The 72,089-nt window shown below is 40.6% G+C and overlaps 1 protein-coding gene and 1 long non-coding RNA gene across 3 annotated transcripts; one reads left to right on the plus strand and one right to left on the minus strand.

Moving 5' to 3' along the window:
* Positions 1 to 5,271: 5,271 nt before the first annotated feature.
* On the minus strand, positions 5,272 to 12,249 carry LOC117526900. Its single transcript, XR_004565380.1, has 3 exons — positions 12,163 to 12,249; positions 8,736 to 8,739; positions 5,272 to 5,283 (listed from the first exon to the last, which is right to left on the minus strand). It is a non-coding gene; the product is annotated as an uncharacterized LOC117526900 (long non-coding RNA).
* An 8,858-nt stretch (positions 12,250 to 21,107) lies between these two features.
* LOC117526888 (CD209 antigen-like protein B) lies at positions 21,108 to 52,213 on the plus strand. Of its 2 annotated transcripts, XM_034188966.1 has the most exons (7): positions 21,108 to 21,361; positions 21,647 to 21,760; positions 34,110 to 34,397; positions 34,564 to 34,712; positions 37,003 to 37,106; positions 50,842 to 50,919; positions 51,255 to 52,213. In XM_034188966.1, the coding sequence occupies exons 1-7, from the start codon at positions 21,193 to 21,195 to the stop codon at positions 51,400 to 51,402; spliced, it is 1,050 nt and encodes a 349-aa protein (XP_034044857.1). In that variant the 5' UTR covers positions 21,108 to 21,192; the 3' UTR covers positions 51,403 to 52,213. The 2 variants fall into 2 exon arrangements, with proteins under 2 accessions (XP_034044857.1, XP_034044858.1); XM_034188967.1 differs by lacking the exon at positions 50,842 to 50,919.
* The last annotated feature ends 19,876 nt before the right edge of the window (positions 52,214 to 72,089 follow it).

Below are 72,089 nucleotides of genomic sequence, written 5' to 3' on the forward strand. Positions count from 1 at the left end.
ACCTGTGGCCCACTCTTGGGCCGATTGTGCTGGAAATTATTAATCTTTCTTTGACTTCTGGATCTGTTCCTAAATGTTTCAAATCTGCAGTGATTAAACCATTACTTAAGAAACCTAATCTTGACCGTAGTGTATTGACAAACTATCGGCCGATATCAAATCTATCATTTTGCTCTAAAATTCTGGAAAACGTGGTGTCACGGCAGCTCGTAGACTATCTTACTGAGAATAATCTCTTTGAGCCACTGCAGTCTGCTTTTAGAAAATATCATTCCACTGAGACGGCTTTCACTAAAGTGGTGAATGATCTTCTGCTTACAATGGCTTCGGACACCACTACGGTTCTGCTGTTGTTAGATCTCAGTGCTGCATTTGATATAGTGGATCATCATATTCTACTTGATAGGCTGGAGAATCATTTTGGGATTACTGGAGTGCCCTTGCATGGCTGACATCATACTTAACCAGTTGTTCTCACTGTGTTTTGTACAGTAACACTACCTCTATCCTTAGTGACATAAAATTTGGGGTTCCTCAGGGGTCTGTCTTTGGCCCCCTGTGTTTCTCCCTTTATATAGCACCCCTTGGGCACATATTGCGGCATTTTGGGATTACCTTTCACTGCTATGCAGATGATACTCAGTTATATATGCCGATAACTGCTGGTAATCTCGTTCACATAAAATCCTTAGAAGATTGCCTTGCAGCAGTGAAAAGCTGGATGTCTAGAAATTTCCTACTTTTAAACTCTGAAAAGACTGAAATGATGGTTCTTGGTCCAGTGAGACATTGGCATCAATTTGACCAGTTAACACTCAGCCTAGGCTCATGTGTCATCACACTGACAAAGTAAGGAACCTTGGGGTAATTTTTGATCCTTCGTTATCCTTTGGCCTCCATATTAGAAATATTACTAGGACTGCTTTCTTCCACCGGTCTATGGCTGATGCTGAGACCCTGATCCATGCATTCATCTCTTCTAGATTGGACTACTGCAATGTTCTATTTTCTGGTTTACCGCAGTCTAGCATTAGGGCTCTCCAATTGGTTCAAAATGCTGCAGCCAGACTTTTGACACAAAGCAGAAAGTTTGACCACGTTACACCCATTTTGGCGTCTCTTCACTGGCTTCCTGTCTCAGTGAGATCAGATTTTAAGGTTCTGCTACTAACCTATAAAATTATTCATGGACTGGCACCTCACTACCTAGCTGACTTAATTAAACCTTACGTAACAGCCTGGGCTTTACGTTCTCAGGGTGCAGGACTACTTTGTGTCCCGAGGGTGAATAAGAGGTCTGCGGGTCACAGAGCTTTCTCTTATTGTGCCCCTGTTCTGTGGAATGGTCTCCCTGCATCAATAAAACAGTCAGATTCTGTGGAGACTTTCAAGTCCAGACTTAAGACGCACTTATTTTCCCTTTCATATGGCTAGCATAGTGATACAGTTTTGTTTTACGCTTTTTACTCTTTTAATTCATGTTATTAGTAATTGGAGCAGGCTGCGGCCTCAACTTCACCTAAATTCTGGGTCTTTTAGTGAAGCTTAGGGCTAGCAGCCGGCGATCACATTAGTATTTCTTTTGTTTTTCTTGTTGATTAATGCTGGCAAATTATACAGTATTTTTTTGTCTTTCTGATGCCTGATTCTGTTTTTTCTGTGTTTAAGGTGCAGCTCCATCCAGAGATGGGAGTTGTGTTTGTGTTGGCAACCCTCCTGTCCTGTGCACCAACAGCAATTCTTATATATTCATCCGTGAATTGTTCTGTGAATTATTTCTGTAATTTATGTTTGTTGCATGGCCCAAGCAGAGGGTCACCCCTTTGAGTCTGGTCTGCTTGAGGTTTCTTCCTCAGAGGGAGTTTTTCCTTACCACTGTTGCTCTGGGGGTTGGTAAGGTTAGACCTTACCTGTGTGAAGTGTCTTGACGCAACTCTGTTGTGATTTGGCGCTATATAAAGGAAATAAATTGAAAATTAAATTAAATTGAAAAATTGATCCTGTGGAGTCGGTTTCATGCACGCTTGTGTGCTTGTGCATGAACAGTGCGAGCACATGGGAGGTGTGATACCACATCGCGCTCACACAGCAGTGGAGTAATTAGATGCTGGATGTACATAAATCAACAAAAATATGCCAGCACAAAATAATGAGAGCACAGAACATTATAAAAACAATGAATGTCCTGGTTAAATGTAAGACAATCATGTTACTGATAATGGTTATGTTCTCACTATAAACAAACAAACAAACAAAAAAAAAAAAACACAATTTTTAATTCCTGTTATAAAGAGCAGACAATACAACAATTATTCTCCTCCTAGACATAAACAAGGAAGTAAAGAACTGACATGGATGACCTGATGCGCTCATATCACTAACGCATCAGCCAGCTACACATGTCCCTCTGTCCAGCGCACACTAAGGCGCTGGTGACTGCATTGCAAAGGTGATATGTGGTTTTATTTATTACAAGTGAGGGTAGCCTGCCAAAGCATGTGCATTGTGGTGGTGTATTGTGAGGTGATATTCTGCATGACACAATATGTGTTCACCAGCTGCACATAGTGATGATGCAGCAGTCAGTTGCAGCTTTAACTGCATGCCCATTGTTGTGCGTGCTGAGATGTGGTTGGGGCAATCCGGTTTGTTTTTATTTTCCCCATGTCGTCATCATTTGCAGACAAACGTGCAGCACCGTGTCTTCCACATGGGTGACTGGAGCATATGTGACTAAATGTGTTCCACAGCGGCTGTGTTGTGGAGTAGCACAAGCTGCAGGGCCGCAACACTGGCCATGGGCAGTGGTCAGCACTCTCCCTTCTTGATTTTGAATGACATCCAACCAACTGTAGTGCTTGTGTGAGCATGTCATTCAATACAGACATCACATGATCAACGCGCGACATGCCCACCTTCCCATTGCAGCAACGTGCTCACGACTGCAGGCTGTGGGGCAGTTATTAATATTTTTTATCGAGTGAATGCAATGCGCTTCTATAATTACTGGACCTAGCTATGAAAGACAGTGAGACAGGAAAAAAATGACACTGAAAGAAAAGATGGATATACAGCATTTCTTTAGTCAAGGACCACTGAGGGAGCACGAAAGAGAAAGTGAGGGTGAATTTCGCCATTACGATAACTCACGTTGTGTATGAGTTGTGTGTCCTGCTGGTGATGGTCTGGCTCACCCGTCGAAGTTAGTCAGAATTGTGTGAAGAGTGTAAGGACTGTGGTTTGTTGTGGAGACATGGCAGAACACTGTCACGCTGAGGATGCTGCTGCAACACTATGAGAGGAAGAGACTGAGATTGATGCACACCACAGTGGATTGTTTTGCGTGTCTTTCACACGTTTTTTTTTTTTTTAAATACCTGAACTGAGTAACTCAAGCGTGGGCTGGCTGCCGCACCAATTTAGTTACTGAGGAGGTCATGGTGACAATAAGAGGAACAGGTAGTGAGTCAGGTACACAAAAACACTGCCTCACCAAGAGATAGGAAGGCCCACACATTCAGGCAAAGAGCAAGTTACTCTCATATTAATCATCACAGGGGTGAAGGGGTGACTTCAGATTAGGGACTGGCTGGGCCTGGTAAGGGGTCGGTTAGAGTACAGCTTAGAGTTGTAAAATGTTATTTTGGAGTTTTTCTAGTGAACAAGAGGACTGCCCCAATGCGACTTTTGTGTTGCAGAGCAGAATCTGTTGTTTGTGTATACATATACATAAAACAGCATTTCAGAGACTCTTCTTGGGATCCTGGAAAACATCTCTGCTTAGGACTCCATAGTTAATTAATTAATTAATGGGGGATTTCAAATGCTGAAGTACAGTGATGATGGAATTTGGGGAGTGACTGGGAGGATCCCACTGGCAGTAGATGGCAGTGTTCATGGCAGTGTGATCAGCCACACATTCCCTAAAAGTGATGAAGGACTTAAACAGAATTGTCACCTTTTTTTTAACAAATGAAAAAAATGACATATTTACAAATACAGATTTATTTGTAAAACCCACCACACTTTTCAGTAACTGTGTTATATCAACCAGCCAACCACTGATGTCAGGAAACTAAATGAACCCATAATGAAATGCGGCATGTGTGTCTAAACGCTAAATCCTTCAAAATTAGTGTGTTATTTGAAAACTAAAACATATAGCTGATATTTTCACTTTGTAAAACAAGATGTGATGTTAATTTCAATAACAATTAGCTTGTTTAAAATTATAACCATAAGTCAAAACTGCCTGCCTGTGCAAGACTCCAGTGAAATGACCGGCAGGTCTGTATGTGTGTGTTAAGAGAAGTTATCTTTTTTTCTTCCATCCTTCCCTCTTTCTTTCTCTCTGGTAGTCAGCTCTCCTCTGTCAGCAGAGGTTAGAGCTCTACCATTCATGGCTGTCTGAATGAGACAAAACATGTAACAGACAGGCACTAAAATCTTTTATTTCAGACTTTACAAATGTTTTTTAACTGTTAACCTTTATTTACTATGCCCGCAAAAAAAATATGTTAGCGGTGTAAAAGTTATCAGAACTAAATTTATCGGAAGCTAATTGGTCTGCTGATGGTTTTCAAAGTTATCTGGAAAGCTAATCCACTAATGAAAATGTTAGCTTTGATAATTAGACCTGCAAATGTGTGTCTTGGATACTCAGGTGAAGAGACGGGTGGAGCTGTCAACTGAGTTATGGACAGATAGTGGGGATAGCCATGAACTGACCTGGAACACCAAAATATAATGATTTCCTGGGACGAGCACGTCTAGATGGCCTTCACACTCACATATACGAAGAGACTTCTCCTGCTTTCCAAGAGATGTCAGAGACATGGAATGTAAGCGGTTCAGTCACTGAGGGACTTGGAAAGATGTCCAACGTCGTCACAGACACAAGTGATGGAAATGAAATTCCTCCATATATAGTTTCTGGGATCACACTCAGGGACAGCGTGAGAAGCTCAAATATCTGAGAGGGACTCTGAGTAGAGCTGCTGCATCTTTGCACGGAAATGAGCCAGCTGATGTGGTTAGAGCATCTAGTGAGGATGTCTCCTGATTGTCTCCCCAGGGATGTGTTTCAGACACATCCAACTTGGAGGAGGTCCAGAGGAGGGATCCCCCCAGAAATATTTTTAGGACTTGACCAAGGATAGGAAACTGTGGGTTGAGATGTTTGATCTACTGCATGACCCGGACCCAGATAAGAGGCAGAAAATGAATGAGTATAGAGGACAAATTTCTATGAATTTAATATTTTGTTCAAAATTTTCCCAGGTGCTTTTTAACAGAGCAAGGACTTTTCAACACAGCATCCTAGTTTTATTTATTTATTTATTTATTTATTGGATGATTACATTATTTTAATCTGTACAGCCGGTCTGCTCTGTGTAAACATGATCCTATCAGATATCAGAAGGTAAGCATTGGGTCCTGTTTCGTACATGGTAAGAGACCGCTTCAGAAAACCAGGAGCTGTGTGTATTTCTCCAGGTAAAACGGGAGTTGTATCAGGAAAGGTCCCGACGTGAAACTTGTGCCAAATCCCAATGTGGATCTGTACTGATCCACTGTGGTGAGCCTGAGTAAATGGGAACAGCTGCAAGCCAAACCACATTATTTTACAACACAAAAACTACCAGGGTCAAAGTTATTATCCCCTTAAGAACTGACTTTTTTGTTGAACCACAGCTCAAATCACTGTTGTGCAGTGATGTGCTTTAACGTTGTAATGCACAAAGCTTGCACAATTGATTTAAAACTCTGTGTTATCTTCCAATGTACACAGTATAAAATATTACAAAGAATTTGAGCTGACATCATGGAAAAAAAAAGAAATTCAAATAAGTTCCATCCATTTATTCATATAGCATCAAATTACAACAAGGCTTGAGAGGTGGTGGCGTAACGGTTTGCACGTTGGACTGGGATGCCAGCGATCTGGGTTTGCTTCCCAATTGCAGCCACACTCTCAACTGGCACTCTCAACAACAGTGCTAGGGAGGAGTGAGAGACACGTGCCGTGGGCCCTTCTGGAAACAAGCTTTGTGCTTTCATTGACTACCCACGTTAAATATGATCCACTTCTTCTTCTTCTTCTAAAGATGCCTCAAGGTGCATGACATGGGTAAGGTTTAATCCTTACAACCCCGCTGAGCAAGCACATACAGTAGTGGTCAGAATAATAGTAGTGCTATGTGACTAAAAAGATTAATCTAGGTTTTGAGTATATTTCTTATTGTTACATGGGAAACAAGGTACCAGTAGATTCAGTAGATTCTCACAAATCCAACAAGACCAAGCATTCATGATATGCACACTCTTAAGGCTATGAAATTGGGCTATTAGTAAAAAAAGTAGAAAAGGGGGTGTTCACAATAATACAAGTAGAAGCATCTGCTGTTGATGCTACAAACTCAAAACTATTATGTTCAAACTGCTTTTTTAGCAATCCTGTGAATCACTAAACTAGTATTTAGTTGTAACCACAGTTTTTCATGATTTCTTCACATCTGCGAGGCATTCATTTTGTTGGTTTGGAGCCAAGATTTTGCTTGTTTACTAGTCTGCTTGGGGTCACTGTCTTGTTGAAACACCCATTTCGAGGGCATGTCCTCTTCAGCATAAGGCAACATGACCTCTTCAAGTATTTTGACATATCCAAACTGATCCATGATACCTGGTATGCCCAACACCATAGTAGGAGAAACATGCCCATATCATGATGCTTGCACCACCATGCTTCACTGTCTTCACTGTGAACTGTGGCTTGAATTCAGAGTTTAGGGGTTGAGGGACTTTGCAAGGGATTCTTGCAAATAAATTAGCTTCACACAGGCGTCTTCTAACTGTCAAAGCACTTACAGGTAACTCCAGACTGTCTTTGATCATCCTGGAGCTGATCAGTGGGTGAGCCTTTGCATTCTGGTTATTCTTCTATCCATTTTGATGGTTGTTTTCCATTTTCTTCCACGCGTCTCTGTTTTTTTTTTTTTTTTTTGTCCATTTCAAAGCATTGGAGATCATTGTAGATGAACAGCCTATAATTTTTTGCACCTGCGTATACGTTTTCTCCTCTCCAATCAACATTTTAATCAAACTATGCTGTTTTTCTGAACAATGTCTTGAACGTCCCATTTTTCTCAGGCTTTCAAAGAGAAAAGCATGTTCAACAGGTGCTGGCTTCATCCTTACGTAGGGGACACCTGATTCACACCTGTTTGTTCCAGAAAATTGACAAACTCACTGACTGAATGCCACACTACTATTATTGTGAACACCCCCATTTCTACTTTTTTTTACTAATAGCCCAATTTCATAGCCTTAAGAATGTGCATATCATGAATGCTTGGTCTTGTTGGATTTGTGAGAATCTACTGAATCTACTGGTACCTTGTTTCCCATGTAACAATAAGAAATATACTCAAAACCTGGATTAATCTTTTTAGTCACATAGCACTACGATTATTCTGAACACTACTGTAGATGACAGTGGTAAAGAAACCTCCCTGTGGCATTTTTGAGAAGAAATCAGTTTAGTGTTGAAAAAAAAAAAGATTTGCTGAAGCTCACAATGCAGGAGGAGTTATCACAGCATTTCCAGCTGTCAACAACTGGAGAGAGAAGTATCATCAAGAAAGTCAAAGAGAGCCACACAGTACAGAAAAAGCCTGGTAGAGGTAGGAAGCAAAGATTTCAAAGACTCTGGGAAGAAGCCAATCACTACAGCTGTGGACAGGAATGGACTGTGAGGTTGCAGACCAAGAAAAACTCCACCTCTGCAGAAGAGACACCTTCACACCAGACTGAAGCATGCTGGAGATTATGCATACTCAAAAGTTCTTTGGCCATAGAGATGTTGTTCATGTTTGGAGATAGAAGGGAGGTGTGTCTAACCCAAAGAACACCATCTGCACAGTGAAACACAGTGGTGGAAGTATTATGCTGTGGGGATGCTTCAGTGCATCTGAAACTGGGAATCTTAAGGTGGAAGGAGTCATGAAGAAAGAAGGATATGTGAAGATGTTGAAAGAAAACCAAGCAGTCAGCAGCAAATCTGGGTCATTACTTTGTATTTCAGCACAACAGTGACCCAAAACACACATTGCTGGTGAAGACCTACCACCAGAAGACTAAATTGAACATTATTGAGTGTCCAACACAAAGCCCTGTCTTGAATCCCATTTAAATTCTGTGGGGTAAACTGAAGACTAAGGTCCATGCCAGAAGACCATCAAATCTGGAGGATCTTGAGAGATTCACCAACGACCAGACTGGGATTCCTCAGGAGACGTGTCTGAGACTTGTTAAAAACTACAACAAGCAACTGCAGGCTGTTACCCAGCAAAAAAAGACAATTGGCTACAAGAATCAGGGAGCTAATAATTTTGACTGTGGTAGTTTTTGTTTTTTGTGAATTAATTTTGTTTATGTGCACAAAGTATAATAATGTAAGCAAACAAAATAAAACAAGGATGTTTAGAAATGTGTTGAAAATTCTTTGCTGTGTTAAAAAAAGCACTTGGGAAAATTTTGAAGAAAATGTTACATTTCAGAGGCGGCTAATAATTTTGTCATTTGGATATAAGCCATGTTCCCTGATTTTCTGTGTATTGAAACACAGTCCTGAGCCTGAAAAACACGTCACTAAAAATATAGACAAGAAAAATCATACTTAAATTTGAAATTTATATTTTTGCCTGAGGCCAAAATATAGCCATCAGATATTGCACAGGCCTTGTGTCTGTCTGTCCATCTGTGCTCAGCATAAGTCCAGTCCTATTACTGCCAGAGTCTTCAAACTGACCGGGAACATTCTTGGGACACAGACTTTGAACAAGTTCAAAGATGGCTAATCTTGACCCCTTGTTTCTTATTTTTATGCTAATATAGCCGAGGGTATTTTAGCATGTGTTATATTTATTAAATTCTGATGTGTTTACAAAGACAATCTTCAAAAAAAGCTTTGATATAAAAAACTTTGATATATTTTTTTAATATTCATATTTTACAAGACAATCATGACATTTATCTTAATGTCAGTTTTTTGTGGTGTTCTTTGTCTTTTTTAACACTGACTGCTTTGTTGAAACTGACTTCATTGTTGTTTCAGTTTGCATAGTGATTTGTATATAATTTGTATAATCTGAGTGATGTCACTTTTTCTACCCAACCATCCACACAAGCCCTTATTTGTATGATAGAAGGCTTATGTGGGCAGTGGAGCATAAACATAGAAATATAAAGAGATAAGATGTTCAAAGGAGCTGTATTTTTGTCATCACTGTCCACCATGTTGGTTAGTCTGTACTTAGTGCGGCAGTTGCTCCTTATTTCCACGTAACTCTGAGTCCATTAACAAATGTTTACCCATACATTTCTGTGGAAGCCTCAATGATATGTGATGTCTGTGTGTAGTCACCTTTTGGCTTTTTTCTCTGAAAATATCTCAATTATGTTCAGTGTTGTCACAGTTACTTTAAAAAGCTACTTTTTTAGTTACTTTTTTTGTTCCTTTATACTGTCACTTCATTAGCAGCTTCATGCAGTTACTTTATTAGGAGCTGCTGACAACTTTTAACTAATAAGGTAACTCGTAATCTAACTTGGTTACTCACTCGTAATCTAACTTGGTTACTCTTACGATTGAGTAACCAAGTTAGATTACGAGTGCCGCAGGGCTCAGTTGGGGTGCAGCAGGGCTCAGTAGGGGTGCTGCAGGGCTCTGCTGGGTCCTTTGTTGTTTATAATCTATATAATGATATAAGTGGGTGTCGAGTTCACTGAGATGTGTCCTTTTTCGGATGCTACAACTGTGTTCTGTAGCGGTGAAAATCTTGAACAGCTTCTGGACATAGTGGAAGAAAGAATGGAAAATTTAAGGTTTGGTTTGATGCGATAAGTTGTCGCTCACCTTGGGAAAACTAAATGTATTATATTTGGAAATAAACAGGCACCCAAATGTAAAAATTTAACTATAAACAATAAGGAAATTGAGTTAGTAACAGAGAATAAATTTTTTAGGTGTTATAATGATAATAAACTTAGCTGGAAACCACTATAATTATGTGAAATCAAAATTGTCAAAAACTATAGCCATTTTGTATAAAGCCAAAGACCTACTGCCGCAAGAAGGGTTACTTACTTTATATCATTCTCTGATGGTACCATATATGACACATTGTGTTGAGTCATGGGGAAACACTTACAAATCAAATACCAATCCAATATTCCTTTTGCAAAAACGAGCCATACGAATCATCTGCAATAAACAATATCATGAACCAACTCATTCTCTATTTGTGTCTTTAAATTTATTAAAATTCATAGATTTGGTCGATTACATTACAATTCAAACTTTATTTCGAGCGAAAAACCAAGCCTTACCGAGCCATGTCCAGAGTCTGTTCCGATTGAGGGAATCCAGATATAGTTTAAGAGGTTGTGCAATTTTTATGAAACCACCAGTAAGAACAAATGTAAAGGTTTTTGTGTGTCTGTGGTTGGGATGAGGAAATGGAACAAATGTCAACAGAGGTTAGAATGAGTAGTACCTTAGTAAGATTTAAGAAACTACTCAAAAAGAACATCATGTCTAAGTATCATAAAGAAGCAAATATAATTGATTTATATGGAATGTTCAATTTATAAGTGGGACTTATTGTATATTTGAATGTGTGGGTATGTATATGCGTATGTAGATATATAGATATGGATAGGTGTATATGTATATGTATATAAGTGACTGTGTATATGTATGTATATATTTATGTTGTAAAGTATATACGTATGTATATAGGTATATATGGCACAGCCCAAGCAGAGGGTCACCCCCAAGAGCCTGGTCTGCTTGAGGTTTCTTCCTTATAGGGAGTTTTTCCTCACCACAGTTGCCTAGTGCTCGCTCTGGGGGTTGGTAAGTTTAGTCCTTACTGGCGTAAAGTGCCTTGATTCGACTTTCTTGTGATCTGGTACTATATAAATAGAATTATAAGTGAATAGTATATTGATGTGTATGTCTGTGTGTCGACATGTAGTAGTGAATTTGTATTTATGTAAATATGACTGATTAGAATTGTTGGACTTGTACTAGCAGGGGTGGGCGCTAATAAGCTTTGCTTCAGCCCACACCCTTTCGGACTCACTAGTTTTGTCTGTGTTTGTTTGTGGAATTGTTCATTTTTTTTCTATTTGAATATTTTGTGTGCCGAATAAAAAACTTTGTCACTTGTCACTTTGTCACTAATCAGCAAAGTAACTAATCAACAAAGTAACTAACAGTTACTTTTCTGAGTACTGAGTACAATCTTAAAAATAACCAAGTTTGATTGTATGAGTTACTTTATTAGTTACATTCAGCAGCTGCCAACACGTTGTCTACAGCTGCTAATGAAGTAACTGTATTGACGCCTTTACGGTGTCAAATCTCACATGTAATCACGTTTCGTTGTCGGTGTAAACATGCGTTTGCGGGCGGTGGAGTGGACAAGCAACAAGCAACTTGTTTGCAACACTGCTTCGTTATGAACGTGAGCTCAACTAAAATATGTATTTAGGTCTTTAACTAAGATAATGATAATCGTGAGTCTTTAATGTGAGTTTTATAAAAAAAAAATTAAAAAGCGTGTTGCTATTTGGGTTGCGTGTCATGAACTGGTTCTTTTTGGGTATCCTTAAGAAATGATTCGATCCATCATCATCAATAGATACATTGATTACAGACCCTGCAGCAGGTCTGTATAATCAACCGTTTCTGCAGCGCGGCTTTGCTTTGAACCTTAAACCAATGAAGCAGTGCTTCTATCTTCGATCTGCTGCTTTGTTGGTTCTCTGTTTTATTTAGCTTTATCTTAATTTTTCCCTGCTAAAACCCTAAAGAGCATATGTCTGTGAGTAATATTTACCTTTTTTATGTTAAACCGACCTGTTATGGTCTTCTGAAACAGTTGATAAATGTATTTTATAACTTAAGAATGGGACCGATGCCAACGTGTTAGTATGTCTATGGCATTTTCAATGTTAAAGTTAGCATTAAGCTGAGCCATTATCAAGCCTCCCTCCCCAGCACGCAAAGGATTCTGGGATACTGTAAAACCGTGAATAAAAGTAACTGTATAGAGTAACGAATAAAGTAACTTTTCAAAGTTGATGTGGCAACACGGGGAGGCGAGCCCCGAGCGGGCTCTCGCTTCTAGCGTCAAGCGCCCGGCCCACGCCGGGTGTGACCCACTCCGGAGACAGTGGCAGGTGAGGAGTTTGTCTGGGGTGGTGCACCTGTCAAACGGTAACGCAGGTGTCCTAAGGCGAGCTCAGGGAGGACAGAAACTTCCCGTGGAGCAGAAGGACAAAAGCTCGATTGATCTTGATTTTCAGTATGAATACAGACCGTGAAAGCGGGGCCTCACCATCCTTCTGACTTTTTGGGTTTTAAGCAGGAGGTGTCAGAAAAGTTACCACAGGGATAACTGCCTTGTAGCGGCCAAGCGTTCATAACGACGTCGCTTTTTGATCCTTCGATGTCGGCTCTTCCTATCATTGCGAAGCAGAATTCACCAAGCGTTAGATTGTTCATCCACTAGTAGGGAATGTGAGCTGGGTTTTGAACTTTTGCACTGGGTTTCACATATGCACTGTATGCCAAGGAGATAGCGATGGTAGGGTCGCAAACTTTGGAAAGCTAACAAGCTAGCTCCTTCAATTCAGCTGCTTGACTGTCACTCATTGGAAAATAAGGTAGATGCCTCCAAGATTTTGGAGCATACAGAGCAATAAAAATGTCCTGTCCATAAAAGAGAACTTCATAGCAGAGGGCAGAAGGTGCATTGTTGCGTTGTGTTGTTATGACTCCACCCATTTGCTCCCCTCAGGACGCGAACTCACGATCTCCAGCATGGGAGTCGGACTCTCTATCCAGAAAGCTAAAACCCAGGGCTGTTGGCCTTGTGACCAGAGAATCCTTTTGAGCTGTTGGGAGTGAGGTTTACTAACTACATCTGCACAGCGACACCTGCTGGCCTCCATTACACTCACCCCCCTAAACTCACTCCCATCCAGGTACACGGCACCATTGTAGCGGCTGCACTCTGCATTGTGTTGTTATGACTTTGCCCATTCACTCCCCTCGGGACGCGAACTCATGATCCTCGGCATGGGAGTCGGACTCTCTAACCATGGTCAGAGAATCCTTTTGAGCTGTTGGGAGTGAGGTTTACTAACTACATCTGCACAGCAACACCTTCTGGCCTCCGTTACACAAAGGACATTTGTGCTTCAGTTTACTGCTGGATCTTCTTGGTTTGTAGTGTGGTGCAGCCAGTTAGTGTTGTTTGCAACATCAACCTGGTTAGCCAATGTTACCAGCACCAGTTGATAAGCAACACAATAATGCTGAAAAAGCATCCGACCTTTGACTGCAAAAAATGCGGTTACTCACCTGGGGGTCTGTAATCCCATACAACGTGTGAGGTTCAAAAGCACAGGTAAGCAGAGTTCATGGGCACTGGCAAGAGCACAGTCAAAAAACAAGGCAGGGTCAAACACGGGCAGGCAATTCTTGTGGTTAGTCATCTGGGCATTTTAATCTGAAGGGGCGGGTTTTGTCAGTGAAAACGTCGCTGAGCTCAATACAATTGCATGCAATTTGGTAACTTTTCAATAGGGTCAGACTCATCAATAAAGTCAATTTTATGTACAAATGTTCATTTCAGGTCAGCTTGGTGTATACATCTCGCCGTTCCAGGCAATGAGAGCTGTCAGCTGGCTGATAGAAGTTTGAGACAAAAGTAAACGGGCTGATTTCAATAGACACTCAATACAGCCCGAGCGAGTTTTCACCAAATGGCCAATTGCAGAAGTACAAATTCTCGCCTTCAGATTGGCCACTTTGCCGAAGTAATGTAGCGCCAACCTCAAGAATTGAATAAATACTAGTCAAGGCTGTGGTTCAAGGCTGGAACACAGACAATAAAGTCAAATGAACTGGCAGAGAACATAGAGCAAACAGGGTTTAAACTAAAACCTATTTGTACACACGTATTGACACATGTATTGAAAAAAATTGCACTAAAAATAAGACAATAAAATAATTTTGAAAAAAATATTTTAAACATAATTTCATATTGATGTATTTTTGAATACAGATAAACTCATTTAACATTTTTCTAAATGGCATTCTATTGTGCTGGGAAGGTGATGGTCTAGTGGTTAAGACATTGGGCTTGAGACCAGAAGATCCTAGGTTCAAATCCCAGTTTGACTAGAAAATCACTAAGGACCCTTGGGCAAGGCCATTAATCCCCTATTGCTCCCGGTGTGTAGTGAGCGCCTTGTATGGCAACACCCTCACATCAGGGTGAATGTGAGACATTATTTGTAAAGCGCTTTGAGCATCTGATGCAGATGGAAAAGCGCTATATAAATGCAGTCCATTTACCATTTTGCTGAGTATTATTAACTTTTGCATGCTTTTTATTCCATATAATTTGCATATATTTTTGCATAATGTGAGCAATGTCACTCTCGGTGACAAGAGGAAGTATCATGCTCGGCCCCGTATCTAGTCCATGTCATGGTTTTGTTACTTGTTTGCTTCCACATTGTTCGTTTACCTACTGTCTTTGATCATCTGTTTGTTTTACTTTTGTCTTATGTTGAATTAGCTGTTAATTATAGTTTTGCACATGAGTTCATTCTAGTTTCGTCTTTGCCTTTACTTTCTTGTTGAGCTCTTTTCAGTTGTTAATTTGTTTCCTGGTTTTATTCTTTGTTCCTTTGTGTTGGGTCTTCTTTATTTTATTTCCTATTTAGTAGGACTTGGGTTTTGTTCATCTTTGGTTTTGGTATTTTCTTTTGATCACTGTGGTTTTAGGTTCATCTTCTTGTCAGGTCCTGTTCACTTTGCATTTGTCAAATTGCACTATCTTGCACCAGCTTCTCTCCTTCATTCTAATTCTGTCTGTTTTGTCTCACTGCACTATCTTGTGCCAGCTTCCCTCATCTTTGATTCATCCGTCCACACCTCTTCCTGAATGTTCTCCACACCCATGTTTGTTTTCCCTCATTTTCACCAGTGTATTTAAGTCTGCCAAGGACGTAATAAAATCATCAGTGTTTATTATTTATTTGTCTGTCTGTCTTCATATCAGGATTACGTCAAAACTACTTAACAGATTTTAACTAAATTTTCACCACAGATAGACCACAGATGAACCCACTAAATATTGGAGGTGATCCAGATCTGGATCCAGATTCAGATCACCGATCACAGATAGATAATAGGCCACAGATGAACCCACTAAGTATTGGAGGTGATCTGGATCCAGATTCTGGATCAAGTTTCACTTTATACAGGCTTTGAAGGATTACTGTTAGCAGGATTACGTCAAAACCACTGCACAGATTTTGTCGAATTTTTCACCACAGATACATATTAGGCTTTGGAAGAGTCCACTAAATTTTGGATGTGATCCGGATTCGGATTCTAGATTAAGATTTCCCTTTATATACGCTTTGAAGGATTACGTCAAAACTACTACAGAGATTCTCACCAAATTTGCACCACTGATAGATATTAGGGCATGGAAGAGTCCACTGAATTTTGGAGGTCATCTGGATCTGAATTCTGTATCAAGATTCACTTTATATAGGCTTTGAAGGATTTCTTCAAAACTATTTCACGGATTCTCACGAAATTTGCACCACAGAAAGATATTAGGGTGTGGAAGACTCCACTGAATTTTGGAGGTGATCTGGACTGGATTGTCTCCACCTACTGGGCTGGAGTATGAACACGATGGAGGAAAAGATGGCACCTGTGTTGTCAAGTCGTCTGGCCCGCTCTCTTACTGTTTTGTTTGCTTCTACTCTGCTTTTGCTTTTTATGCCAATCGAGATGTGTCTGCTCTACTAGTTTATGATACCCAAACTCTTTTCAAAATTAAAGCATCATCTGAGGCTTTATTTTTGTCTGATCATTCATTGTTTGTTTGGCAAGCACTTCCTCCTGTGCTCGCAGATGTTCCTCATCACCTGCGCCAACTAACCGGTGTCTTTCCCCGAAGCCCCGTGCCGCACACCAGCACGGAACATCTACACTGGCTGTCTTGTCTACCCTCCTGAACAAAGTGCATTACAAGACAGGGAAAATGCGCTGGTGCACTCATCAGACTTAAGACTTACTTTTTAGCCTCTTCAGCTGATTCTCCCCTTGGATTTGGACTTTCTGCCCAGCATTTGATTTGGCAGTGGATCCGCCCCTTTTTCCCAGAGTCATTGACCTTGCGTGTACCGGTGGCTTGACCTTCTGCTCTGCTCCTTCTGCTTTGCTGCAGCTTTGGGGTGGCACCCCCGTCGTGGTGCTCACCACGGCAACCTCCACCAGCTGAGATGTGCTGCATCGTCAGCAGGCTCCGAGCGGACCTTGGGCGTAGCCTTGCTAAATGCAAGGTCAGTGGCGAATAAACTGTTCTTTTAGATGACTTCTTCACCTCCCACAAGCTAAATATTATGTGTGTGACAGAGATATGGATCCATGCTGGTGACCATACGCCGTTTTCTGAACTCCTAACTGCTGATTGTTCCCCTCTTGTGCCAACGCCGACACTTTGTAACAATTTTTTACAATTTTTTCATCACAAAAGTATCTGCCCTTAGACCAGCTCATTCAGGTGTTAGGCCCATCACAGACTGATTTTTCTCTGTGCTCTGCTGCCCTCGATCAGTTCAAGCCTTTGTCCTTCTCCCAGCTTTCTGATGTGGCCAATCATCTGCGTCCTACAAATTGTTATTTGGACATCATTCATCCTTGTCTCCTCAGGGAAGTTCTTGATTCAGTTGGAGCCTCTATTTTGTTGCTGGTTAACACCAGTCTTACCTCTGGCTGTGTGCTTTTAACTTTTAAACAAAAAAACAGTGATCAATCCATCCGTTCAAATTTTAGGTCTATATCTCAATCCAAGGTGTTGGAGAGAGCAGTCTACATCCAGTTGTAGTAATTTTTAGTCCAGTGTGACATTTATGAAACGTTTCAGTCTGGCTTCAAACCCAGACATAGCACTAAAACTGCTCCACTGAGAGTTTCGAATGATTTGATTTTAGCTGCTGACTCAGGTAGTCCTGCCATCCTGATGCTTTTAGACTTGTCAGCTGCCTTTGACACAGTAGACCATGCAATTCTGCTGCATCGTCCTGAGCAGTGTGTGAGCATTACAGGCTCTGCTCTCACCTGTTTCAGTTCTTACTTCACAGAGTGGAGCTTTTCTGTGCAGCTGGGCCACTTTTCTTCAGATGTGGCCCCGCTGACCTGTGGAGTTCCCTCAAGGCTCCATTCTAGGCCCTATTCTTTTCGTTTTGTACATGTTGCCTCTTGGCGATATCTTTTTAAAATACCAAATATCTTTACATTGCTTTGCTGAAGATGTCCAAATTTACCTGCCACTAAGGTCATTAGGCAATGACCCAATGCAGCCATTACTGGATTGTTTGAGTGAGGACAAATCTTGGATGAGTGCTAACTTATTAAATCTTAATGAATCCAAGACAGAGGTTATCCTGTTTGGGGGAGCACTTCCACAGCCTGCTCTGCTGATGTCCTGGGTCCCCTGTCCATGGAACCATGGGGTGATTTTTGACAGCCATTTAAATTTGGTAAGCAGATCAGTGCTGTTGTAAGAACAAGTTTCTTCCAGCTCCGTCTCCTAAATGTGTCCAAGCCATATTTCTCTAGGATTGACCTTGAGAAGGTTATCTACTCCTTCCTCACAAGTTCAGAATGCTACTACTCATCTTCTTTCGGGAAAGAAAAAGTCTGACCACATTGGCTTAGCTACTCTTCACTGGCTTCCAGCCCGTTACCAGGTTGATTTTAAACTTCTTTTAACTGTTTTTAAAGCTCTCAATGGCCTGGTCCCAGTGTATCTTTCAGAGCTTAAGATCTTCTGACCAACTGTTGCTGGAGGTGCCAAAAACCAGATTAAAGATGAGAGGTGACAGAGTCTTTGCAGTGGCTGACCACAGGCTCTGGAACAGTCTCTTCTTTTTACTCTTTATTTTACTTTCACTTTTAGTTGTTTTATTGCCTGTTGTAATTTTATTAATTTTAATTCATATATTTACGATTGGGGGTAACTTGGTGCCCATTGTTTTATTATTTACAGCACTTTGGTTGACTGCTGTCATTTTAAAATGTGTTTTAGAAATAAAGGTTGAGTTGAGTTGAGTTGAGATGAGTTGAGGTGAGTTGGCGGACATCAGACATGTCTGATTGCTCTTGTTCTTTTTTTAATTTAGATACATTTTTATTTTAAATTTAAGCAGGAGCAGCAGAACAATATATATATATATATATATATATATATATATATATATATATATATATATATATATATATATAATTTATTTATTTACATAACGGCTGTGTGGATCCTTGTCATTTGATTGGTGCTTTGTATGTTACATGACATGGATTAATTCATCCTATTTGTGTTGCATTGCAGTCAGAGTGCGGTTTGGTTCCATTTAGATTGCAAATTTGGTTCCATACATTTGGTATCATTGCACTCTCACGTGCGCGCACCGTCCTCGTGCACGCATGCACGTGATCACACACCCACATGTGCACACGCATACTTGTGCACGTGTGCACATGCCCGTGCACGCGCATGCATACTCGTGCACGTCGAGCACACACATGCTCGCGCACGAGAACATGCGTGTCCATGCATGCTCGCGCACGAGTACATGCGTGCCCGTGCATACTTGTGCATGCACATGCACGCGCACACAAAATCAATCCACTGTGCTGCCTGGAGGTTGTTAGCAGGAAGAGAGAACAAAAGCTGGACTCATTTCTGACGTGATTTTTTTTTTTTCGCTGCACTGAGGACGTATACAGTCTTATTTTTGTTGTTCACACACGCACAAGTGTCAATCAGGTTGCGTGTGTGTGCACGCGCGTCGGGGACACGACTCTCCTGAGACATAATTTGAGCTAACTAACACTGCTAATTCTTGTAAGATACACACACACACACACACACACACACACACACACACACACACACAAAAGAAATCCACTGTGCTGTCTGTTAGCAGGAAGAGAAAGAAAACCTGGACTAATTTCTGACGTAACTTTTTTTCGCTGCACTGAGGAGGTACACAGTTCGACCGAGCCAGTTGTGTTTGCGCGCGTGTGCACACGGGACAGCAGCATAATGACTTGATTGAGTTAACCGACGCTGCGACACACACACAAAAAATCCACTCCGCTGTAAGCTGTCTGGATGCATGAAGAGCTGTTTACATGAAACGCTGATGTGCTTTTTGGCTGGACTGAGGAACTACACAAAGTCTTTATTTTATTGAAGTCTGAAGTCAGTGCACAGCATCACTGGAATACATGTCACAGTGGAACACCAAAATGTAAGTCCCTTTTCTGTTGTTCATTCATTCATCTTCTACCGCTTTGTCCAATTAAGGGTCGCGGGGGGGCTGGAGCCTATCCCAGCAGTCATAGAGCGTGAGGCGGGGAACACCCAGGACAGGACGCCAGTCTGTTGCAGCCTTTTCTGTTGTTTGCAAATTAATAAAATATCAAATGACAATGATATATTTTAGCCGTTATATAAATATATGAGGGAAAAAAATGCCAAATTGTTTCATACAGAAATAAAGCTGTCTCGGAGAGCAATCCATCGTTTTGGATTAATTTATTCAACCAGTCAACCAACATATGTCACTTTGACATCATGTTGCTTTTCAGAAAACGTGGGTAAGAAAATTTTATATATATATATATATATATATATAATACAAATAATGAATATTTTTACATTCTTTCAATGGTACGAATATTTAATTCGGTGAAAGCTGGAATGTACAGCTTTCACCTCATGAAATATTCGTACCATTGAACTCATAAACATTTCATTACAAAATGTCCTTAAACAGTGGAATGTCCGCATAAAGTCCTCATGCCGGCCTCTTCTGAATCTTCTCTGTTCTCTCACGACGTCCTGGGTGAATTAAGCCTTAAATTAGGATGTTTTCAGGTCGAAACAGGCCCGACGATGGTGCCTGGAAGCACTGCGCGACGTCCCGCTGCGTGGGAAGTCCTTACACCGACAGAAACACCCCATAATCTCTCATCAGCCGTTAAACTTTTTACCAAAAACCAGCTTAATTTCTCGAATAGTGTCCACTCGGATATTCCTCACAGGTCCAGAAAAAATTTTGATAAAGCAACACGCGCCGTCTCGAGCAGCGTGTGAAACAAAGGAATTCAGCCGAGAGGGCGGGACCACATCTCACTCAAGGCCTGCCCACAGGGAAATGACGTCACCGACACGCATGAAAAAACTCACGCATGCGCACGAGGGTTCAAGCATGATTGGTGTAATCGCACGTCATTCAAATCCATATAGTTAAAAAAATAAAAGGGTCAGTTTATTATCTAATAGACCTCGTATACATGTCTTACACATGATGTCAATGTGACATATATTGGTTGACTGGTTGAATAAATTAATCCAAAATGATGGATTGCTCTCCGAGACAGCTTTATTTTTGTATGAAACAATTTGCCATTTTCCCCCCTCATATATTTCATTGAAGTTAGAGAGAAATAACATATCTAAATCTAAAAATGCTGTATTTGTAATCAGATAATTCCTCTGCGGTCATTGGTTAGACATTTTACAGAGATGTTAGCATGCTAACTACTGGCAAAGGAACATCACCAAGAAACGTACAAATCCATTAACCATGGTGGAAAAGCTCACATTGAGAGGATGTTCTTTGTTTGATGTTTGTATAGTGGGATATGAATGAATTGATGAAAGAATGAATGGACGAATGAACGATCGAACAAATAAGACATGGAGACCTTATTTAACTATCAAGGTCTCCTTTTGGGTGCCAAATTAGAGACCCCCACCTGCAGCACCACCACCACTGGCCACCATCTCTCCATCCAAGCTGACCTATTGACTGCTCTCTCACTTCAGAATGTTGTACCACTCATTTTCTTGTGACTTCCTCTCTTTGTGTGATTATTTCCCTATAACTGTCATGAGTCATACAGTGAACAGTTGTCTGCTTGTACCAACCAGACGAGAGAACATGAGTTAAGTCGACTGACTTCTATAGATCAAACTTTACTGTAGGTTGGTGAGTAATCTATGCCGTTATATAGAAATGTCTGAGGAGCTCTATACCACAATAGATTTCACCAAGGTGGTCAGATTTCAGGCAGGCGAGAAAGAAAATGATTGCATGGATGGATCTAATACGACGGATGGAGTGCAGATTTATGACAACTATATGGTGCCAAAATTAGAAGACAGTTCTACTGAGGACCAGGAAGGTACTGAACCCCTTTGTTGATTAGCTGTTTCATTCAAGTGTAAAAGAGATTGAATCTGTTTTGTCATAATATCAAATTATAACTCTTAATATGTGCTCCCTTTTAAAATATTTTACATTTCTTATTTCAAGTAACTGTCAAGTATAATAACTAAGTAACTATATACTATAACTATAATAACATGTCTGATTTCAAAATACTCTGTAATACTCTTGTTTTTGTAACAAAGTTACAAATTTAATTACTGTATAAGTAATTCTCATCACTGCTTATTTTTGCTTATAGCTGCTTCAGTAACTCCAGAGTCACGAAAGAAGAATCGTGTCATTGTTGCTGGAGTGTTACTGGGTGTGCTGTGTCTTCTCCTCCTCACTGCAATCATTGTGCTGGTGATCCAGTGTGAGTTTTGGAACTTGGCTTAGCTGATTACACAACCCAGTCTCACAGCAAGTTGTGATTCAGCAGCACGAAATATACATTAATCTATTGGTTCATGATATTGTGACAAAAAGCACTTCATTTTTATCACGGCAGCACAAATTCATTCTAATTCATTCCATGATGGCTGCATGAAATTAAAAGTGAAGCAGGGGGGTCATGGTTAGGGTTGGGGGTAGGAGTAGGGTTAGTGAGTTTAAAAAAAATACCCCTCACAAAATTTTGACTCATTTTGGGAGCACGAAAAAAACGTGAGACTGGGCTGAATTACACTGAACAACTAATATATTTTCATCCCTGAAATGAAGTTATGACAATGTCAAGCTGGACACAAAATCATTTCAGAACTGCTGTATCAGGTGAGGTTTGGTCTGCAAGCAAGCAAGTAAGAGAATCAAGAACCGGTTCCAGTTGAGAATCAGCCCCAAATTTTATAATCTATCACAAAATTATGCCTGAGACAATCAGTTACTCTAATCAATGTTTGCATGTTTTATTGACTGTTCCATGTTGCAAAAAGTCATGATTGATGTCACACCTGATGTCACAACTCCAAACCTTGCATGTACCAATAAGGAAAACAGCTGCAGTGATCCTATTGGTCTAAAAGGCCAAGGATGTTCTGGGTCAGGTGTGGACCGACAACCAACCCAGAAGCAGGGAGCAGAGAAGAATGTGTTAAACACGGATTTATTACAGCAAGAAGTGTTCAAGGTGTTCATAGTATTTTAAGCTGCCTATCCGAGTGGAGACCGGCCCGCACGGTGGTGGAAACAGGAGAACCGCAGCCCAGAGTACTTCTGTTCAGGTAGGTGGATCCGGAGCCAGGTGGCCACCTGCAAGCTGTCGATGAGGCTGGAGAGGAGAGACAGATGGGTGAGAGCTGAGTTGGTAACTTCCAGAAGTGAGTCTCTCAGTCAAACGGTGACAAACTATCACAGCTGGTCACCAATATGCAGATAATTAGACAGACGGATTCAGTTCAGTTTCTTCTTAAAGTTTGTTATTAGAAAGAGTTCACAGTCAGTTTGTACAATATTCCTCGCAGAGCTCAGTGTGAGCAAAATGACAAACACTTAGCTGGTAAATTGCTGAGAGCGAGAGCTCCACGCACAGGCTGCAGAAAAAGCTGAACTTTGGAGCGGCAGCAACAAGGAGGGTGTCAGCTCTGAGCTGGGGCTCCGACAAGAGGTGTGTGGAAACACCAAAAAGTTAGAAAAATGTTCTGCTTCTGGAAAAGTAGCGAGGACAAGCTTACCGTGTGGATTAGCTGAGTTTCTGGCGAGGATAGAATGAAGAGACGGGATTGATATACAGGAGCTGATGGAATGTGGAACAGGTGTGTCGATCAGCTTGAGGCGCGCCACCTGTGCAGAGAGGAGAGAAAGCAGCAGCAGCAGAACAGAGCAGGCAGCCCACAACAAAGGACTCAGAGACATGAATGTCATTGCAGAGATAATTTAATTGTTCTACAAGTTTGACACTTTCACTACATACAGATATCTTTCTAATGGCAGAGTCCAGGATGTAACTCCAAGCCTGAATCTTAAGGCCCCTTCAAACATAACACGATTGAAGCCGACTGGTGCACAAAGGAAGAATCGCATGCCACTTGTGAAAAATCGGATTCACCACAAACGCCTCGTACAGCTGTCGCCACAACAATTCGCACACAGCACATGCACTCTACACAGACCCGGCGCCACAAAAAAAATATTAAGGGGGCGATGAGTTTATCACAGGGGGCGAGGTCGCTCCCCCCCCCTCAAAAAAAAGTGTGCATCGGAGGAGACGTGCCTCTGAGCATGCGTAATGAATTGTGTGCGCTCCTGGAAAGCTTGTGTATTTAGGCTACACCATTGTAAGAGACTGACTGAGTAAGAGTAAAGAGTGATGACAGTATTTTTTTATTATTTGAACGTATAGACCCTCGGTCAAGTGATCTCCTGCATACCACACAGAACTGGTGTTCTGTCGGGATGAGGTGCGCCAACGTTCGACACTCTGAGCTGTGACGTACCTTCGTGTTGTCCAATAGGAACGACGCGTCAGACCAAAACACGGGAGACTTGTGGCAGAAACCACTGGTCTGTACAAAATGGATTGGACCAATCCGAATGGTGCAGAAAACACTGATCTGTACAAAACATTAACGTGTGACAGGACTGCTCATTTAGAGAGCAGTTTTCTGAAGAAAAATCATTGGAAATGTTTTTTTGTTGTTGTTTGTTACCTCAAAATTTCTGATTACTGTTAAAAAAAAAAGTTTAGAACACTTGTAATTAAAATAGCTAAATAAATCAATAAATGGTTCTTTAGAAACCTTTCATCTGTAAATTAAAACCACCTGTTATTTCATATTAGATAATTTCTTGTTTAACATAAGGAACCTCAGACATTTATTTTTAGACAAATAAAATAACATGGAAACTTGTATATTCTTTAAGTCTGGTAGATTATTTATATCTCATTTCAACCAGAAAAACAAACACAAAATAAATACAAATGTTTATTATTATAAATGCAAAAGGAAATAATTTAACAATGACTGCAGTGTGATTGTAAAGTAGGATTTCTGTGACATAAACCTCATGATGATTTTTTTTATAGTCATTTAAACTTGTAATTTCGTCAAAATATGTAATTGCCTTTAACGTTATCAGGACAGAGTCATTTCTAAAATATGAATTTGAGCACAATAAGTGGAGAGCTTCTACTTGTGCAAATGTCTTTTGACTTTGATTCGTGGACATTTTTAATGATCCATTCATTTATTGTTAAAATAAACAAAGCGCCTTGGGGCAACTGTTTGTTGTAATTTGGCACTATATAAATAAAATTGATTTGATTTGATTTAAAATATAAAATGAAACGGCTTTTTAAAAAAATAATAAAATAGTTGCTGTTCAAAGAGCCTTTTATTTAGAAGCAGGTGTTCTGCTGGATTCTCAGGACCAGATGAAGGTCTCTTCTGCAGCTTTGAACTCTGGTGGTGTTGCTGAAAAGCAGAGATGTTTTCTTTCGACTGGACTTCGTGGTGTTCAGCTCATCAATGGAAGTTTGGTTGTCTGCACAGCAAATGTTCCTGATTGGGACAAATAAAAATATTTCTTTAAATATAAAGAAACACTAAACAGTTTATACATAAAAAGGGGGGAAAACGGCAAAAAACGATGGAAAAAAACGCCTGAAAAGTTATTAAAAGTTATTTAAAGTTGAGCTTTGTGGTGTCTGAAAAAAGCTGTAGCTTTATTTGGTAAAAATAAAGACTGAACCATTTACAAATTAAAGCGTTCACTCAGATCAACTGTGCTAAAAGGCTAAGCTAACGTTACCCGATGATTAAACCTTCACAGTTTAGTAAACGTCATGTTTTATTTTTACATTATTCTCACCTCAGTAAAGCTTCAGAACTAAACTCCATTGGGCAAACTGGGACTTCGCATATATCCAAAAAGTGGGAGATTTTGGACTGAGTGGGTTTGCTCCATCACCCCGGCAGCCTGGATCGCTCTGCGCAGTGATGATGCCTGAAGGCCGGCTTCTCCGTGTGGGTCGGCCCGCTGTTGCGGTTTGATCGATATCCCACCAAGTCGACAGTCTTCCCTCGGTCGGTGTCACTCCGAAAAGTAGCTGAAAAAAGCTTCTCCCAGCAGGGTGATGGGAGAATCGTTCTACTGCTGTTTTTTAAAGGTTTTTTGTGGTTCAGGCGACCGAAGTTCAAGACGACGATTGCTGAACTTTTTTCAGATTGTGGAAACAGCCAGAGTGTGATGTAGCAATCTCTGCCCCTTTGCCGCTTCCAAAGCGACACGTCTGACGTCACGATGCGTTGGAAATGCACCGCCCTCTGCCGCACTGACAAGCGCAACCCTTAACCTATCAAATCCCTTGAACACAGACACACGCCATATCCGTTTGTTTTAAAATTAATTACTTTAGTTAATTAATTTGGTTTATTTGTTAAATACGTGATATTATTGAATAACTAATATTTTGCTATATTTTCCAGTATTTCTTTTTCTTTTTTATTTTTTTGACAACTCTAACATCCGTGGGGGCAAGGTTGATGACATGAGGGGGCGTCGCCCCCAAAGGCCCCCTCGTGGTGCCGGCTATGACTCTACATTCATGTGCTGCTCACGCTGGTAACCCATTTGAACAGCGGGCAAGATGAGGTCACATTGTCAGCTGATTGTGTTCGCAGCATTTGCACGGCATGTCATACACAGGCCGGACACATCGTGCCGCAGCACGATATGCTGCACAAAATCATCTCCCATGTCACACTGTGCCAAATGCCGCTATCGAGGCAGCCTTCACACCAGCGGCCGAAAGACAGTGAGTGCCCTGCAAGTCCCTATTTAACCCCCTCTCGGCCGGAGTCCAGGTGCCACCCATGAACATCCAACACCACTCGCAGGACATTTAAAAAGGTCAGGGCTATCCGTGCAGCCGGCACGACAGTAGAGTGCAGACGACCACATTAGAGCCAGCTGTGCGAATGGCCCCACAATGTCTAAGTGCCCCATGAGTGTGCCGTTACCAAGCAACACATATGTCATGCAAGTGTGCCCCCCCCACCGCCGCAAAATATGTGGTGTGCCAGTGTGTCGTCCCCCCTACCCCACCACCACCATGAACCAACATTGTCAGGTGCGGCTGAGGTCACTGAAATGTGATCGCTGTCCAGCGCAGCGTGCATCTTGATGGCTGTAATGTCCAGCTGAAACAGCTGACCACTGTGTACTCGCAATCCAGCTGGAGAACACATATTGTGCCATAAACAACATAACAAATGTGTAAAATAAATAATGATTATATGAGCTGATAACAAAGGTGGGCGTGTCCATGACAACAGCAGCTGTTGGGATCCGTGGACTCGCAAGTCACAGCTGGAGAACACATATCGTGCTATGAAGGACATCCCCTTACAACACTTCACCATGAGGCGCGTGCATAGGCATGTTGTCCTCACATGGAAATACATAAAAACACATATAGCCTTTGCAACGAGCAGCATCAGCGCACACATCACCAGCCAGGCTGCCCCATGTGAAGGGCTCCATCAGATCATGTGAACACTCAGCTGGCGATTGGACTGTCACATCCAGTTATGGGCCATATGATGCTGTGTCCTTCAGTGCACCATTTGCTGGACACCTGGACACCCTGCACTGGCTGGAAATGTGAGGCCGGCTGGACACACAGTGCTGGCTGATGTGTCCATGTTATGAGCGCATGGCTTCTTTCATGTCAGTCCATCAGCATGTTTACATGCATAACCATGGGTCATGTACAGAGAGGAACAGGAGGAGGATACTTGTATTGTCTGCTCTTCATAACAGGAATTAATTATTTGAAACAGATTCATGGCCAGTAACATGATTGTGTTACATTTGAACAGTACATTCATTGCTCCAATGTTGTTCTGAATATGTGCTTCGCATTATTGTGGGCTTCCATATATTTGTTGATTTATGTATACGAGGTCTGTGATGAAAAAAGCGGTCCTTTTTATTTTTTTCAAAAAATAAATGGATTTGATTCATATGTTTTTATGTCAGACAAGCTTGAACCCTCGTGCGCATGCGTGAGTTTTTTCACGCGTGTCGGTGGGCAGGCCTTGAGTGAGGAGTGCTCCACCCCACCCGTCAGAATCTCTTTGTCTGAATAGCCGCTGCGGACGGCGCGCGTTGCTTTATCAACATTTTTTCTGGACCTGTGAGGGATATCCGAGTGGACACTATTCGAGAAATTAAGCTGGTTTTCGGTGAAAGTTTAACGGCTGATGAGAGATTATGGGGTGTTTCTGTCGGTGTAAGGGCTTCCCACGGAGTGGGACGTCGCGCGGCGCTTCCAGGCGCCGTCGTTGGCTTGTTTCAACCTGAAAACATCCTAATTTAAGGCTTAATTCACCCAGGACGTCGTGAGAGAACAGAGAAAATTCAGAACAGGCCGGCATGAGGACTTTATGCGGACATTCCACTGTTTAAGGACATTTTGTAATGAAAGACGTGCGCGCAAATTCGCCGACTAGTTTCCGTGCCGGCCCGACATGCGACTCTGCCCGCACATTCTTTCATTACAAAATGTCTGTTAACAATGGAATGTCCGAATAAGCTCCTCATGCCGACTTCTTCTGAAAGTTCTCTGTTCTCTGATGACTTACTGGGTCAACAGAGCCTGAAATGTGGAAGTTTTCAACTTGAAACGGCGAGACGCTGCCGCCTCGGGGGGTGCAGATCTCCGTCAGGCGCCGTGGGCCGTCCTTAAAGCGACACTACCAGACCAAAATCTCTCATCAGCCATTAAAAGTTTTACAGAAAACCAGCTGAATTTATCGAATGGTGTCCACTCAGTTGTGCCTTACAGTTTTTTAAAAAAATTTTATCAAACAAAGCAGCAGTCTCTGAGCCATTCCTAAACAATGAAAAAACGACGAGAGGGTGGGCCACTCCTCACTCAAAGACTGCCCACAGGCGAATGACGTAACCGACAGGCGTGAAAAAACTCTCGCATGCACACAAGGGTTCAAGCATGTCTGATGTAATCACACGTGATTCAAATCCATATGGTTTTTGAAAAAAATAAGGTCCGTTACTTTTATCACAGACCTCGTATATGTCCAGCATCTAATTGCTCCATTGTTGTGGAAGCACAATGTGATGCCACACATTCCACGTGCTCGCACTGTGTTCATGCGCGTGCACAAAACCGTCTCCACGGTATTGCTCACGCCTGTCTGATTTTTCATGGTTGCCCAATTCGTTTTTTGAAGTGGTTTTCCGGCCAGTTCCTGCTTTTTTCACCCAACTTTGTGTTATGTGTGAAGGGGCCCTTAGACTTTATCCAGAATAATCACAAACCCGGGCACTCCTATTCTTCATTCAGTGTAAGTGGTGCAGTCAGGGTGTCTGTTGATTCCACAAAGATGAGAGCATCTTCCACAAATGTCTAGTTCAGTAAAACTTTCCTACAGACCCCTTCACACATAACCCGAAGTTGGGTGAATGAGGCCGAAACCAGCCAAACATTGCCAAAAAATTCCAGCCACTGTCGGGAGGGACAGATGGTCAGACAGCCATGTATGGATGGCGTATGATCCTGCGATGATGGTATTGTACACGGTCATGTGCATGCGCCCAAACACAGTGTGACCACGTGACACGTGTGATACCACATCACACTCACACAGCAGCGGAAGCAATTAAATGTTGTACAAATGTACATAAATCTAAGAAAATGTGTAAGGACCAAATAATGAGAGAGCGCAGAACATTATAAGAACAATGAATGTAGTGTTTAAATGTAAGACAATCATGTTACTGGTAATGATGTGTAATTAATGACTTGACAGTCTGTGTTGGAAGAGAGGAAACAAATGGATTTCATTTTGTCTGTTAAAATATGTCATTCCTGTTATAAAGAGCAGACAATGCAAAAATTACAGTCCTTCTGTTTCCTTTATGTTAATGAACCATGGCCATGGACGTAAACAAGGAATTAATGAACTGACATGAATGAATTGATGCACACACATCATGAACACATCACTGTTCACTGCTCAATCGGCACGCGGCACGCCAAAAGACACCACATCATGTGGACAATAACTCACATGGTGGACATGACATTTGCCTTGCCAGCTGGCTGTTCACATGATCAGACAAATATTTTAACATGGGGCAGCCTGGCAGTTGGTGCCTACAGTGCACTCTGAGGTGCAGCTGAATGCATTCCAAAGGTGATATGTGTTTTTATTTTTTATTTTTTTATTTTTATCATATCATGAGAGCATGCTGACACATGTGCATCACATTGGTGTGTTGAAAGGTTATGTTCTTGCCACAATATGCGTGATATGCGATATGTGATATGCCAAAATGGATCTGTTGTGGCAACCTTGAGTGAAAACAAGGGGAACAGTTGAAAAGTTTTACTTTTTATGAATAAAGACAGAGTAAAATTAAATTAAAATATTCAATTGATAATTGCTAGTAAATGTTACTTGAGTTATTCTTTTAGAAAAACTAATATATGCAAGTAAAATTTACTTAAGAATTCCCCTTGTAAAATTTACTTGGAATTTCTGAGTGAAAAAAACTTTCCTAGGTTTTTTTCAAGTAAATATTACTTTTAAAAAATTTCAACGTGGGCTCATGGCTCCAGGATGTGGGGCAAATGATCTGCCGACACATTGCTGTTGCTCAGGCTGTCACATGATGGACAAACCATGTGGATGTTGCGATTGCGTGTCACGTGATGTGCCTGCCCATCAGATGGCGTGCTGGCACTGTGACATGCAGCTGGAGCAGCTGGGTTTTTATTTTTATATCTGTTGTGGTGTAGTGGGCATGCCAGTGATTCCACCTCCAGCGGGACATGCTGGATATGCCATAATGGGTGGGAATATAAATTTACTTTATTAGTTACTTTTTTAGTTACATTTTAGAGTTACTTTATTAGGAGCTGCAGACAACTACTAACAAATAATGTAACATAAGGTAATTAGTAATCTAACTTGTTACAAGTTACATTCAGCAGCTGCTGACAAGTTGCCTGCAGCTACTAATGAAATACAGCCCCAATTCCAGTGAATTTGGGACGTGCGAAATCTAAATAAAAACAGAATACAATGATTTGCAAATCCTCTTCAACCTATATTCAATTGAATACACCACAAAGACAAGATATTTAATGTTCAACTGATAGACATTTTTGTTTTTGTGCAAATATTTGCTCATTTTGAAATGGATGCCTGCAACACATTTCAAAAAAGCTGGGACAGGGGCAACAAAAGACTGGGAAAATTGATGAATGCTCAAAGAACACCAGTTTGGAACATTCCACAGCTGAACAGGTTAATTGGATACTATGCCCTCCAAAAGTATTGGAACACTTGGAATTTCACACATTTTAATTTGGTTATGCCATTTTAAATACAAGAAATACAAAAAAAAAAAATAAAGAATAAAAATTTATAAAATTATCTTCCTCAAACTCAAACTGAAAGCAAATCTGTAAAACTTGATAAAACCTGTAAATAATTATCGGTTTTATTGCCAGTTTTCTTTAGACAAGTCAGGGGATGGAAACATGAACATTTCCAAGTCACTGAATATGTCTGGGACTTTATTTACATCAATTATGAAGAAATACAAAAGTTTATTTTACCAAAACATCAAATCTAGGCTTTCATCTCAAATGTACTTTCTGTCAAATTGTAGCTGAACTTTCAGGTCTTCTTTTTAAGAAAATCCTCCTCTACACCACTTCATCAGGAAGCTGGATTTTATATTTTTAATTAATTTATATCAAGTTGTAGAGATTTTCTTTCTGTTTGAGTTAAGAAAAAAACATTTTAGCAAAAAAAATGTATTTGAAATGTAATAAATTAAAATGTGTGAAATAAGTGTTGCAATACGTTTGAGGGCAATTGAGAAAAATTGAGGCGCAGCATCTTATATCTCATATATAGTGCAGCAGATAAGAGAATATTTAGAGTGGAATCCTGCAAATGGTGATACAAACATCACATTCCGCACAAATAATCCATAGACATGAACTCTTTAAAAAAAATTGATTGGCCAGTTGAATTTTCAATAGTCAGCCAGGTAGGAGTCAATTGAAGAATTAGACAGGGGTCAAAATTAAAAGATGCTCCAATCATATAGAAAACTACACCACATTATTTGCCTGATAATGAAGATTTCAAAAAAGGTATAGTTTGGACAATCTGTGACTGAATGTTATGGATTTATGAGGAAAAACAGCAAGAATGGTGACAAAGGTCAGTTTCAGTTTGTACAGGGGTCAAAAGTTAAAGTTGCTCCATTAATTTTGCTCAGGCTGTATTTGTGCTGAATTTGATGCTTGTATCACCATGTGAAGGATTGTTTCACTTATCTACTGCACTAATAAGCCAACAGAGCATGAACCAGCTGTTGTCTGTTAGTTTAAACATGTATATAAGGCAAACTGCATTAAAGGAGAAATGCTTCTTTTAACAACCTAGACCTCATTTCTGGCATAAAATATGGTCGTTTACTCACCAATATAAGTTTGGTGTGATTAGAAGTCCATAGTTCAAGCGATGTGGTTAGTTCAAATCTGAAGCAAACATTTTTCTTTTTCTACAAAGGTGGATTAGAGCTTTTTGTGGTACACAGCACTAATTACTGGACAGGAGGAACCTAGCAGTCAATATGACTCACTAATTTCAAAATGCAGGTCTATCAACCAGACGTGTGGTGCCGTGACATGTCAATCAACTGTGTCCAATCAGATTTCAGGGGAGTCCAGTGAAACCCCGGCCTCCGCTCTAGCTCCACCCATGCCAGAAAGTTTTCAACATTTCCTGTTTCACTGTGACTGAGAATTTGGCACTTCCTGTTTGAGTGTGAGCTTGCCACTGAGTTCCCGTGGGATTCCATGAGATCTCATCTGTCAATCCAGGAAGTGTTTGACATTTGAACACTTCCTGTTTTACTGTGGATTTGAAAATTGGCACTTCCTGTTTAGGACACCCTGGACCATGAGTGAGCTTCGCTTGTTTAATCTTTATTAGTAAAGGAGGACTGATTTTTTTTTTTTTTTTAATTAGAGTTAGGGTTACAAAAATTTATGGTGCACACTCTGTGTGCACAGAGTCTCACTCCAGCCAAGACCCCAACGTTGGCAACCCTGAGATTGGTGAATTGCAGTAGAGATGGTTGTCCTTCGAGAATGTTCTCTCTCTACAGAGAAATGCACACTGTAATGGGATTGACACTTCAATACATTAGGTGCAGGTATGCACCTCTGAACCTGGTTTGTGATCAGCAGGTAAATCCACCAAGAAAAAGTTTTTTTTGTGTGTGTGTGAATTTATAAGTGTTTATTTTCAGACTGTGGCTGATGACATAACCATAGTGACTGCCTTAAAGCAATAAATCAAGATGGATTTGATTATTATGTGTGCTGAAAATGACATCATCTTTTATAAAGCATGATGCTAATGGCTAATACTATCATGACCAAATGGCTCCTGCGTGAACATTTTATGACAAATATCTGTTATCACTTGTTTTATTTATATTTGCTCATTTTGAAATGGATGCCTGCAACACGTTTCAAAGAAGCTGGGACTGTGTTACATCACCTTTCCTTCTAACAACACTCAATAAGCATTTGGGAACTGAGGACACTAATTGTTGAAGCTTTGTCGGTGGAATTCTTTCCCATTCGTGCTTGATGAACGACTTCAGTTGTTGGGGTCTTCATTGTCATATTTTGTACTTCATAATAGTAAGTCCCTTCGGCTGCTCCCTTGTTTGCACTTGGGGTGCCCACAGCAAATCCAAGGTGGATCTGCATGTTGAACGCCGGATGCCCTTCCTGACGTAACTCCACATTACATGGAGAAATGTGGCAGGGGTGGGATTTGAACCTGGAACCTTCTGCACTGAAATCAAGCGCATTAACCACTTGGCCACCACGGAGCGCCATGTGCCCACCACTAGCCATGTGCCCATGGCTAGTGCCCATGCCATGGGCACTAGCCATGGGCACATCGATAAAATCTTATCAATACCCATCCCTATATATAAACACATGACCTTACAGTATTGCCCAAATATGAAAGCTGCTGACGGCTCGTAATCAGACCTGTTTGCTTCACCTCTGTGAAGAACCTGCTAACAGATTGTCCAGTCGTTAACTGTAAGCTTTCAGTCTGGGTGTTTTTCTGATGCTGTTTAGATATTTATGGAGTATTTTCATGTCTGACTTGGATTTTGTAATCGTGTTTTTAGCTTTCTGGTTTGTAATGAATGTGATACGCTTTCCAGACCAATTGTCATGATAAGCAGTTTAATATGGGAAAATATCAAACCAGAAATCAGACAATCAGAGCACGGGTAGTGCTGCAGAAACATTATAAATAGGATTATTGTGTGAAAGCAAACTGACAGAAGGTAAAAACACAACACTGTAACATTTGGATCCCTGGCCCAGTCCAAACAAGTGGATGATTATGTGTGAAAACACTCTGACAGTGTTTGCTAAGCAGGTAAGGGCAGTGAGGGCATGCTGCATCTTGACATTTTATTTGTAGACTTAATGTCATGGGAAATAAAAAAAACAAGGTTATGTCTATAATCTGGGGCACAGTGATTTTTAATGGGGATGAACTGGATAAACAGCCAAAAATACACCCATAACTATTCAGGAAGCAAAATCTTTTTTTTTTTTTTTTGTCCAATTTTATTTACTGCCCAAAGCTATATTTAATGTTTCATCCAGCCACATTCTTTCTTGGTTGACACAGTCAGTGAAGACAGAAGGAACTGGAACATAGAGAGGAGTCAGTTTGAGATGAACTACAACCTGACCAAGGAAAGAGACGACCTGCAGACCAATAACAAGAAGCTAGAAAGACTCAACTACAACCTTTCCAACGAAAGAGACAACCTTCAGACCAATAACACAAAACTAGAAAGACTCAGCTTCAACCTGACCCAAAACATGAGCCAGTTAAAGGTTGAGAAAGACAACTTGACGGCCATTAACAGGAACCTCAGCCAAGAAAAAAAGGAATTACAGGCACAGCTTTCAAGTAAGTGAAATGGTTTTATTTGTACTTCAAAGAAAAGAGGATAAACTTTAATGTACATTATTTGAAAGTTGACCATCAGTATTTATTTATTTATCTATTGTTCTATGATAAGCTTCATCATTATTTTGCTGTGATGTTTTGTGAGTGATTTACTCCCGCCCAACAGAGACGTTGGCAGATGTATGTGCTTATGGGAACAGCTTTGGTGGCAGTTGTTATTTGTTCTCCGTGATACAAAAAAACTGGTACGACAGCAAAGCAGAATGTGAAAAACGTGCTGCACACCTGGTGACTATATCTAGTGAAGATGAACAGGTGAGTCAGATGTTAAATTGAACAATTAGAAAGTCTGATTTAATGATATTTTATTCCCTTAGAATCATGTTGAAACAACTCTCATAAAAGGGAAAGTTCTTATTGAAACAACTATTGTTGTTTCTTAGCCCATTTTTTCCCACAACAAATGTCTGAGGGTAGAATTTACGTAATTATGGGCTGTCCAGGGATATTAGAAAGTGGACTTTTTACCTGACCTGATCAAATTATTGATTGTCAGGTTCAATATAAGGACTAACTGTAGAATTATTTGGACTAAAAAGTGGATGTGTCATGAAAAATGCTGAAGTCCAGCTGTCTTTGACTAAACTTCTAGATACTGTAAAAACAATTCATGACATGCATTTAGCTGAAGTGGTTGTCAGGGTGTCTATTAAATGAAACACTGCTGACTTAAATCCATGATTTCTGCTGAGTGTCAGTGTGTTCTTGGTCACAGTGGTAACTAAAACTGCTGAACCTTAAAGTGCCGTGTGACTGGGCCATTAGGGTGGTGTCCCTCCACAGATGAACCCCTGATAATGTGGGGAAAAGTTGCTAACTTGACAGAGCACAGTGTGGGTGTGTGTGTGTACTTGTATGTATGTGTGTGTGTGTATATATATATATATATATATATACTCGTGTGTGTGTGTGTACGAGGTCTGTTAGAAAAGTAATGAACCTTTTAATTTTTTTCAAAAACTATATGGATTTGATTCATATGTTTTTACATCAGCCAAGCTTGAACCTTCGTGCGCATGCGTGAGTTTTTCCACGCCTGTCGGTTGCGTCATTCGCCTGTGGGCAGGCTTTGAGTGAGCACTGCTCCACTCCTCTCGTCATTGTTTCATTGCGAGGAAATGGCGGAATGATTTGGGCTTTTTTCCATCAGAATTTTTTCAGAAACTGTTAGAGACTGGCAGCTGGAAACCATTCGAAAAATTTATCTGGCTTTCGGTGAAAATTTTACGGGCTTCACAGAGAATAAGGAGTGTTACTACAGCTTTTAGGATGGCCCACAATGGCGCACGGCGCGCCGTGTTCCAAGCCGCCATTGGGAGGCAGAAACCACCACATCATTTCTAAACGGATGGCTGTGTGGAGCCAGGACCGTCGTGTGCAATTTCTCTGGTTATCACAAGAGCTGGACATAAGCCATTTTCCGGCAGATTTCACTTTTAACTTTCCATTACAAAATCTCTTGTTAAAAGTGAAATCTGCCGGAAAATAGCCAGATAAATTTTTCGAATGGTTTCCAGCTGCCTGTCTCTGTTTCTGAAAAAATTCTGATGGAAAAAAAAGCCCAAATCATTCTGCCATTTCCTTGCAATGAAACAACGACAAGAGGGTTGGAGCAGCGCTCACTCAAAGCCTGCCCACAGGCGAATGACGCAACCGACAGACGTGGAAAAACTCACGCAAGGTTCAAGCTTGGCTGACGTAAAAACATATGAATCAAATCCATATAGTTTTTGAAAAAATAAAAAGGTACAATACTTTTCTAACAGACCTCGTATGTGTATCTCACACACATATCTCAGAAAGCTGAGATTGTTTTGAACATTTTGATATACAACATATGGTTATTGTATTTTGTGCAATGGCAAAATAAAAAACTTAAATTAAAATACTAAATACTAAACCTTTATGATCAAAGAGTTAATTGCAGCATAACGTCAAAATAAGTGACCAGGCAAATCCACAATCAAGCAGAAATGATTTATTTCAAGATGCATGAATGACATAAATACCAAAGCCACTTGTAAAATTAAAGTAAAAAAAAAAAATGTATATAACCCCTTGTCTGTAGAAATCACATTGCATTATTTACGGTTTGTGTATTGCGATACATCCAGATGTCACAAAATATTTTCAAAATGTTTAGAACTTGCCCAATTGCTCATAACACAGCCTTTAATGTTACATTACACCTGACTGGAATCTTTTTTTTTCTTTTGTGCTGAAATATACATATACATACTTACCTGTTGTCAGATATTGACAATCGGAGGTCGGCTTGACGTTTAGCTAAGCTGCCCTTCTTAGGGCTCTGAGAACACCAGAAGTCAACAAATGCAGTCAACACACGCAAACACCACTTTTAAAGAGTTAATTGAGGGGCCGTAAATTAATCACTCTCCCACAACATGACACAAGGAAACTCCAACAATTATTAGTCTGACTTACTTTTCTGAATATATTCTTGATTTATTAATGTATTATTAATACACTTGTATTTCTGATGTACTTCCATCGTCATTAAATTTAATGTTTCTTTGAAACATAGCAATTCATCACCGGCAAAGTCACTGAGGTACACTGGATTGGTTTGACTGATGAAGAGAAAGAAGGTACTTGGAAATGGGTAAATGGAGAGCCACTGAACACAAAGTAAGACACATTCACTGTTGTTTTTATTTAACAGATGTATAAGACTGTGGTCTGCAGGGCTGGTGGGCAAGTGGTTTAGTGCACTTGGTTTCAGTGTGGAAGGTTCCTGGTTCAAACCCCAGCCCTGCCACATTTGAGTTGTGTTGTGAAGAGCATCCGGTGTAAAATTTGTGCCAAACCAACATGCAGACCTACTTTTGATCTGATGTGGTGACCCCTAACAAAAACAAGGAAGCAGCTGAAGGAACGTGCTTATAAGACTGTGGTCCCACATGATGGAGAAATAGATGTGAAGTACGGGTTCATCCAAATCCAATACATGTGGCTGCTTGTGGAATTTTGTCATGTAAGCTGAGCACCACATGATATTTTAGAATCTTTACACCCACACATGCAGGGGCATTGTTTGTGATCAAACTGTAAATATCACTGCTTTGATCTGATTTGTATCAAACTTGAAATGGTTGAAGCCCAGCCGAGGACAAAGTGTTTTTAGAAGAAATGGATCAAGGTTAAGATCACAGGTCAAGGTCAAGAATTATTTCTAATGCTACTGTCATGAACATCTAGAATGGTCAGATGTCTGGTTATTGTGGAAAACAAAAGAGATGTGACTGTGTGTGTTCTGAAAATATACAAAATATTATATGCACAAGATCATTGGAAATGGTAACTATGCCTACAGTTCTGTGTCAAAAATTCCAAAAGCAAAGTGAACACAAAAGTAAAAGCTTCTAAATAATAAACAGTTTGCAATTATGAGAGCAAGTATTAAAATTTTAACAATATAAATGTCTCCTGTGATAACATTTATATTTAGAAATTAATTATTTTGGGTGAATTATCCAACAATAATTTTTAGAATGTTGCTTATCCTTTTTTGGATGTTCTCAAAACCATGAGCTCTTTCTGTTCTTGTTGTTGTAGTTGCTGTGTATAAGCTGTTATGTAAACTTTGTAAATAAAAAAATAATTTTGGCAGCTTTGCTCGGTGTGACAATGCAAATATTTCATGTAGAAACAATGACTAAGGAGTGTAATTTTTATATTCTGACCTAATAATCATGTGTTCCAAATGAAGCTTGATTTCCCCATGAAAAATGGTAGATTCTTGAAATAAAATAGCATTTAAAAAAATATAAAGTTGCTTTGGCCAAGATGTTGACCAAATTAAAAAAAAAAAAGAAAGAAAGAAATACATAAGGAAATAAAAATCTGGATCTTACATTCAGTTTTAAACTCAGCCACATGGGGTGTGCAGCTAGTACATTTTGTGTTGGTCACACGTCCAGACAAAGGGTGGAAGAGGATATGTTCAAGGACAGTGTGAAAGTGGTGAGATGTGCAGCAGGAATGACAGGTGCATTCAACATCGAGGAAGGATTATACCAGGATAAGCTCTGAGCACTTTCTTGTTCACAGTCGTGATGGACAGGTTCCCAGATGAGATCAGAGAGAAGTCTCCATGGACTATGATGTTTGCTGATGACTTTGTGATCTGTGCTGAGAGTAGAGAGCAGGTTGAGTTTAGCCTGGAGATAAGGAGATACGCTCTGGAGAGCAGGGGAATAAAAGTCAGTTAGAGCAAGACTGAGTATGTGTGCTAATGAGAGGGAGCCCAGTAGAATATTGAAGTTGCAAGGAGTAGAGGTGGTGAAGGAAGATGAGTTTAAATACTTGGGGTCATTTATCCACAAAATGGAAAGTGAGGTAGAGAAGTGAAGAAGAGAGTGCAGGCAGGGTGGAGAAAGGTGGCAGGAGTGATTTGAGACAGTAGGATATCTGCAAGAGTGAAGGGCAAAGTCTACCAGACAGTAGTGAGACCAGCTGTGTTGCGTGGCTTAGAGACTGTGGCACTAACAAAAAGACAGGAGGCAGAGCTGGAGGTGCAGAGCTGAAGATGCTGCGATGTGCCTTGGGAGTGACAAGGATGGGATGCACATACCAAAGGGACAGCGCAGGTGCGAGGGTTTGGAGACAAAGTCAGAGAGGTGAGATTGAGATGGTTTCGCCATGTGCAGAGCAGGAACCCAGAGTATATAGGGAGAAGGATGTCATCGGCAAAAAAAAAAAAAAATTCTGGGCCTGGGCTTGACTGGCCTCTACTGGTGGTTGGCTCTCACTGCGGTATTGTATCACTTCCTGTTCCGGAGCACAGCGGTGTTTTGCTGTATCTCTTAGCTGTTTAATCTGCGTAGTTAGATTGATCTAGATAACTAGATAACGATTTATTTCACAGTGTAATCTTCACGTGCCTTAATTAAAGCACTCTCTCTGCTGAATCACCTCTAAATTATTCACACATTATTCACTTTGTGTGTTTTTAGAAATCCGCTAGCTTAGCGCAGCTATTAGCTCTTAGCTGGTTTAGCATGGTGGCTTCTACTGTCTCTCCCCCACTTTTCTGCGCTGGGTGTGAAATGTTTAGTTATTCCTCGGCCTCTTTTAGCAGTAATGGTACTTGTAATAAGTGTAGCTTGTTCGTAGCTTTGGAGGCCAGGCTGGGCAAATTGGAGACTCGGCTCCTCACCTTGGAAAATCCTACAGCTAGCCAGGCCCCTGTAGTTGGTGCGGACCAAGGTAGCTTAGCCACCATTAGCTGTCCCCCAGCAGATCCCGAGCAGCCGGGAAAGCAGGCCGGCTGGGTGACTGTGAGGAAGAAGCATAGTTCTAAACAGAAGCCCCCTGTACACCACCAACCCGTTCACATTTCTAACCATTTTTCCCCACTCGGCGACACACCCACCGAGGATCAAACTCTGGTTATTGGCGACTCTGTTTTGAGAAATGTGAAGTTAGCGACACCAGCAACCATAGTCAAATGTCTTCCGGGGGCCAGAGCAGGCGACATTGAAGGAAATTTGAAACTGCTGGCTAAGGCTAAGCGTAAATTTGGTAAGATCATAATTCACGTTGGCAGTAATGACACCCAGTTACGCCAATCGGAGGTCACTAAAATTAATATTGAATCGGTGTGTAACTTTACAAAAGCAATGTCGGACTCTGTAGTTTTCTCTGGGCCCTTCCCAATCGGACCGGGAGTGACATGTTTAGCCGCATGTTCTCCTTGAATTGCTGGCTGTCTGAGTGGTGTCCAAAAAATGAGGTGGGCTTAATAGATAATTGGCAAAGTTTCTGGGGAAAACCTGGTCTTGTTAGGAGAGACGGCATCCATCCCACTTTGGATGGAGCAGCTCTCATTTCTAGAAATCTGGCCAGTTTTATTAAACCCTCCAAATTGTGACTATCCAGGGTTGGGACCAGGAAGCAGAGTTGTAGTCTTACACACCTCTCTGCAGCTTCTCGCCCCCTGCCATCCCCCCAATACCCCATCCCCGTAGAGACGGCGCCTGCTCCTAGACCACCAATAACCAGTAAAAATCTATTTAAGCATAAAATTCAAAAGGAAAAAATAATACAGCACCTTCAACTGCAACACAGACTCAAACAGTTAAATGTGGTCTATTAAACATTAGCTCTCTCTCTTCTAAGTCCCTGTTAGTAAATGATATAATAATTGATCAACATATTGATTTATTCTGCCTTACAGAAACATGGTTACAGCAGGATGATTATGTTAGTTTAAATGAGTCAACACCCCCGAGTCACACTAACTGTCAGAATGCTCAAAGCACAGGTCGAGGAGGAGGATTAGCAGCAATCTTCCACTCCAGCTTATTAATTAATCAAAGACCCAGACAGAGCTTTAATTCATTTGAAAGCTTGACTCTTAGTCTTGTCCATCCAAATTGGAAGTCTCAAGAACCAGTTTTATTTGTTATTATCTATCGTCCACCTGGTCGTTACTATGAGTTTCTTTGTGATTTTTCAGACCTTTTGTCTGACTTAGTGCTTAGCTCAGATAAGATAATTATAGTGGGTGATTTTAACATCCACATAGATGCTGAGAATGACAGCCTCAACACTGCATTTAATCTATTCATTAGATTCAGTTGGCTTCACTCAAAATGTAAATGAGCCCACCCACCATTTTAACCACACTTTAGATCTTGTTCTGACATATGGCATAGAAATTGAAGACTTAACAGTATTCCCTGAAAAACCCCTGTTGTCTGATCATTTCTTAATAACATTTACATTTACTTTAATGGACTACCCAGCAGTGGGGAATAAGTTTCATTACAGTAGAAGTCTTTCTGAAAGTGCTGTAACAAGGTTTAAGGATATGATTCCTTCTTTGTTATGGTCTTCAATGCCATATACCAACACAGTGCAGAGTAGCTACCTAAACTCTGTGAGTGAGATAGATTATCTCGTCAATAGCTTTACATCCTCATTGAGCACAACTTTGGATGCTGTAGCTCCTCTGAAAAAGAGAGCCTTAAATCAGAAATGCTTGACTCGTGGTATAACCCACAAACTCGCAGCTTAAAGCAGATAACCCGTAAGCTGGAGAGGAAATGGCGTCTCACTAATTTAGAAGATCTTCATTTAGCCTGGAAAAAGAGTCTGTTTCTCTATAAAAAAAAAGCCCTCCGTAAAGCTAGGGCATCTTACTATTCATCACTAATTGAAGAAAATAAGAACAACCCCAGGTTTCTTTTCAGCACTGTAGCCAGGCTGACAGAGTCAGAGCTCTATTGAGCCGAGTATTCCTTTAACTTTAACTAGTAATGACTTTATGACTTTCTTTGCAAATAAAATTTTAACTATTAGAGAAAAAAATTATTCATAACCATCCCAAAGACATATCTTTATGTTCGGCTGCCTTCAGTAATGCTGGTATTTGGCTAGACTCTTTCTCTCCGATTGTTCTGTCTGAGTTATTTTCATTAGTCACTTCCTCCAAACCATCAACATGTCTATTAGACCCCATTCCTACCAGGCTGCTCAAGGAAGCCCTACCATTAGTTAAAGCTTCGATCTTAAATATGATCAATCTATCTTTATTAGTTGGCTATGTACCACAGGCTTTTAAGGTGGCAGTAATTAAACCATTACTTAAAAAGCCATCACTTGACCCAGCTATCTTAGCTAATTATAGGCCAATCTCCAACCTTCCTTTTCTCTCAAAAATTCTTGAAAGGGTAGTTGTAAAACAGCTAACTGATCATCTGCAGAGGAATGGTCTATTTGAAGAGTTTCAGTCAGGTTTCAGAATTCATCATTGTACAGAAACAGCATTAGTGAAGGTTACAAATGATCTTCTTATGGCCTCAGACAGTGGACTCATCTCTGTGCTTGTCCTGTTAGACCTCAGTGCAGCTTTTGATACTGCTGACCATAAAATTTTATTACAGAGATTAGAGCATGCCATAGGTATTAAAGGCATTGCGCTGCAGTGGTTTGAATCATATTTATCTAATAGATTACAATTTTTTCATGTACATGGGGAGTCTTCTTCACAGACTAAGGTTAATTATGGAGTTCCACAAGGTTCTGTGCTAGGACCAATTTTATTTACTTTATACATGCTTCCCTTAGGCAGTGTTATTAGAAAGCATTGCTTAAATTTTCGTTGTGATGCAGATGATACCCAGCTTTATCTATCCATGAAGCCAGAGGACACACACCAATTAGTTAAACTGCAGGAATGTCTTTCAGACATAAAGACATGGATGACCTCTAATTTCCTGCTTTTAAATTCAGATAAAACTGACGTTATTGTATTTGCCCCACAAATCTTAGAAACATGGTGTCTAACCAGATCCTTACTCTGGATGGCATTACCCTGACCTCTAGTAATACTGTGAGAAATCTTGGAGTCATTTTTGATCAGGATATGTCCTTCAGTGCGCATATTAAGTAAATATGTAGGACTGCTTTTTTGCATTTGCGCAATATCTCTAAAATTAGAAAGGTCTTGTCTCAGAGTGATGCTGAAAAACGAATTAATGCATTTATTTCCTCTAGGCTGGACTATTGTAATTCATTATTATCAGGTTGTCCTAAAAGTTCCCTGAAAAGCCTTCAGTTAATTCAAAATGCTGCAGCTAGAGTACTGACAGGGACTAGAAGGAGAGAGCATATCTCACCCATATTGGCTTCTCTTCATTGGCCTCCTGTTAATTCTAGAATAGAATTTAAAATTCTTCTTCTTACTTATAAGGTTTTGAATAATCAGGTCCCATCTTATCTTAGGGACCTCTTAGTACCATATCACCCCAATAGAGCACTTCGCTCTCAGACTGCAGGCTTACTTGTAGTTCCTAGGGTTTGTAAGAGTAGAATGGGAGGCAGAGCCTTCAGCTTTCAGGCTCCTCTCCTGTGGAACCAGCTCTCAATTCAGATTAGGGAGACAGACACCCTCTCTACTTTTAAGATTAAGCTTAAAACTTTCCTTTTTGAAAAAGCTAATAGTTAGGGCTGGATCAGGTGACCCTGAACCATCCCTTAGTTATGCTGCTCTAGACTTAGACTGCTGGGGGGTTTTCCATGATGCACCCAGTGTTTCTTTTTATTCACCTCTTTTTGCTCTGTATGCACCACTCTGCTTTTAATCATTGGTGATTGATCTCTGCTCTCTTCCACAGCATGTCTTTTTCCTGATTCTCTCCCCTCAGCCCCAACCAGTCCCAGCAGAAGACTGCCCCTCCCTGAGCCTGGTTCTGCTGGAGGTTTCTTCCTGTTAAAAGGGAGTTTTTCCTTCCCACTGTCGCCAAGTGCTTGCTCATAGGGGGTCATTTTGACCGTTGGGGTTTTTCTGTAATTGTTGTATGGCTTTTGCCTTACAATATAAAGCGCCTTGGGGCGACTGTTTGTTGTGATTTGGCGCTATATAAATAAAATTGATTTGATTTGATGCTGAGGATGGCACCACTAGGCAGGAGGAGAAGAGGGAGGACAAAGAGGTTTATGGTATGTGCTGAGGGAGGACATGCGGGTGGTTGGTGAGACAGAGGAAGATACAGACAACAGGTGACATGGTAATGGTTGCTGACAGAAGAGCCTACATTCAGTTTTACACAAATTTAACCAAATCAGTTTTGTTTTGTTTGTTTGTTTGTTTGTTTGGGGGTGGGGAGTCATGAGATGATTTGTTTTCTACCCGTAAGAAAGAAAAGTTTTAAATTCACTGCTTTCCTCAGAATTTTTTGAATTTTGATTTTCTGAACTTTAATGACTCACAGAAGATCCAGACTGTGAATGAACCAGCTAATTATTTATTAACATTCTTTTTCACAGCACAAGTCGGGCCTGTTAAATTTAGCTCCTACTGGGAAAAAGAAAATTAGATGTAACGTGTGCTTTACATGTTTGATACCAGGTGCCTTACACCCCACCACTACAGTTCTGGTGCTGTTAGATCTTAGATTTCATTAATGATCACGTGTCTCAGCAGGTGATTTCAATGACGATCAGGTGTTTACGTTCAGGGGAGAAGCTCATCAGCAAACCACCTGCTGGGGTGATTGGTTGCAAGGAAAACCTGCAGTGTCCCGCGCCTCATTGCCCACCCCTGGGTTAGACCTTACTTGTGTGAAGCGCCTTTAGGCAACTTTGGTGTGATTTGGCACTATATACAAGTAAATAAAATTAAAGTAAATGAAATTAATTGAAATGAAATGATACAGATTCATGCAAAACAATTCTTTTTATCATAATACGTTGTATCATAATATGAGGTTCTGTTCTGATTGGTTCTTGAAATTGATCAAATTTTCAAATTTTTAGGCTACACTGGCTCCAAAATGTTTGAGTTGAGCAGTTATGACATGGAGCTTGACCTTTCAAGGTCACCCAAAATCAAAAGATTATATGGCCAATAGAAAGTTGACATATTACTTTATATTAGTGTTTAATGGCAATGGAGCAGATGAAAAAGAAATTATTGAGCTAGTTCATGAACTTAAGAGAAAAATATTATTGACTGTATTGACCCTCTTGTCATCCTTGGGGTCAATTTGACCCCAAGCTATGTTTAACGTCATAAAGTATATGGTTCACTTGTTTTTTGTTTTTTTTTTGGCTTCATATTTCATGACTTTTCGTCATTTGAAGGGACCAACAGTAAGCATGAAATATGCACAATGATATGTTTTAAAAGTCCTGTACTAATATTATGTACATTGGTGATCCTTTGGGGTCAATTCAACATTAGAGCTCTTCATAACTCCAGCAATCCAAAAGATTATACTCCAGATGACAATTTAGAGGGAAGGTGCGTATATGGTGACAGCTGAACAGATTTGGATGTGACCCACTTGCAAGCCTACATTGGCTTGCTCATTTTAGCAGGAGTGTATAAGTCAAAAGGTGAAGCAACAGCTAGCCTTTGGGCTGCTGACACTGGAAGGGCAATATTTCCAGCCACCATGTCTCTGAAAAATTTCCACCTTTTGTCCCGTGTCATATGCTTTGATGACAGAGAAACAAGGCAGGGCCAGCGAGAGCTTGAAAAACTGGCAGCCATACGGGATGTGTGGGACAAGTGGGTTCAACAGCTACCTTTGCTTTACAATCCAGGTCCCAATGTGACTGTGGATGAATGTCTGGTTGCATTTCGTGGTCGGTGTCCCTTCAGACAATACATACCGAGCAAACCTGCAAAATACGGTATAAAAATTTGGACATCACACGATGCAGAGTCCAGCTATGCCTGGAATATGCAGGTGTATACTGGCAAACCACAAGGTGCCGCTCCTGAAAAAAATCAGGGCAGGAGAGTGGTACTTGACATGGTGGAAGGACTATGTGGTCATAATATTACATGTGACAATTTCTTTACGTCATATGCCCTCGGTGAAGAACTGCTGAAAAGGAAGCTTACCATATTGGGGACACTGAGGAAAAACAAGCCAGAGATTCCTCCTGAGCTGGTTGTGAAACGGGATAGGAAGGTAACATCCTCAATGTTTGCCTTCAATGAAAAAGCCTCTCTCGTCTCCTATTGTCCCAAGAAAAATACAGTTGTTGTTCTGATGAGCACTATGCACAAAGATGCTGTCCTGAGTACCAGGGAAGACAAAAAGCCACAAATGATCCTGGACTACAATGCAACTAACGGGGGTGTTGATAACCTGGACAAAGTCACAGCCACTTACAGCTGCAGGCGCATGACTGCCCGTTGGCCCCTGGTCATTTTCTTCAACATCATTGATGTGAGTGCCTTCAATGCCTTTGTGATATGGTGTGCAATGAACCCAGACTGGAATGGCGTAAAAATGAACAAAAGGAAGATGTTCTTGGAGCAGCTGGGCTATGCACTGGTGAAACCGCAGATCGAACGATGACAGCACCTTCCAAAAGCATCAGCAGCTGCTGCTGCTCTTGTGAAGGGCATCCAGTCAGAGGCCACAACTCCTCCAGTGGGTCAAACATCAGGCAAGAAACGTAGTAGGTGCCAGGTCTGTCCCAACAGAAATGACTCCAAGACCAGCAACATTTGTGTGAAATGCAAGAAATTTGTCTGCAAGCAGCATGTGTTCACTGTCTGCACTTCATGTATGCAGTAATACAAACTTCTTTGGTAAATGAATATTCCTATACTGCATAAAAAAAGTTAATGACTATATCATTTTATGTCAGGGATTGTTATGCAGTGTAATTGGAGAACTGTTATTTGATGTTCTGCTGATGATGATACAATGTTCATACAATGTTATTGTAAGTGTTATGCAAATGAATATGCTTGTTTACAGAAAACTATCACTCAAATGTACTTTTCTGAGGTTTTTGTATGTTTTTAGTTCTTGAAGAATTTTCAAGTGATTGTCGTATGATGATAATATTCATTTTTACAAATAAAATGTACTCAATTTCCGAAACTGATTTTGTTTCTTGTGTTTTGTTGGGTTGAAAAATTGAAAATCTGAACTACTGTAAAAAGTCGTGTTTCCGTTAAAGGTGTTGACATTTGGAATAATTCTCCTGATAATATACAAAAATAATAAAATTACTCGTTATAGTTTGAAGAATTAGGTTTACCGATTTTGGTATTGTGTTTGGAATTATGCACTATTGCTTGTTTGGTTGCGTTTTGAAATTTTAGTGCATTGATTAAGTTATATTGTTCATACACATTTCTTTGGTATTGTTGTTATGAGAATATATATGTATACAGTCTTTTTATGGTATAAGAGGAGGGTATTTTTAAGCTTCACTTCTGCCTCTACCTTTTCTGCCACATGGGTACACTAAGTTGTTCTTTTTATGAGTTCTTGTTATTGTTGAGCTGTGTGCCGAATAAATAATTCAGTCATTTATATGAGCGAAGCGTCGCGCAGCGGTGCAAAGCTCACTCATGGTACAGGGCATCCAAAACAGGAAGTGCCAATTTTCAAATCCACAGTAAAACAGGAAATGTTCAAATGTCAAATACTTCCTGGATTGACAGACGAGATCCCATGGAATCTCGCGGGAACTCAGTGGCAAGCTCACACTCAAACAGGAAGTGCCAATTTATCAGTCACAGTGAAACAGGAAATGTTCAAATGTCAAACACTTCCTGGCATGGGTGGAGCTAGAGCAGAGGCCGGGGTTTCACTGAACTTTCCTGAAATCTGATTGGACACAGTTGATTGACATGTCACGGCACCACACGTCTGGTTGGAAGACCTGCATTTTGAAATTAGTGTCATATTGACTGCTAGGTTCCTCCTGTCCAGTAGTTAGTGCTGTGTACCACAAAAAGTTCTAATCCAGCTTAGTAGAAGAAAAAATGTTTGCCCAGATTTGAACTGAACACTCCGTTGAACTATGGACTTCTAATCACACCAAACTTATATTGGTGAGTAAACGACCGTATTTTATGCAAGAAATGAGGTCCAGGTTGTTAAAAGCAGCATTTCTGTTGTGTGTTGGGGGGGTGTGGCTGGACATTTTGGTGTTCTTTTCTTTTCTTTGCTCTCCAGGTGGTATGAAAACTGATTTGTCTGTGGAGAAGGTGCTGGCTGAAGAGTCCTTCACCCTCATCAGCGTTATGTGCAGCACCTGTGGATGGTGCTCAAGTGCAACCTTAAAGACTTTCAGCTGAAGCAGATAATGAGATGGCGTTCTGCATGTGTGATTCAAGCAGAATTGCCGGGAACTCGACCTTGTAATGTTCGTTTGTGAGACGCTGAGGACCGCGCCTGGGTTTGACACATCGTGCCTGTGAAGGAAGAAGGGTGAGGGACACATGCTGTCAGCACACATCTGAGGTGATTAATTGTTTGACTAATTGTTGATAGTAACTTGGTATTTTGTTACGCAGTAGATTCGAATTGTGCAGCTCGCTTCTCACTGCCGTGGCGTGCGGAGTGGTAATCCTCCACCTGTTGTGAGAAGCTGCTCATTTACATAAAGCTTAAATACAGACCTGAATGTGTTGCTGATAGTGTGTGCCTTTTGAAGAATATTGGTTGTAGCTGCTGACTTACCTCACCTTTTCTATCCTTCGCAGAGAGTCGGTTTGTCGTGTCCACCTGGGGGGTGTTTGGCGGTAAAGTGAGTCCAGAAGCACCGGGCTTCGATCCTTTTAGGCGCTGGAGAGCGTGCCAGCCTTCACTCCACCAGACTGACGCATCTTTTGTTCATACACTTTATTATGCACCGGAGGGTGAAAAAAATAAATTGTTTTGTTATTGGAACCGCTTTCTGGTTATTTTAGCGCTGGGTTCCGTCAGACGCAGGTCCGCTCCTCAACCCGCGTCGACACATAACAATTTCTCCTTTAATTTGCGTGGCTTATTGTTATTGGCTTATTAGTGCAGCAGATAACTAAAACAATCCTTCAAATTGTGACAAAGCTTCAAATTCAGCACAAATATAACTGGAGCAAAATTAATGGAGCAACTTTAACTTTTGACCCCTGTACAAACCGAAACTGACCTTTTTCACCATTCTTGCTGCTTTTACCTCATAAATCCATAACATTCAGTCACAGATTGTCCAAACTATACCTTTTTTTGGAATCTTTATGATCAGGCAAATAATGTGGAGTAGTTTTATATATGATTGGAGCATCTTTTAAGACAACTGTGTAATTCTTCAATTGACCCCTACCTGGCTGCCTATTAAAAATTCGAGTGACCAATCAGTTTTTTAAAAGAGTTCATGTCTATGGATTATTTGTGCCAAATTTGATGTTTGAATCACCATTTGCAGGATTCCACTTTAAATATCTCTTATCTGCTGCACTATATATGAGATATAAAATGCTGCTCCTCAGTGTTTCTCAATTGCCCTCAAAAGTATTGCAACACTTGTTATTTCACACATTTTAATTTGTTTATTCCATTTCAAATACATTTTATTTCTAAAATTATCTTCCTTAAACTGAAAGCAAATCTCTACAACTTGATATAAATTAATTAAAAATAAAATCCAACTTCCTGACGAAGTGGTGTAGAGGAGGATTTTCTTAAAAAGAAGACCTGAAAGTTCAGCTACAATTTGACAGAAAGTACATTTGAGATGAAAGCCGAGATTTGATGTTTTGGTGAAAGAAACTTTTGTATTTCTTCATAATTGATGTAAATAAAGTCCAAGACATATTCAGTGACTTGGAAATGTTCACGTTTCCATCCCCTGACTTGTCTAAAGCAAACTGGCAATAAAACCGATTATTTACAGGTTTTATCAGGTTTTAGAGAATTGCTTTCAGTTTGAGTTTGAGGAAGATAATTATAGAAATTTTAATTCTTTATTTTTTTGTATTTCTTGCATTTAAAATGACATAAATTAAAATGTGTGAAATTCCAAGTGTTCCAATACTTTTGGTATTATTGCTGTTTTGTTTAAGAATGTTTAATTTTCACTGTTGCTGCACTTTGTGTCAAATCATAGTCATATTGTATATCATATTAATATGACAATTCAGTAAGGTATATCTTCTATTATACATTCCAAATCTAAAGTGGAACTCTACTAGTGTTTACTAAGGTACACCGAAATGCCTTAAAAAAAAAAAGAAAAGGGAGAGAGTGGAGCCACTTAGGTGCCTGGTCTTGAGAACCAGGGATGGTAGGTTGAAAAGCTTTTTCATCCCATGGGAACTCTCCTTACCCACCTAAGCAGCTCAACAATATGGACAGCATGTATATAAGTGACAGTTACAGGACAGTTTATATGACAATATTGAGATATGAAAATTTGGCCATATTGTACAGCCCTGCTGTCAACTAGCTGAAAACTTTGAAGATTAATTTACATCTACATTAAAAAATGCTTAAAGTGGCAAGGGGTTAAGAGTGTTGTAATGAGGGGGGTCAGCTGAAAAGCAAAAAAAGAAAAATCCTTAAAAATTTGGAGAGTATGGGGGGCAGAGCTCCTCCAGAAGCTGAAAGGTTTTAGTCATGCTCATGCTCCCAAGAACCATTTTACTGAAAAAAGTCTGAAGGACCTAAATGACATGGTTAGATGGCGAGTAGCTTTTCCAGGCATGTGAGAGGCAAAGAAAGAAAAATGCTTAAAAAGGTGGGGTGTCTGGGGGGGGGCCGAGCCCCCACTAGAAGCTGAAAGGTTTTTGCCATGCTAATGCTCCCCTGAAGCATTTACTCAAAATAAAGTCTGAAGAACCTAAATGACATGGTGAGATGCTGACGAGCTTCACTCGTTCATGTCCATGACATATGCATATTATAGTCATATGTGTATGTTTACTAGCAGCACTCCTACTACTACTACTCCTATGCAGCACTGAGTCACATTTTTTTACCTTGACCTGTGACCTTGACATTTAACAGATTTTTGTCCAGATCAAATCATTTTCTCTTTGGCTCACCATCAAAATGTTTCACCAAGTTTGGTCCAAATCCGATTAAACCTTCTGAGTTACTTTGTTCACACACAGATGGATGGACGGACACACAGGATGGAAAACAACACCTCTGCATGCATGGATTCAAAATTCTACTCAAAAATGTTGGAGGTCTGAACATAGTTTGTGTTTATCTGTGTTAATCTTCTCAACTGAATTACATTAAGCAACATGTGTCACAGTACAGTAGTTACACACTGTGGTAACTAGTTTCTGTGGCACATAGTTTGTGTCTCAAGTGCTGTTTTATGAAAATGAACATTCAGGATGTATCTGACTTTGCAAATGATAAAATTCTCCCATCTTTTAAAAGTTTTACCCTTTTCATTAGAATCATGTTGAAGGTCATTGTTACATACTTAAAAAGTACAATGAAGTCAAATTTGATTTCTGCTGTTTCCAATATGATGATTTTAAAGATTAACCAAGGAATTGTTTCTCTGTAGGTACTGGGCGTGGGGTGAACCAAATAACGGTGGCAACAATGAAGACTGTGTTGTTGTTTCATCATCTACATCTCTGGAAAACTGGAATGATCTTAATTGTCAGCAGTTTCTCCATAGATGGATCTGTGAAAAGGAAATAAACCAATGAAATTAATATATTAAATAAGAGTTCCACATGGATTCGGGTGAGATGAAGATGGACAATGAACTGCTGCAGCCCGCAAACAGGAGCACCCAAAAGAAAAAAAGGGAGACTCTTGTGATTGTTGATTTTTCTTTCTCTGAAACTCTTATTACAAAATCCTGATGTTGGTTCTCCAGAATACCTTTTTCCCAACTGACTGCAGCACTTCCTCTAGTGAGGAGCCTGTAAGAGCTTTGCTCAATGGCTCCTCGGTACCAGTGGAGTAAATGCTGTTTTCTCACATTCACCTTTCCCCTACTGGTGTGGAGGCGATGCTGCATTTATTTCTAGACACATCAGTGGGATTACAGTGAGATGTAACATGCTGTCTGAAATCTTTATAATTTTATTTTTATATTTTCTGAACCTGTGGAAACATTACAGCAACATCAACAGAGTAACAGGATGAAAGATCAAGAAGGACACACTGAAAAAAGAAAAACTTTAATCAACTTTTTTAAAATTATTCTAATTTCTTACATCTACGTATGTGGATTAAACATCAAATTATAAATCGACTTTGAGACAAACTACTAAATTAGGGTGTAACAAAGTATAGTATGCATTTATTTTTGTATTTCATTCATTTTTCAGTATTGAATATTGATAATTATTTCTTCCACTAAGGAGGTAATGTGATAATCTGATTCATCTGTTTGTTAGCACATTTGAAATGTTATGAATTTTGTCGACATCAGAACATTTTGTCAAGAGGAGACAAAAAGAAATATATATTTGTAGGTGTGATTATCAATATTATTCAATAAACATTTTACTCAAACTAGAATGGGTCTCCCTACGATGAAGGTTGATTGAGAATGTCAATATCAAGAATGTCTGCAGGCATGGCTGGAATTGGACAGTGAGTTCTATTGCCCAGAGTCACGGTCTGGATGCACCAAAACATCTTCCACCTGTGTGCATCATTTGCCAGAAGAAAGACAGATATATGAGAGTATCACATAAAACAACAAAGGATATCTTGATGCAGACTGAAACTTTGACAGCAGGTGACTGGATTTCTGCAACATGATTTAGAAATGTATACTGTAAACTTGAATTTCCACAGAGAGTGATCAGAGAAAAATGCAGACTGTGACCTTCATACCCCCGTCACACATAGCCAGAATGAAACCAAATGGCATCAGAATGACGATTCGTCCCACATCCGAAAAGTGTCCAGTTGCAGTTCAAAAATGTACTGACAGACACCTGTAAAAGTTCACACAGTTGGTCAAAACTGACAGTTGGCTCACGGCCCCGAGTGTGATGCACATGTTCAAAACCCTCCGGGCATCGTCAAGATGGGATGCCTATTTAACAGCGGTCCATGGGCAATCTGAGCACCATCTGACTCCAATTTACATATTCTGATGGTGGCAAAACAGGATCTGAAATGATTTGAGCGCATACGAGGGAACCTCGAGATGGATATGGCACGGCAGAGCCTCCCGTTATGATCTGCACGTGCCGCGTATAATAATGTCCACCTCCATTGCCCCCCAACCCCACCCCTACCCCCAGAGCATAAAGGAACTGTTGAAATGTATGTGGCATGCTTCATCATGATAATAATTAGGAATTATCATGCACAGTGAATGTGAACAGCAGCTATCAAACCAAAAGTACCATGTGCTACTGCGTGCACCCTGCCACAAATCTGAACAGGCTGTTATATCCACAACAGACCTTACACTACAGATAATTGTCCATTCCTTCCCATGGGTGACGTAAATAATGTGATCTATTGTCTCCATCATATCTATATATGCAGGGTCGGACTGGGAACAAATTTCGGCCCTGGCATTTTTCCTCTGGACCAGCCCACTATTGGCCCGACGAATCGACCCCCAAACACGCACACCCACCCGTCCATACCGAACCCCCAATGAACAAATACTATACACCTAAACACCATGAACACACACCTAAACACACACTTTCACTGTCATTTCACCTTGATCATAGTACAAAACGCGGACCCGGCGCCACGAGGGGGCGTCCTGATGACATTAAAGGCAATTACATATTTTGACGAAATTACAAGTTTAAATAACTATATATATATATATATATATATATATATATATATATATATATATATATATATATATATATATACACTCAACAAAAATATAAACGCAACACTTTTGGTTTTGCTCCCAATTTGTATGAGATGAACTCAAAGATCTAAAACTTTTTCCACATACACAATATCACCATTTCCCTCAAATATTGTTCACAAACCAGTCTAAATCTGATAGTGAGCACTTTCACTTTCACTTTATTTAATCAGTGTCTCCAAAGGAGCAACGAGCTGTACAGCAATGGGTATACAGAAAAGCACAAAATAAAAGAAAAGAAAAAGAAAGAAAAGAAAAAAAAACACACCAAACATTCAGTACACAAGGGGGACACAGTACAGACCTGGATCGATGGAAAAGGAACCGAGTTACCTAACACGATTTGCCATCAACCCTATGTATCTGCTTCTCTCCTCCGATCAGCATTCAGAACAGAGATAGCCACAGGTACAAAGGAATGCTTATATCTGTTACTCCTCACTGTAGGAAACCTAAGCCTCGCTCCAGATGGCAAAAAACAAAATTCACCATGGTGGGCCAGATCAGATAAAATTCTCTGAGCCTTCCTCCTCACCTGTCTGGAAAACAAGTCAGACAGTGAGGTCTGCTGGGCCCCCAAAAGCTTGCTGCACAATTCTACAATGTTGTGAAGTGGCTTCCTTGCTTTAATGCTGAGATTTCCGTACCAGCACATCATCGAAAAATTTTAAACCGATTCAATACAAGATTTATAAAATAGGGTCATTATTGTCCTGTCCACTTGAAAATATGACAACTTACGAAGACAAAACAGGAGCTTTATGGACATGGACAAAGCAGGAGATTATCTCAGCACTTCTCCTTTGCTGAGATAATCCATCCCACCTCACAGGTGTGCCATATCAAGATGCTAATTAGACACCATGATTAGTGCACAGGTGTGCCTTAGACTGTCCACAATAAAAGGCCACTCTGAAAGGTGCAGTTTTATCACACAGCACAAAGCCACAGATGTTGCAAGATTTGAGGGAGCGTGCAATTGGCATGCTGACAGCAGGAATGTCAACCAGAGCTGTTGCTCGTGTATTAAATGTTCATTTCTCTACCATAAGCCGTCTCCAAAGGCGTTTCAGAGAATTTGGCAGTACATCCAACCAGCCTCACAACCGCAGACCACTTGTAACCACACCAGCCCAGGACCTCCACATTCAGCATGTTCACCTCCAAGATCGTCTGAGACCAGCCACTCGGACAGCTGCTGAAACAATCGGTTTGCATAACCAAAGATTTCTGCACAAACTGTCAGAAACCGTCTCAGGGAAGCTCATCTGCATGCTCATCGTCCTCATCGGGGTCTCGACCTGACTCCAGTTCGTCGTCGTAACCGACTTGAGTGGGCAAATGCTCACATTCGCTGGCGTTTGGCACGTTGGAGAGGTGTTCTCTTCACGGATGAATCCCGGTTCACACTGTCCAGGGCAGATGGCAGACAGCGTGTGTGGCATAATGTGGGTGAGCGGTTTTCTGATGTCAGTGTTGTGGATCGAGTGGCCCATGGTGGCGGTGGGGTTATGGTATGGGCAGGCGTCTGTTATGGACGAAGAACACAGGTGCATTTTAATGAACATTTTATATATACATATACATATATACATTTTGAATGCACAGAGATACCGTGACGAGATCCTGAGGCCCATTGTTGTGCCATACATCCAAGAACATCACCTCATGTTGCAGCAGGATAATGCACGGCCCCATGTTGCAAGGATCTGTACACAATTCTTGGAAGCTGAAAATGTCCCAGTTCTTGCATGGCTGGCATACTCACCGGACATGTCACCCATTGAGCATGTTTGGGATGCTCTGGACCGGCGTATACGACAGCATGTACCAGTTCCTGCCAATATCCAGCAACTTCGCACAGCCATTGAAGAGGAGTGGACCAACATTCCACAGGCCACAATTGACAACCTGATCAACTCTATGCGAAGGAGATGTGTTGCACTGCATGAGGCAAATGGTGGTCACACCAGATACTGACTGGTATCCCCCCAATAAAACAAAACTGCACCTTTCAGAGTGGCCTTTTATTGTGGACAGTCTAAGGCACACCTGTGCACTAATCATGGTGTCTAATCAGCATCTTGATATGGCACACCTGTGAGGTGGGATAGATTATCTCAGCAAAGGAGAAGTGTTCACTATCACAGATTTAGACTGGTTTGTGAACAATATTTGAGGGAAATGGTGATATTGTGTATGTGGAAAAAGTTTTAGATCTTTGAGTTCGTCTCATACAAAATGGGAGCAAAACCAAAAGTGTTGCGTTTATATTTTTGTTGAGTGTATATATATATATATATATATATATATATATGTATATATACATATATATATATATATATATATATATATGTATATATATATATATATATATATATATATATATATATATATATATATATATATATATATATATATATATATATATATATATATAAAACATCATGAGGTTTATGTCACAGAAATCCTACTTTACAATCACACTGCAGTCATTGTTAAATTATTTCCATTTGCATTTATAATACACACTTGTATTTATTTAGTGTTTGTTTTTCTGGTTGAAATGAGATATAAATAATCTACCAGACTTCAAAAAATATACACGTTTCCATGTTATTTTATTTGTCTAAAAATAAATGTCTGAGGTTCCTTATGTTAAACAAGAAATTATCTAATCTGAAATAACAGGTGGTTTTAATACAGATGAGGGTAATTCTTAGACTATGGGCACTTTTATGTCCCTTGATCATATTTTATGAAAAAAAGAAAAAAGGGGAAATTTCACACTTTATAGTTATCTTTACAATGAAAGTGTTTTAAGAAATTTGTTCTAGTAGTCTATGATGATTTTTTCACCTTTTTTCAGCATCATTATATGCAAATATTGCCATTTTGTGCTTGTCCCACACCCAGACTTATGATCTTCAATGATAAAAATGAATAGTAAACAAACGTTTTTTCTAATGTTTTAAAATATCTCTGAATAAAATATCAGTAAAATAATCAAAACATAATTGGGGTATTCAATGTCATACAACTGTTGTGATTTTTTTTAAACGAAATGTAGTTGTCCCACACTATTGTCGTAATTTCCACCACAACAATAATGTCCCTTTAAAAAGTTTGTATGAAAGGTTGTGTGGGTAGTTTCTATGGAGATAAACAGTAACATCAGAGCACATGTATATAGCGCCAAATCACAACAAACAGTTGCCCCAAGGCGCTAAATATTGTAAGGCAATGGTGTGGTGGAAATTACATTTACAAGGCCAATAGTGCCCGTAGTTAAAGAATCACCCATGAAAGGTTTCTAAAGAACCATTTTTTGATTTATTTACCTATTTTAATTACAAGTGTTCAAACTTTTTTAACAGTAATCAGAAATTTTGAGGTAACAACAACAAAAAAACATTTCCAATGATTTTTCTTCAGAAAACTGCTCTATAAATGAGCAGTCCTGTCACACGTTAATGTTTTGTACAGATCAGTGGTTTCTGCACCAATCGGATTGGTCCAGTCCATTTTGTAGAGATCAGTGGTTTCTGCCACGAGTCTTTCGTGTTTTGGCCCAACGCGTCGTTCCTATTGGACAATGCCAAGGTACATCACTGCTCAGAGTGTCGAAAGTTGGCGTACCTCATCTCGACAGAACACCGGCTCTGTGGGATGCAAGAGATCACTTGACCGAGGGTCTATACGTTCAAATAATAATTAAAAAAATACTGTCATCACTCTTCACTCTTGGTCAGTCTCTTACAACGGTGCAGCGTAAATACATGAGCTTTCCAGGAGCGCACGTCTCCTCCGGTGCGCACTATTTTTTTTGGGGGGGGGGGAGGTGATGATAAACTCATCGCCCCCTTAATATTTTTTTTTTCTGGCGCCGGGTCTGACAAAACGAAAGCAAATGCACACAAGCGGAAAAAGGTTTTTGTGTCTCCAAAGTGTGTGTAGGAGAGAGAGATGAGAGAGAGAGAGAGAGAGACGAGAGAGAGAGAGAGAGAGAGAGAGGTAATGTGTAACCACTGCTAGGATTCACACAGCAGCAAATTAAGGAGCTGAAGTCTGTAGCTGTTGCATTTAAAGATTAACAAAAGTAAAGCACAGTTAATTAAGATAAAAGAAACGATTCCAACCTTGTATCAGTAGAAGAGCTGAGAGAAGTCCAGGTGCAGAGGACTCAATCCATTCACAGGGGCGGGAGCGGCCGCCTGCTCTTCCTGCAATCTGATTGGCCACCCTGTATGCTTCTCCATTGTCATTGGCTGTTGGTCATGTCAATCATTGTGCTCGATGTAAGTCTCCGTTGTGTGATCAAACGGAAACAAAACTGAAACCTAGAATAAGACTGCGCCGTGTATGAAACACTACAGAACTTTTATTTTGACACAAATTCAGGAAGTGGCTCTGCAGCTGCGCCGATTAAATGCTGCAGCTTCACCGATCATGGACTTTCCTCGTGTTGACAGCAGCGCGCGTTTCGAGAACACTGTATATTTCCATAATCTCTATAAATATGGGAAGGCCGGCCCACGCACGTCTAAACGTGCAGCGGCCCACCGGGCAAATGCCTAAAATCACAGATTATCAGTCCGAGCCTGTGTATATGCCACGGCAGCTGCGCCTCTCTGTGGTCTCGTGCAGAAACGTGTAATTTCACGTGTCAGGCTCAGAGCTGAACGGATCTCACCGCTGTAATATACACATTATTACCTGATCACCTTCTAACTCTGTAGGAGATATGACATGGAACTTTTGTGCCAGGCTCTGACAGCATCAATAAACATGAATCTCACCTCCAACAATGGCCCATGAGTGTTTCACAGGGCAGGGTGGCCGAGACCACAGCCTGTGGTTAAAATCCTCTCACCTGGCTGCTGTGTGATGTAATCAACCATTACAGTGTACAGAGTTGTGTTATGGTGTTGAAGTGAGACAAAACGCAAAAAAACATTAAAGTTCCCTGGAAAGGCTGCATCTGACGCATAGGACAGAATGGCCCACTGCCGTACGTTTGGTTGTACTCTGATGTTCAGTACCGGCAGGGTCTGTGCAAAGGGAGGAACACTGCGCTCCCTCTCACTCTGGCCCTGTGTTTGCCATCCAAACGTTTGGACATCTGGCAGTCTTCAGCGCCTTTTATGGCCATCTGACAGCAGTCTGTGTCATCTAACTGTTGTCTACATGTGCTATGGATGCCATCATGCAGGTGTGGACAAGGTAATCTGGATGTGCTTTGACACGGTTGACTATGCCTCTTTTCCTTCCCGACTGTGTCGGATTATGGCAATATTTGCCGTGTCGGGCTGGTTCCTGCACATTCTTGTTCTGTGTAACGGAGATTTTAATGTTCACACAGGCCAGGAAAAAAAAAGAGAAAAACACCTTGTCCATGTTGAAGAAATGTCAAGAAATATTGATTTTCTGAATAACAGAAGTGAAAAGTCAGGGTCAGTAGGTTTGATGTTTCATTAAATTAAAAAAAAAAAAAAAGCTCCAAAAATTTGTTGGAACAGTTTCAATATATAATAGTAGTAAGCAGGGAATTAGTATAGTCATAATGCACCATTATGTGAATGCTTCAGTCAGAATACAAAAATACAGAAACTAGATACTCCACTGTTTATTGTATTTAATTACAAAAAAAAAAAAGGCATTACAATGATGGTCTTATTTTAATCGTTATATTTCAATCAATCAATCAATCAATTTTTTATATAGCGCCAAATCACAACAAACAGTTGCCCCAAGGCGCTTTATATTGTAAGGCAAGGCCATACAATAATTATGTAAAACCCCAACGGTCAAAACGACCCCCTGTGAGCAAGCACTTGGTTACAGTGGGAAGGAAAAACTCCCTTTTAACAGGAAGAAACCTCCAGCAGAACCAGGCTCAGGGAGGGGCAGTCTTCTGCTGGGACTGGTTGGGGCTGAGGGAGAGAACCAGGAAAAAGACATGCTGTGGAGGGGAGCAGAGATCGATCACTAATGATTAAATGCAGAGTGGTGCATACAGAGCAAAAAGAGAAAGAAACAGTGCATCATGGGAACCCCCCAGCAGTCTACGTCTATAGCAGCATAACTAAGGGATGGTTCAGGGTCACCTGATCCAGCCCTAACTATAAGCTTTAGCAAAAAGGAAAGTTTAAGCCTAATCTTAAAAGTAGAGAGGGTGTCTGTCTCCCTGATCTGAATTGGGAGCTGGTTCCACAGGAGAGGAGTCTGAAAGCTGAAGGCTCTGCCTCCCATTCTACTCTTACAAACCCTAGGAACTACAAGTAAGCCTGCAGTCTGAGAGCGAAGCGCTGTATTGGGGTGATATGGTACTACGAGGTCCCTAAGATAAGATGGGACCTGATTATTCAAAACCTTATAAGTAAGAAGAAGAATTTTAAATTCTATTCTAGAATTAACAGGAAGCCAATGAAGAGAGGCCAATATGGGTGAGATATGCTCTCTCCTTCTAGTCCCCGTCAGTACTCTAGCTGCAGCATTTTGAATTAACTGAAGGCTTTTTAGGGAACTTTTAGGACAACCTGATAATAATGAATTACAATAGTCCAGCCTAGAGGAAATAAATGCATGAATTAGTTTTTCAGCATCACTCTGAGACAAGACCTTTCTGATTTTAGAGATATTGCGTAAATGCAAAAAAGCAGTCCTACATATTTGTTAATATGCGCTTTGAATGACATATCCTGATCAAAAATGACTCCAAGATTTCTCACAGTATTACTAGAGGTCAGGGTAATGCCATCCAGAGTAAGGATCTGGTTAGACACCATGTTTCTAAGATTTGTGGGGCCAAGTACAATAACTTCAGTTTTATCTGAGTTTAAAAGCAGGAAATTAGAGATCATCCATGTCTTTATGTCTGTAAGACAATCCTGCAGTTTAGCTAATTGGTGTGTGTCCTCTGGCTTCATGGATAGATAAAGCTGGGTATCATCTGCGTTACAATGAAAATTTAAGCAATACCGTCTAATAATACTGCCTAAGCAGCATGTATAGCATGGAAGCATGTATAAAGTGAATAAAATTGGTCCTAGCACAGAACCTTGTGGAACTCCATAATTAACTTTAGTCTGTGAAGAAGATTCCCCATTTACATGAACAAATTGTAATCTATTAGACAAATATGATTCAAACCACCGCAGCGCAGTGCCTTTAATACCTATGGCATGCTCTAATCTCTGTAATAAAATTTTATGGTCAACAGTATCAAAGGCAGCACTGAGGTCCAACAGAACAAGCACAGAGACGAGTCCACTGTCCGAGGCCATAAGAAGATCATTTGTAACCTTCACTAATGCTGTTTCTGTACTATGATGAATTCTAAAACCTGACTGAAACTCTTCAAATAGACCATTCCTCTGCAGATGATCAGTTAGCTGTTTTACAACTACCTTTCAAGAATTTTTGAGAGAAAAGGAAGGTTGGAGATTGGCCTATAATTAGCTAAGATAGCTGGGTCAAGTGATGGCTTTTTAAATAATGGTTTAATTACTGCACCTTAAAAGCCTGTGGTACATAGCCAACTAACAAAGATAGATTGATCATATTAAGATTGAAGCATTAAATAATGGTAGGGCTTCCTTGAGCAGCCTGGTAGGAATGGGGTCTAATAAACATGTTGATGGTTTGGATGAAGTAACTAATGAAAATAACTCAGACAGAACAATCGGAGAGAGAAAGAGTCTAACCAAATACCGGCATCACTGAAAGCAGCCAAAGATAACGATACGTCTTTGGGATGGTTATGAGTAATTTTTTCTCTAATAGTTAAAATTTTGTTAGCAAAGAAAGTCATGAAGTCATTACTAGTTAAAGTTAATGGAATACTCAGCTCAATAGAGCTCTGACTCTTTGTCAGCCTGGCTACAGTGCTGAAAGAAACCTGGGGTTGTTCTTATTTTCTTCAATTAGTGATGAGTAGAAAGATGTCCTAGCTTTACGGAGGGCTTTTTTATAGAGCAACAGACTCTTTTTCCAGGCTAAGTGGAGATCTTCTAAATTAGTGAGACGCCATTTCCTCTCCAACTTACGGGTTATCTGCTTTAAGCTGCGAGTTTGTGAGTTATACCACGGAGTCAGGCACTTCTGATTTAAAGCTCTCTTTTTCAGAGGAGCTACAGCATCCAAAGTTGTCTTCAATGAGGATGTAAAACTATTGACGAGATACTCTATCTCCCTTACAGAGTTTAGGTAGCTACTCTGCACTGTGTTGGTATATGGCATTAGAGAACATAAAGAAGGAATCATATCCTTAAACCTAGTTACAGCGCTTTCTGAAGACTTCTAGTGTAATGAAACTTATTCCCCCACTGCTGGGTAGTCCATCAGAGTAAATGTAAATGTTATTAAGAAATGATCAGACAGAAGGGAGTTTTCAGGGAATACTGTTAAGTCTTCTATTTCCATACCATAAGTCAGAACAAGATCTAAGATATGATTAAAGTGGTGGGTGGACTCATTTACTTTTTGAGCAAAGCCAATAGAGTCTAATAATAGATTAAATGCAGTGTTGAGGCTGTCATTCTCAGCATCATATTAGGTGATGTAAAAAGAAAAGACAAGAAACTCATTAGGAAGTATGGAGACTGGGCTGCCTGTCTCTAACAGTTTCTGAAAAAATTCTGATGGAACAAAGCCCAAATCATTCCGCCATTTCCTCGCAATGAAAAAATGATAAGCGGGGTTGACCAGTGCTCACTCAAAGCCTGCCCACAGGCGAATGACGCAACGCCAGGCTGTGAAAAAACTCACGCATGCACACAAAGGTTCAAGCTTGGCTGACGTAAAAACATATGAATCAAATCCATATATTTTTTGCATAAAATTAAAGGTCCGATACTTTTTCTAACAGACCTCGTATATGCAAGGAACTAACTCAATGTGACGGTTCACATTGGGAGTTGTTGTGTCACGGTGAAATTTTCTCTGAGCTGTTTCAAACATTAACCCTCTGGGGCTGACGCCGTCGTATGCAACGGCTAAGACCAAGCTTTACTAAATTATAAATAACTTTTGAATGATATGAGATAGAAACTTGCTTTTTTTTTTTTTGCTGAAAAGTTAACTCCGCGGACTTTCGAGCCAGCCATCGGCCATGTTTGTACTCCTCATAGAAGCTGTGTGATGATGTGCGCAATGTGAGTGTCCAATTGGTACACCATCACATGGTTTTCCAAAAATCCAATCGTAGGGCAGATTTGCCTCACGTGAAAAGCCAAAGATCGTTTTCAGGAGTGATATGTTACTAGTTGGCCCGTTTGAATAGCCCCCTGGGTGCTCCAATGAGTACATACTATTAGTACATGCTCAGTGCGCCCTGCGCCATTACGCACAGCGATCAGTGAAAGCAGGAGCACACGGAGAGCCTCTGATGACAATCTCACATGCTCAAACAAAGAGTGTGTAACTATCAGGATTGCTCCACTAGTTTGCATGTGAATCTTACTGGATAACTCTAACTCTGTTGCTTTCTCTGCGTAAAGCACTGTTTACCATATCAACGGACAACAAAACGCATAGACCATTTTGTATATATTGTTCAAAAGGTGCATTTGTGTTTATTGAACCTTTTTGTTATACAGACTTTTACACAAGACCTCAAATTACCTTTATAAAGTGTCACAACAGTTGTTTATTATAGTTTGCTGTGTGTTTTGAATAAATGTGTGTGGAAAATTATTTTTCACTTTATTTTTTCCTTGCCTATTTTTGATTGTAAACCTTTATTACACATATAAAACACAACAAAAACATATATATTCTGAAAGCACAGGTTGTCCTCAAAAAAGAGACATAAAACTTGATTGTGGGATGCAGGGAGAGCTGTTAACAGCAATAATAAAACTTTTATGCCAGGCGAGTGAACTGTCCAAAAAATGCCCTCGGACCCAGAGGGTTAAACACTTTTTGTTTTGGCACCTTATCCTGTTTGATTGTCTGCATTGTGAGGTCCAACCAAGTTCTTTTAGGGTTCTAACCGTAAAGATAGGCTCAGCTGGGTTCCCTACTGGACAAGTCAGGAGCACAGATATAAGACCACCCAGGGCACCTGCTCCCTGCACACCTGGGCGGGTCCCCAGTGATTTTAGAACCCTCATTTGCTAGGTACAGAGGTCTGGTCTCTGAATTACTGCCCATGGTTACACTAGTTAATTTTGCTGCAAGCTGAGGGCCCACAACTAACGGATGCTGACAACATCCGGGTTGAATTCAGAGTTTTCCATATCCTAGATGGGTGGTCAACCAAGACTAATGAGTCCCACCTACCCATCCATTTTGGCCCACAGTCTCCCAGGAAGCCCAAACATGTACCAGCCATGCAGGCAAGCCTGCCAGTCCCAATTGTTGACCAAGGCCAACATAGCCTGCCCGCACAGCCAGCTGAGTCCATGGGAACCAAAGAAATCATTCACATCCCTAAACGGAACAAGAGTAACCCTAACCAGAACTGGCCATGCAATCCAGTCCACTGGCCCTGGTCATTGACAAAGGCCAGCAGGACCTGCCCATACAGCCAGTCCCAGCCCAAGGCAGCCAAAGGAAGCTCTCTCAAACACCAAAGGAAAAGGAGCTTTCCCTGTCTACCACCCAGGGGCCATGCCTCTATGCTGTTAGGCTTCAGCGAGAAGAAATATGAAGAAACTAGAGCATTATGGCGTTTGTGGGGTGATTCTTGAGTGGATGAAGAGCTATGTAAGCAACAGGCAACAATGTGTGAAAATGGGCGATTATCAGTCATCATGCTGTGACATTGTTTGTGATGTCCCCCAGGGGTCAGTATTGGGACCAAAACTGTTTATCCTTTATATAAATGACTTATGTAAGGTCTCAAAAATACTAAAGTTTGTCCTATTGGCAGATGATACAAATATTTTTTTGTACAGGTGAAAATTTACAGCAGCTCTTGGGAGAAATTGCACCAGAATGAGTAAATTAAAAAGTGGTTTGATATGAACAAATGGTTCTTAAATATAGATAAAACTGGGTTGATGGTGATAGATTTGTACATGTAAATTGTATTTTCTCCTCCAAACATTTTTAAAACCTTTAACAAGACAAACAGAGTCAAGAAACACCAGTGAGACAGAAAGTCAAATTTTACGCGCGGAGTGCAGTCAGGCTGTACACCAAGGCTACACTAAAGTCTGGCCTGCGCTCCACTCTTTTTATTAGTGAATCCCTCATCACATAAACAAAAACTTGTCCTAAGGGTGGGGGAATGACGCAAGACAAGTTTCTTCCCGTAACATAAACACACACGTCAATAAGTGCAGCTGTAAGCAAAAACAGTTTCTTTCTTTTACTCTTATCGTCGAAGGTCAGCACATCTCGTTCATCTGTTGCAGTTATCAGCTGTTCTGCATCTGCCTGGAACACTAAGCATCACATCACAATCAGTCAAAATTCAACCTTCAGTTCTTTTACTCCCAGTCGTTAGCGGCTACGAAAAACAAGTTGTATAATAATAATAATAAGTACATCCAGCTCCTCATTCCCAGTTCAGATGACCCCAGCATGCTAAAACAAGGTTGAATAACACGTACATTCTCGGGTTTAAGTGCAAACAGCACAACACCGTTCTCATCAGAAAGAAGACAAAGGTCCAAATGTTTAACAGTGATAACATATATATATATATATAAAATCCTTAACATTTCCCACCTGTTAATCGCCTGTTAAACATATAGTAGTAGTTATCACCTAACTTAGCACTTCTTTCTTGAGATTTTCACTAACAGGTTCATCATGGTACGTAACGCATCTATTCAGTGTTTGAGCTGCTACTATTTTTTCAGTTACATTCATGAACACACCCAATCGATAATTCAGTGTTTCAATCATTAATGAAAAAATTTATTTTTTTCCCCACTCTATCCAGGGGAACAATGAATGTGCTATTTTATCTCTACAGACCACAATTTTTGTCCTTTGGTACATCGAGCCCCCACATGTGATCATGTGGTAACAATCTGGGGTATATCGATCTCCTCCGTCTGGTGCTGCATTCTTCTCTGTGGAGGTCCTTGGCACTACCACATATGTATGGTCAGTCACCTGGGTAGGTGCACACACACCACCCCAATTTGGTGGGAGGACTCATGTACCGTCTGGACCACAAAAGCCAATAGATGTCATCATACCACCGGAGTACCATTTACAGGTGGTAGCAAAACCTTACTAACATAAGCACATGATTCATACGTTCCCCATGGACAGGAGCCTGTATAATTACATCCCCGTCCCACATATTATGTTTTGGTTAGGCTTAAATATTTGATAAAACATACGTTTGGGTACACAGACGTTTCTTAATGTTTACCTACAGTTTTTATTCCCTGTCCCGTAAAAGCAAATGGAATGGCCGTTGTGATGACAATTTAACGTGATGATATTTTTGCGTTTCCCTTCAGTCTAGTCAATGGAGCAGCACTTGGGCACGCTTGTACGTCCTCTGTTGAAATCCCTATCATATAAGTGGTTGCATTGAGGCAAGTGGTGTTACATCTTATCAGATTTGCTGAGAACTGCTGCCCCCGAAATACAGTTTGATTATGCATCCGTATGATAAGGACATTCTGTCACCCTAGCAGGGTTACGGTTTAGCCGTCAGAGCTGGTGTGTTGAGGATATAGGTATTTGCGAATAAACATAACAATTAGTAACGTAATTCCATAGCCAATAAATGAACTATTGTACCACAAATTAGTATGGTATATATGACGGTTCCATCTGTCTCATTCACATTATGAATAAACCTCTTCTGACGTTGCTTGCGTTGTTCTCTGGCTCGGTCCACCGTGAGCTGCAATTCTGGGTCAACCACCAGGCCAGGAATCCGAGGAGCACGAAAACACACTAAGATCACAACGCAACCGGCTGCCCTACCAACAGTCCGGCAGCGGCGGCGCTGAGCACGACGCTCCGGGGTCTGCTGTAGTTCGGTCATGATTGCTAGGATACAGTGTTGTTAACCACTTCACCTAATAGTGCAAGGATCTCCCTGCTTCACTGGCATTGAGACAATCTATTGCTAATTAAATAGGACTCCCTTGTAGCCAGACTTCCCCTTACACTGTGGAGGCAGCCAACACACGCTGTATCTTACAGTGATGTATCCACGTTGATCTCTCCGCTATCTTTACTGCAGTTGGTGTTGTTAACAGCACTTGGTATAGACCTTCCCAACGAGGACTGGACAGTTCTTCCTCTTAATCACTCTGATGAACACCCAGTCTCCTGGCTAGACTACTGGAAGGCCGTCCTGTGGAAGATCAAAATTATTCGGCAGTAAATGTGTTTAAGTTATCTCTTTCTGTGTTAATGTCTTTCTCATAAAATTTGCTAATGTTTGTTCCTCATCTGCTGTTTTAGTATCCATGTCAAAATTGGTAGACGATATGGTCGTCCATAAAGTATCTCAAATGGTGTTAACCCTGATGGTGTTGGTGTTATTCTCATATACAATTTTACTAGGTCCAAACATTCAATCCAGGTTCGTTTTGTCTCTTCTATACATTTCCTTAATCTTATTTTTATTGTGCCCTTTGTCCTTTCCACTAATCCTGCACTGTGTGGATGATAAGCACAATGATTTTTGAGATTGACCTGTAGCGCTTCTCCTACGTATTGCATTATTGTATTAACAAAATGCGCTCCATTATCTGAATAAACTGTTTCTGGTATTCCAAATCGTGGAATGATGTCTTTGCACAATGCCTTAGCCACTGTAAGTGCATCTGCATGTTTTGTAGGGAACAATTCTACCCATTTTGAGAAGGCATCAATTATGACTAAACAAAATTCCTTCCCTTCATGTTTACTCAGCTGTATATAATCCATATGAATCACTTGAAAGGGATATTGTGGTGTTGGAAATTTGCCTCTTTGGGGTCTCAAATTGCCTTGTGAGTTGTGTTTTGCACATATCATGCATGCTCTACAATGCTGTTTTGCATATGCATCGAACCCATAAAGACAAAAAATAGATTGCAATTGCGATATCATACCCCCTGATGAGACATGCGTCACGCCATGGCTCATAATAGCTGCCCATTTAAACATATTTTTTGGCAATATGGGTTTCTTTTGTGGTCATACGTACAAATCATTTGCATACGTAGCTCCTTTAGCTATCCACATTTGTTTTTCTCTGTCAGTTGCCTGCTGTTGCATGTCAGCAAGCAGTGTATGACCTAAATGCAAATCTGGAGTAGTTTCCTGTACAACAAAAATAGCAATGTTGTACAGCGCTCTACCGTAAGGTGTGGTTGTGATAATAGCAAGGACATACACGAAAGATGTCTTGCTGGGGACAAAAGGCTCATGTTTGTCTGCAACAGAAGTGCAGAAACTGCATGTGGAACTTTCAGTGTCAACTGATGGAATAGAACAACATTACTGCTACTTTGAACAGCCATAGAGGCTGCAACAACAGCCTGTACGCATGGTGGTAGAGCACTTGCTACTGCATCCAATTTAGATGAGTAGTAGGCAACTGGCCTCAATTTTGAGCCATACACTTCAACCAAAACACTAGTCATGAACTTATTCTTACAATCAACTGTTTGAATGAATGGTTTACTATAATCTGGTAGTGCCAAAACTGTGGATGACACTAATGTTTGTTTTACTTTTACAAAGGCTTCCTCAGCATCTTTGTTCCATTCCAACACGGTTGACATTGAAATATCATCCTTGTACATCAAATCAGAAAGTGGACTAGTCAATTCTGCATAGCAGGGAATCCATGCCCTGCAGTAATTAGTCAGTCCAAGAAATGACATCATCTGCTTTTGGTTTGTGGTTTTGGAGCGTGTAAAATTGCTTCCTTCCTGTCAGACAGGATCGTGCGCCCTGTGGCTGATAATTCATGTCCTAAATATTTTACTTTATCCCTACACAACTGAACTTTGTTTTTACTCACTTTGTGGCCATTATCAAATAAGAAACACAATAATGCTACTGTGTCAGTTATGCAGTTTTCTCGTGTGTCAGAGGCAATCAAAATGTCATCAACATACACTAATAGTTGGCTATCTGCCGGTGGAACGAAATTGGCTAAACATGCTGACATGACTTGAGAATAAATAGTTGGGCTCTCTGCGTAACCCTGCGGTAATCTGGTGATCGTTGTCCTTTAAAGGTAAAAGCAAACCAGAATTGACTATCTGGGTCCACTGGTACAGAAAAAAAAAAAAATGCATTACTGATAATTTAATCTCATGAGTTTACAGTGTGTGCGGATCTGGTACACATGGAGCTCTTTTTACTACAGCAGCATTTACTGCCTGCAGATCTTGAATCATTCTCCATCCCACTGAGGGCGGAGCCTTTTTTACCAGGAAAATAGGGTGTGTTACATGGTGACTCTGGACATGGCACTATTACTCCTGCTGTTAACAAATCCTCTATTACTGGCCTGATTCCTTCAATTGCATCAGGTTTCAATGGATACTGTCTTACCACATGGTCTGTATTCTGTTTTTGGTCTTATAACTACAGGTTGTGCATTTTTTTATCAGTCCTACGTCTGAAGGACCTGTTGTCCCACAATCCTGATGGATACAGAGAGAGAAGATCATCCTCTTCAAGACTCAACTGAAACACTCAGGATGTGGAAGTGGCACATCAATATGTGTTCCAGCTGTCAGCACCAATGAGACATTAACTGGCACTTTATACAATTTAGTTGATGGACTGAACTCCGTTCGTGGTCCACTCTTGCTCCAATCAGTGGCTGACAAAGCGTTATGACTGTCAGTCCCAATTCTTGCCATTCTGTCAAATATGGCTTACAAAGTGACACATGCAAAGGCATACCTGTGAATCTCAATTTTGAAACATCTTCAGTGGCACCTGTTACTGTTATGACAGCTGTTGAGTTGCCATCATGAATCAAATCGGTCATTGTCAGCTTCACAGGTGAAATGTTTTTCAATTTGTTTTCATACACTGGTGTTCCTGGCAATATGCCACTATGGACTCTAAATACACTCTCAAATCTGCATCTAAACTCTGTCCATGGTTCTCCTTTCTGTGTTGTCCTGTAATTCAGTGTAATTTATTTTTGGCCCTAACACACCTTTTGCTTGTGTAATCATAGCTTCCACTCTTGTTTTCAAGACTGGATCATCATGTGGCAACGGTACGCCATCCTGGTCTGCAGGATTCCAGTCTCCGCGTATCTGACTCCATTTAGGGCCACATGCTTTCATCCACACCTGTTGGACTTCAGGTCCATTAAGGTGGTAAGAATTTCTAATGTTTTCTATATCCGGCATAAATCCCTCAATGTCGACATGTGGCGATGGTATCATGTCGACTGCTGCTTTGATATCATCAGCATTCCATGTTCGATATACGAGCATGGTTGATCGATGTCCTGCTGTTCCTGCAAGAGGATTTGGTACTTCTATCATAGGATAGGCACCTCCCTGGTCACTGTGTTCCACCATGGGAGGGGCTGTGGGCACTTTCGCTTGACTGCGTGTTTGTGGTTTTTTCTGTTTTTTCTGGTTTTCACTTTTACCTTAGGTTTTACTGCCAAATCATACTGTGGTGGCGGTACATCGTCATCCTCTGGTAGAGGGGATAAAGGTGTTGTTGTCACAGACGATCCAGCCGGCGGTGGTTGTTGAGGCTGTTCTGGTTCTCTGTGCTGAATTATCACATCTTCTTCTGCCTTACCTACAACTTTCTTTTTCCTTGCTTTCTCTAATCGTCGCTTCTCTGCTCCCTTCTGTCTCTTCTCTGCTTCCTCCTCCCAAAATGCCACTAAATCTGCCCCTACTTTCTGCTTCTTTTTCTCATCACCTTTATGTTCTTTTCCAGCTTCTCCTTCAACTTCTGAATACTAGTCAGGTTCAGTCGTCCGTCAAAGTCATGGTTTATTAATCCAGGTCTCCAATTTCTTTGTTGCTTTTGGATTTTTTGCTTCCATAAATTTCCAGTCGTCAGTTGATAAATTTTCCTTATTTTTTAGACGTCTTACCCCCCATTTTTATTATCCCTTGTTATAATTTGGACTTCAGACGGGGGCACACCTAGGGTGTTCTAAATCTGAAGTTTTCACTTCTTCGGACGTGACAATTAATTTGCCGTCGTGTGGTTGATTCCTTTCACCTCCCCGTAGGAAGCGGAATCACTTGCCTCTGCTTCCACACACGGTTGTCACTAACGTTGTCCAAAGTATTACACTTTCACACAGTTATTTACACTTACACAAAACACTATTTACACATAGAAACACTTTTAATAATCGTACGCGTATTCTTAGGCCAGGGGAGCTCGCCCTCCCGTGAAATTTAACTAATGTCCTGCATTAGGGGACTCCGCCGTCCCTGCCAAATTTAACTGCTTTTTTACAGTGCCCGTATTTCTACCCGGATTTTCCGTTACGTATTAACAACAGAGGAGTCCGTACCCTCCTTCCGAATTTAACTCTACGGGCGTCCTCCAGACAACCGTAGAGGAGCCGCCATCCTCGCGGATTTTAACTGCTTTGCATTAACAGACGATTCCACGCCATCGCTTACGGAGTTTAACTGTTTTATGTGATCACTTTATCCCCTACCGGTACGCGTATATCAACAGAGGAGTCCGCACCCTCCTTAACGAGTTTAACTGCTTTGCATTAACAGACGATTCTGTATCATCGCTTGCGGAATTTAACTGTTTTATGTGATCTGATCACCACTCACTCAGTACTGTTAGCAAAGAAATTTTACTCACTGACTCGGACCTCCTGTCTGTCTTCTTCGGGAAAATCTCGTCACCAGACGATGCCAATGGTGTTCGCAATTGCAGACACGATCAATCGATCGGACCTTGGCCAAGGATTACGTCTGGACTTGGCGAGCCCCCCGCCGGACACCTCCGGTATTGTTGAGATCCCGGACGTAGCCCCCATCAATGTTGGGTATTTTCTCCTCCAAACATTTTTAAAACCTTAACAAGACAAACAGAGTCAAGAAACACCAGTGAGACAGCAAGTCAAATTTTACGCGCGGAGTGCAGTCAGGCTGTACACCAAGGCTACACTAAAGTCTGGCCTGCGCTCCGCTCTTTTATTAGTGAATCCCTCATCACATAAACAAAAACTTGTCCTAAGGTGGGGGAATGACGCAAGACAAGTTTTCTTCTCCGTACATAAACACACACGTCATAAGTGCAGCTGTAAGCAAAAACAGTTTCTTTCTTTTACTCTTATCGTCGAAGGTCAGCACATCTCGTTCATCTGTTGCAGTTATCAGCTGTTCTGCATCTGCCTGGAACACTAAGCATCACATCACAATCAGTCAAAATTCAACCTTCAGTTCTTTTACTCCCAGTCGTTAGCGGCTACGAAAACAAGTTGTATAATAGTAATAATAAGTACATCCAGCTCCTCATTCCCAGTTCAGATTGACCCCAGCATGCTAAAACAAGGTTGAATAACACGTACATTCTCGGGTTTAAGTGCAAACAGCACAACACCGTTCTCATCAGAAAGAAGACAAAGGTCCAAATGTT

This window comes from Thalassophryne amazonica, chromosome 15 (assembly GCF_902500255.1).
Source record: "Thalassophryne amazonica chromosome 15, fThaAma1.1, whole genome shotgun sequence".
Taxonomy (NCBI): domain Eukaryota; kingdom Metazoa; phylum Chordata; class Actinopteri; order Batrachoidiformes; family Batrachoididae; genus Thalassophryne; species Thalassophryne amazonica.

What these genes read in the sequence shown, in the direction of transcription:
- LOC117526888 (XM_034188966.1), top strand. Translation starts at nt 21,193, where the DNA reads ATGTCTGAGGAGCTCTATACCACAATAGATTTCACCAAGGTGGTCAGA. An exon ending in ATTACAGGCACAGCTTTCAA is followed by an intron (nt 34,398 to 34,563) that starts GTAAGTGAAATG and finishes CCCGCCCAACAG; the next exon opens with AGACGTTGGCAGATGTATGT. An exon ending in TCTACTCAAAAATGTTGGAG is followed by an intron (nt 50,920 to 51,254) that starts GTCTGAACATAG and finishes GTTTCTCTGTAG; the next exon opens with GTACTGGGCGTGGGGTGAAC.